The sequence below is a fragment of the Megascapheus bottae genome, chromosome 10 (genome assembly GCF_031878675.1).
Source record: "Megascapheus bottae isolate mThoBot1 chromosome 10, mThoBot2.hap1, whole genome shotgun sequence".
NCBI classification, from domain to species: Eukaryota; Metazoa; Chordata; class Mammalia; order Rodentia; family Geomyidae; genus Megascapheus; species Megascapheus bottae.
The window spans coordinates 8,386,867-8,457,051 of NC_143518.1; the positions used below are offsets into that span (position 1 = coordinate 8,386,867).

Below are 70,185 nucleotides of genomic sequence, written 5' to 3' on the forward strand. Positions count from 1 at the left end.
TGCTTAATTCTATTGTTGGGGTAATGTATAGAGAGGGGTTACAGTTTCATTCATCAGGTAGTAGATGCATTACTTCTTGCACACTGATACCTCTTTCTCATGTTTTGTCCCCGTTTCCCTCCCCTCACCCCTTCTAATCATCGTTTTTCTCCCCCTTCCCTTCCCTATTTCAAATAAACAAATAAAAGTATATACAATATACCAGGTAATAAAGTCAGATACAGTAACAATGTGAGATTAACCGTAAAGGCAAAAAAGAGAAGATAAATAACATAGTACATCTTAATGTAATCACACGAGATAAATCTCTATTCCATATTCTAGAGTTCATTTCATTTAGTCTTATCCTATATGACCTTATATATATAGGGTTTTTTTTGTGTGTGTGTGTGAGGGTTATGGAGCTAGTACCCTGCCCTTGGAGTCACAACTCCACTTCCCTTTTTTTAGGAATTAATTGGAGATAAGTCTCACAGTCTTTAGTGCCAGGCTGGCTTTGAACCCTGATCCTCAGATCTCAGCCACCTGGGTAACTAGGGTTAAGCCTTAGCAACGGTGCCCGGCTTGTACTCTCTGCTAGGAGAGTCCTAGATATGTTCTAATTTTACAAATGATGGAATCCATTGAGCCTATGTTCCTTTGGGTCTGGCTTACCTCACTTAATATGATGTTTTCCAAGTCTTTCCATTTCCTTACGAATGGGGCCATATCATTCTTTCTGATGGCAGCATAGAATTCACTGTGTATAAGTAGCACATCTTGTCAGGTTGGTGGCTCACACCTGTAATCCTAACTACTCAGTAGGCTGAGATCTGAGGATCAAGGTTCAAAGTCACCCCAGGTACAAAAGGACCTGAGACTCTTATCTCCAATTAACCTCTAGAAAACAAGAAGTGAAAGTGGGGCTTGGCTCAAGAGTAGGGCAGTAACCTTGAGCTGAAAAGCTCAAGGACAACACCCAGGCCCAGGGGTATGGGGGTGGCCCCATGAGCCAAGAAGAAGAAGAAGAAGGAGAAGGAGAAGGAGGAGAAGGAGAAGGAGGAGAAGGAGGAGAGGGAGGGGGAGAGGGAGGAGGAGGAGGAGGAGAGGGAGGAGGAGGAGGAGGAGGAGGAAAAGTAACACATCTTGCTCCATTTGAAGAGCTCTTTATTCTAGACTATTGAGTAAATAATCTATCTGAGATTATGAGATTCCTTTATTCTACTGGGCACAAACCTGAAGAGGGCAACAACTGTCGTGAAAGAATGTAGTTTTTTTTTTTTTTTTTGCCAATCCTGGGCTTGAGCTCAGGGCCTGAGGACTGTCCTTGGGCTTTCCTCAAGCATAGTGTTCTACCCTGAGCCACCGCACCACTTCTGGCTTTTTCTGTGTATGTGGCACCGAGGAATTGAACCCGGGTCTTCATGCATGCTAGGCAGGCACTCTACCACTAGGCCAAACTCCTGACCCCTTTTTTTTTCCTTTGCCAGTTGTGGGTCTTCAATTCAGGGTCTAGTGTTGTCCCCAGCCTTTTTTGTTCAAGGCTAGTGTGCTACCATTTTGTGTGTGTGTGGGGGGGTCATATGGCTTGAACTCAGCTTAGATGCTGTCCCTGAGCCCTTCTTTTCAAGGCTACAGCCCTACCCCTGGGCCTGTGCACTGTCCCTGAGCTCTTCAGCTCAAGGCTACCACCCTACCCTTGAGCTAAGCTCTACTTCTCGTTTTCTTGAGGTTAATTGGAGATAAGAGTCTAAGGTCTTTTTGTGCCCGGGCTGGCTTTGAACCTTGATCCTCAGATCTCAGCCTCCTGAGTAGCTAGGATTACAGGCATGAGCCACTGTACATGGCTGCTCTACCATTTTTAGTCAAAGCCCTACTTCCAGTTTTCTGTTGGTTAGTTGGAGATAAGAGTCTCATTGACTTTCCTGCCTGGACTGACTTTGAACTGGGATCCTCAGATCAGCTTTCTGAGTTGCTAGAATTACAGGCCTAAGCCACTATTACCCTGCACAAATGTAGATTTTAATTTCATGTTCTAATTACCCCTTTATTGGTAGGGGTATTTAGAGGGCAGAAAGGACAGCTGTATTCACATAGCACTAATAGGTGACATAGTTAATTGCCTTTTTTTTTTCAACTATATTATTTTTGCCAGTCCTTGGGCTTGAACTCAGAGCCTGAGCATAGGTTTTTCTCAAGGCTAGAGCTCTACCACTTAAACCAAAACATCATTTCCAGCTTTTTCAATATATGTGATACCGAGGAATCAAATATGGGTCTTTGTGCATGGTAGGCAAGCATTCTACTACTAGACCAAACTCCTGGTCCCCCTTTCCCTCCAACCCTCTTTTTTTTGTTTTGTTTTCTTTTTTTGGTCAGTTGTGGGACTTTAACTGTAGGCCTGGGCTTTGCTCCTGAACTATTCAGCTCAAGGCTACCACTCTACCATTTAAGCCATAGTGCTACTTCCAGTTTTCTGGTGGTTAATTGCAGATAAGAATCTCAGGGATTTTCATGCCCAGTCTAGCTTTCAACCTTCATCCTCAGATATCAGCCTTCTCAGTAGCTAGGATTACAGGTGTGAACCACCAGGGCCTGGCTTGCCTTTCTCATATTAACTTATTTTGGACATTTATTTTGAACCTATCTGTGTGCACATGGTAGTGTTGAGACAGGTAATAGAGACTTAGCTCTCCAATAAGGTTATTTGGCAAAGTATTAAATGCATTGAAGCACTGTAAAATTGTTCAGCACTGTCATGAATGTTCATTTATGGAGAAATAAGTTCTGTTGGGGAAGGTACAAGTAGGAGAAAACAAGGAGGATAAATGTGATTGAAGTAGAAAGTATCGAGTGAATTCCATCCAATTTAACTGATGTGTACTAATAAAGTAATTTTATATTCTTTGATATACCATACATGCTATTTGATATTCATTTATTCTCTTAAATAGTAAACTATTAAGAACAAGCCCCAAGCCAGGTGCCCGGAGACAACGCCTGTAATTCTAGCTACTCAGGAGGCTGAGATCTGAGGATCAAGGTTCAAAGCCAGCCCAAGCACAAAAGAACCTGAGATTCTTCTCTCCAATTAACCTTGAGAAAATGGGAAGTGGGGCTTGGCTCAAGGGTGGGGTGGTAGCCTTGAGCTGAAGAGCTCAGAGATAATGCCCAGGCCCAGGGGTAGGGTGGTAGCATTGAGCTGAAGAGTTCAGGGACAGCACCCAGGCTGAAAGCAAGCCCCATGACTCACATAAAAAAAAAAAAAAAAAAACAGGGCGAAAAGTGGCTTGAGCGGGCGCCGGCTCCACGCGGGGAAAGCGGCGGCAGGCACTGGCTCTAATCCACGAAAAGCGGCGTCAGTGGAGGGCACCAGGCTGGGAGCCCAATGGCTGCAGAAACCAGCACAGAACCGGGCCAGAGAAAGGCGGAAGCAGCAGAACCCAGACGCGGAACCAGAACAGCAAGCAGCGGAACCCAGACGCAGAACACAGGCGGCGGCGGAGACCCGAGGGGAGTGAAAGACTCCCCACCACCGTGGAGCACCCGCAGACGGACGCAGAGGCGTGAGTAATACAGCGCATCCCCAAACACATCGGGAAAGCGGAGCGGGTGCCAAGCAATAGAACTTAACTCAGACCCCAACACCCCGCCCGAGAAAGACTGGCAGGAGCAGGGGGGCAAGGAATTTACAATCCTGTCCCTCCCCTCAACAACCCCCTCCCTCAGGCCATTGACTGGAGATTGACAGGCAGGCTACCCATAAGACCCAGCACCCCACCAAGGGAGGCGGGGCTGTCCCAACTCCCACCCGCCCAACGGGCTCAACCCCCAGCCCTCTGACTGGAGACTGACAAGCGGGCGGACCCTAAGACTCAGCACCCCACCAGGCGAGGCGGAGCTGTCCCAGCTCCCACCCGCCCACCAGGCTCCTCACCCAGGCCACTGGATCTGGAGAGTGGAGGGCTTTGGGACCCTGCCTTACAACAGTGGGTAGGGGGTGCGGGTAAATAGGAGCCAGCATCTGCCCCCCCTCAATTCTCTAGCGGGGCATCCTCCAGCTGGGAATCCTGAGCAAGACACCACCGAGGGCCCCCCCCACAGTCACAGACTCTGACAAAGCAGTGGAAACACAGCAGGGATCTGAAGGGCCAACCAGCAGCCAAGCTCCCCTCTGAGAACCAAAAAGGCGCGGCTCCGCCCTTGGAGCCCACGTCCCCAGCTGGGCCCCACCCCTGGGAACAGAGGGGTCTCCTGCTGGTCCTGCTGAGAGCTCCTGAAACTCTCAATCCCCAGACCCTTGGCTTGGGGCCGCCCCTGGAAGCAGCACAGGAAAACGTCCGCCAATCGCGCTGAGACAGAAGCTCGCAGATCCATCCCATGGTCCACTATGAGGCCACTGGTTGGGCTAAGAGGTAGTCGCGCAGCAACACAAAAGTTTTATTCTAATACTTTCCAAACTTTGTACTCAAATACTCTACCTACTTACCCCCTGACCTCTCTCATTCTATTTTTCTATCTCTGGACCTCTGCTCCTCTTTCAACCCTTATACTGCGTGGATCTACACTTGATGGCTGTTGAGCAACATTGTATATCTAGGTGTTTAATTATTCTCTAGGCTCAGAGGGACTTAAAGACAATAGAGATTGGATTGAGAGGCTTATTGTTTTGGATATAAATCGCTTATCAGTGAATTATTAGACTAGTCGGTAACTGCACAAAAAGAAAGAGTGATAACACCAATCAAAACTTGTGAACATCTAGAGTCTGCCAGCTACATAGGTCTAGGTTGGTTATATCTGAAAAACTATAATCGTGTTTAGTATTAATCTTGCTCCCATTTTCAAATGGGCAGAACAAGAAACTCAAGAAAAATGTCAAATCAAGAAACAACATCTCCCACCTCCCCCACCCAATGTAAACAGCCAATGGAACAGTCACTGGCAAACCTAGAGGAGAGTCTTCCAAGTGCTGTACAAATGCAATTGATAAACATCATTAATGAAAAATATGAAAATATAAAGAAAGAGATAAGGGAGGAAGCCATAGCTGAACAAGAGGAAACCATAAACAAGGTGATAAGTGAAAAAGAAGAAGCCATAAAGGAGGCCATAATAAAGGCTGAAAAAAAAAACCAGAACAAGTCCCTTAGCTATTATTTTCATATATATATATATATATATATATATATAATATACTTTGGCCAGGTGCCTGTAACCCTATCTACTCAGGAGATTGAGATCTCAAGATTGCAGTTGTAAGCCAGCCCAAGTGGGAAAGAGGAAAGTCCTAAGATTTTTTTTTCTTTTTGCCAGTCCTGTGGTTTGAACTCAGGGCCTGAGCACTGTCCTTGGGTTTTCTCAAGGCTAGAGCTCTAGTACTTGAGCCACAGCACCACTTCTGGCTTTGTCTATGTATATGGTACTGAGGAATTGAACCTGGGTCTTTGTGCATGCGAGGCAAGCACTCTACCACTTGGCCCTGAAAGTCCCAAGACTCCTATCTCCAATAAATTACTCAGAAAAAGCTGGAAGTGGTGCTGTTACTGAAGTGGTAGAGCACTAGCCTTGTCTACAAAATGGCTCAGGGAAATCTTCAAACTGCCTTCCAGAGTGGCTGAACTAGTTTACATTCCCACCAGCAGTGCAATAGGGTTGTTCTTTTTCCACAACCCCACCAGCATTTGTTGTCTGATTTCAGAATATTGGCCATTCTAATTGTGTTAAGGTGGTATCTTAGGGTTGTTTTTATTTGCATTTCCATTATGACCATGGATGATGAGCATTTTCTCATATGTTTTTCTGCCATTTTAACCTCTTCTTTTGATAAGTCTCTCTTTAGTGCCCTTGTTCATTTAGTGACTCGTCTGTTGGGTTTTTTGGGAGGGGATTAATTTATTGAGTTCCCTGTAGATACTGGATATTAAGCATTTGTCTGATGTATTATTGGTAAATATCTTTTCCCGGTTGGTTGGCTGTCTTTCTACTTTAGTGGCTGTGCTTTTATCTGTGCAGAAACTTTTTATTTTTAGGTAGTCCCATTTGTTGAGTCTCTCCAAACTGTTGTGCCCCTGGGATTCTGTTCAGGAAGTTTTTGCCTATGCCTATGAGTTCCAGTGTCTCTCCAACTCTATCATGTAGTAGTTTCAAGGTTTCAGATCTGACATTGAGGTCTTTGATCCATTTTGAGTTAATGCTTGTGCATGGTGAAAGGCTAGGGTCAATTTTTAGTTTTCTGCATGTAGCTGCCCAGTTTCGCCAGCACCAATCGAATTGGCTGTGCTTGTTCCACTGTATATCTCTGGCTCCTTTGTCAAATATAACCACACACCATAGGTGCGTGGTTTTATTTCTGGATCTTCTGTTCCATTGATCTTCTGGTTTATTTTTGTGCCAATAACATGCAGTTTTTGTTATTATGGCTCTATTGTAGAGTTTGAAGTCTGATATTGTAATACCACCTGCATTGCTCTTTTTGCCTAGAATTGCTTTGGCTATTCTAGGTCTTTGTTGTTCCATATGAACCTCTGGATTACACCTTCTATTTCAGTAAAGAATGTCTTTGAGATTTTGATGGGGATTGCATTGAATTTGTATACCAATTTTGGCAGTATGGCCATTTTCACTATATTGGTTCTCCCTACCCATGAGCATGGGATGTCTTTCCACTTCCTGGTGCCCTCTTTAATTTCTTTCATTAGGTTTTTATAGTTTTCACTAAAAAATTCTTTACATCTTTGGTTAATTCCTAAAAATATTTTACTCTTTTGGGGGCTATTGCAAATGGAAAAATTTTCTTGATTTCACTTCTATTTGCGTATTGTTGGTGAACAGAAAAGCTACTGCGTTTTGCAGGTTGATTTTGTGTCCTGACGCTTTGCTACAGTGATTTATTAGTTCTGGGAGTGTGGGAGTGGAGTTTATTGGGTCGTTCAGGTATAGGATCATGTCATCTGCGTATAGAGATGGTTTAATTTCTTCTTTCCCTATGTGAATCCCTTTTATATCCTTCTCTTGCCTTATTTCTCTGGCTAAGGGTTTAAGCACTATATTGAAGAGAAGTGGAGAGAGTAGACATCCCTGTCTAGTTCCTGATTTTAAGGTAAATGATTCTAGTCTTTCTTCATTTAGTATGATACTGGATGTTGGTTTGTCACATATGGCTTTAATTATTTTAAGCAATGTACCTCCAAAGAGGATATTTTTTCTATTTCCTATTTTATGTATTATATTTAACTACTCGCCTGAAAAACTGCAAAAGTCAGTGACTTCATATTCTTTAATATAATTCTTACCAGATGACATCGTATGTTCTTTTCTTCAGGCTCAATGAGTCTTTTTAAAAATGACTTGTTTTTGCTTGTTATGAGTAATTTATGACAAGACCAAAATGTTCCAGAGGCTGATTTGGGGGAAATAAACAGCAGATGATCTAGAATGATGTTGGTTTTATGGTCTCCGTGCAGGGAAGGTATCCCCCAGACAGTGTACCTGGTTGCTGTCTGGGCTTCTTTGCAGGCCAAGTAGAGACCTGACTAATAGAAGCGGTGCCCACATTTGGTGTTGACTGGGTCTAAGAGGGTGGCCATAGAGATGATGTAGCTCAGTCCTCACTCGTTGCCTTGAGAAATATTGGAATTCATCTTCCCAAAGGCTGAAAATTAGAATCGATTTCCAAAGGAGGATATTTTTAAGGGAGGAACCCAAAGGCATAACTCCTCTGATCATTTAAAATATTATTTATTGACATGAATTCCAGGAAAAGAAAACATGGGTTGTGTTTTGGTGGTGGTGGTGGTGGTAGAAGTGTTGTTTTCTTTTGCTTTGGGGATGTTGTTTTGTATCTTTTGAAGGGGGCACAGGGGATGCAGAAATGGAAGGAGAAAGTGTGAACAAATGCAGTCATGATACTCACTAGTTACTATGTAGAAAATGAACTATGCAACTTGTGGGCAGGGACAGGAAGTGGAAACTGAGGGAAAGGAAGGAAAGGAAGAGGTGACATGACCGAAAAGGAAATGTGCTTATTATCTCACTTATGAAATAGTAACCACTCTCTATAATGCCTTAATAGCAAAATTATATTTAGAAAATTATTCGCCTTTTCTTTTCTCTTTGTGCTCCTAGTCACTTAGACTCATGTTTATCCAGAATTAAATGCACTTATGTACATGTTTATATATGTTTGTCTTTTATACCTGGTTTCTCTGAGTAAAAACATACAATATTTTGTTTTTGAGCATGGCTCGTCCTGCTCAATACATTCTCCAATAGCGTCCATATACCACATTTTTATCCATTCATGTTGTTGGGCACTTAGGCTGATTCCATCATTTGGATATTATGAACAGTATTCAATCAACAGATATTCAGGTGTAATGATATTTCTAAATTAATGAATGAGTTAGAGAAAGAAGGCACATAGAGGGAAAATGCTTTAAGATCAATGAATAAAGAGCCATCTCAGCCCGAGAAACAGTAGCTGCATGGGAACTGTTAATTTCATTGACTCCCTTTTTTCTTCTGTACTTTCTCCTACTTCACCTCCTTTTGTCCCTTTTTTTTTTTTGGTCCATCATGGAACTTGAGCTCTGAGCCTGGGAGTTGTCCCTGAATTCTTCAGCTCAAGGATACTGCCCCTACCTCTTGAACCACAGCGCCACTTCTGGTTTTCTGATAGTTAATTGGAGTCTCACAGACGTTAGTGCCCGGGCTGGCTTTCAACCATGATCCTCAGATCTCAGCCTCCTGAGTAGCTAGGATGACAGGTGTGAGCCACCTCGCCTAGCCCTGAGCTTTTTGCTAAAGGATAGCACTCTACCACTTGAGCCATAGTACTGATCAATCAACCACAGGGTTTCATGTATGAAAGACAAGCACTCTACCACTAAGCCATACCCCTCCCCCCCCAGTCCTGCTGGAGCTTTTTTTTTGGGGGTAGGGGTGGTTCTCCATTCTGAACCTTGCTTGTTGGGGGGGGGGAAGGGTTGTTGGTATGTTGGTATAAAGGTGACACGCAGACCCGAGCTCTTTTGTTCAAGGTTTGTATTCTATTTCTTGAACCACAGCTCTACTTTCAGGGGAGTCTCAATAGATTTTTCCTGCCCAGGCTGACATTGAACCTAGATCCTAAAATCTTAGCCTAAGTCACTGGGATTACAGGCATGAGGCACCTGGCCCCTTTTTACAAATTCTAATACATGAAGTAGCAAAAAGTCACTGTTAATTTGTGCCAATGTATTTCTTTGACTTTTGGTTTCTCTCCTGTATGAATTTTCTGACACACAAAGACTAGAAACTTACAACACACATGTAATCCATTAGCTATAGTGAATTGGGTAGTAATTCATACAAACCAAACAATGGCTCAAAAGAGTATTTATTTCTCACATAAAGTATAATTGCACAGTTTGAGGATTTAAGTAGGAAGATCTCTGATCTTAACTGCTTTATTCTTCATCACAGTGAAGTTCTCTGACCTATAGCTCCCAAGGTCACCCTGATATCATCAGTAAATAAGGAATTCACAGGACATGAGAAATCAGGAGTATCTTTTTCATGACTTGGCCCTTACTTGTGCCTATATTGTGCTACACAGCCCAGTTACACACGTCTGTTTGCAATAAACGCTAGGAAATATTAGTGAGGTATATACATATATCCAGTCTCTGCCATGTGTAACTGTTGTTAACTTGGGGCCTGACCACTGTCCTTGAGCATTCTTGCATATGGATAGATACCATGCTATTATTTGAGCCATAGCTCTACTTCCAGCTTCTTGGTGCTTTACTGGAGGTAAAGCCTTACAGACTTAAGTGATCAGGCTGGCTTTTACCTGTGATTCTCAGATCTCAACCTCCTAAGTAGCTAAGATTACAGGTGTGAGCCACCAGCGCCTTGCTTTACCATTTAGGACTTTCCCTATGTGAATTTTTTGATGCCTGCTAAGGTGTGACTTCTGGCAAAAGGCTCTTCCACACTTAAAACATTCATAGGGCTTTTCCCCTGTGTGAGTTCTGTGATGTTTGGTGAGGGCTGACTTTAAGCAAAATGTCTTTCCACAGTCACTACACTCATAGGGCTTCTCACCTGTGTGAGTTCTTTGATGTATAGTGAGATCTGACTTATGGCAGAATGTTCTTTTACAGTATTTACATTCATGTGGCTTTTCACCAGTGTGAGTTCTCTGATGTGAGTTGAGGTTTGATTTCACACAGAAAGACTTCCCACACTCATTACATTCATAAGGCTTCTCCCCAGTGTGAATTCTCACATGTTTAGTGAGTTCCAACTTCTGGTAGAAAGCTTTCCCACATTCTGCACATGCAAAAGGTTTCTCCCCTGTGTGAATGCTCTCGTGCCTCCTGAGATTTGCCTTCTGGCAAAAGGTTTTTCCACATTCATTACATACAAAGGGCTTTTCCCCTGTGTGGGTTCTGAGATGCATAGTGAGATTTGATTTCATGCAGAATGTTTTCCCACATTCACTACATTCATAAGGTTTTTCTTTGGTATGGATTCTCTGATGTGTGGTGAGGCCTGACTTCTGACAGAAGGCTTTCTTACATTCCTGACATTCATAGGGTTTCTCTCCTGTGTGAATCCTGTTATGTGTACTAAGGGCTGACTTTTGGTAAAAGCATTTTCCACATTCATAGCACTCGTAAGGTCTATCCCCTGTGTGGATTTTTTGATGGGTAATAAGGCTTGACTTTTGAGAAAAAGACTTTTCACATTCATTGCATGCATAGGGCTTCTCCCCTGTATGTGTTCTCTGATGAACTGTGAGGACTGATTTCCTAAAGAAAGATTTTTTGCATTCATTACATTTATAGGGTTCTTTTCTTGTGTGCATTTTATGATGTTTAGTAAGGTTAGATATTTTTAAAAATGCTTTACCACATAATTTACATTCAAAGGTTTTCTTTCCTTCCTGAGCATTTCCTTGGGCAATGGTTGACTCATAGGCTTTTTCATAATCACAGTACTCAGAGGTCTCCACATTGACCCTCTTCTGTGACAATAACAGTACCTCTGAGTTGATGTTTTCCTCTTGTCCACTATATTCAAAATACTGTCGTCTAGTGGGACTCTTGTGATTTTGCTTAAGCAGCTCACGGTATGTGAGAGATTTCCCAGTTATGCTACAATCTTCAGATTCCCCTCCAGAACAGGTCTCATTGAGCACATTAGAGAGAAGCGTGTTTTCATGTAGATTAAACTCCTTGGTAGTCCTTCCTGAATAGTTTCCATTATTTATAAGCACATTTGGAAATTGTTTTAAGCTCAAATTAAATAATTTTCCTCGTTCAGCTCTTTCCCCAGTTGATATATTGGTGTTGCCAGAAACTTGCCACAAATGTCTACTGTGACTTTCTTGGTTTTTCTCAACTAGGACTTCAAATCTCTGGTTATCTGAAAAGAGAAAGAAAAATAAATAAAACAAAACATATCCATGAAATGTTTAATAGAATGTTCATGTAAAGGTAAAGAAATTTCTTCCTATCACTGTGACATAAGGGTTTTCAAAATGAGTAAGTATTGGAACTGCAAAGATATAACTCTTCTTACCGGCTTGTGCATTTTTTTGGGGGGGTCGATTTTGGTTGTTGTTTTTTTTTTGAATAACACCAACAGCCTTTATTGGTTTCAATATTACTATGAAAGGAGGAAACATGCTACTTCTTCTTCACGGGGTGGTGCCCCCAGATCAAGTTTCCTTCCCCAGTTCTTTTTTTTTTTTTTTAAACTTTTAGTAATTACATGTACTTATTGCCTAGTTGTGGTTTTCATCGGAGGGCTTACTATCAGATACTGTCCCAATTTCTCCTCTACTCTACTGCTGTAAGAATGGAAGGTATTTCATTGCTGGTATTATCAGTATGTAATTTGAAGATTGGAAAGTTTATATGGATCATCTATTTACATGCAGTAAAGCCATTTGTCTGGAAGGATCATGGTTTATGGTGAGGTTTTACATCTAGTTTCCATATTTCTCTGGGGAACAACTTGAGATTTTGTAGATTAAAAGGAAAATTTGGGGGGCAGGGAGTTTGGCCTAGTGGTAGAGTGCTTGCCTAGAGTGCACGAAGACCTGGGATAAGATTCCTCTGTACCACATACATAGAAAAAAAGCCGGAAAAAGCCAGAAGTGGTGCTATAGCTTGAGAAAGCCTAGGTTCAGTGCCCAGGACTGGCAAAAAAAAAAAAAAAAAAAAAAAAAAAAAAAAAAAAGGAAAATTTTCTCTTCCTATGTTGCATAAAGAGTGTCAGAATTACAATTTAACCCAGTTTTCTCTGCTTCTCAGAATCAGGTGTAAGAAACCTGGGCAACCTCCATCCAACCAGCGATCTAAAGCATTTTGTTGTTGTTGCTATGTTTTACTTATTATTTATTTTGTCAGCTGGGCACTGTTCCTGAGCCTCTTTGTGCTCAAGGCCAGTACTTTACCACCTGGGCCACAGCAACACTTCAGGCATTTTTGGTTTATGTAGAACTATAGAATCAAACCTAGGACTTCATGCATGCTAGGCAGGCACTCTACCAGTAAGCCACATTCCCAGTCTTGATCTAAAAGCTTTAATTTAGCATTCCAAGTGTGCCTACCACCTTTGCGAAGTGTTTTCTGGCTCTGTTTAGATCAACAGCCAATGTTATACACCCTAGTCTCTGACACATTGCAAGCTTCCTTCATAACTCACTGTTTTGGACAGCTTTTGTCTTTCTTTGTTCAAGTTCCAGATATTTCATAGAAAATGGAGTCTTGACGCTGGGAATGTGGCTTAGCGTTAGAGTGCATGCCTAACACATATGAAGCCCTGGGTTTGATTCCACAGTACCACATAAACAGAAAAGGCCAGAAGTAGCACTGTGGCTCAAGTGGTAGAGAGCAAGCTTTGAGCAAAAGAAGTTTAAGGACAGTGTCCAGGCCCTAAATTTAAGCCCCAGGACTGGAGGGGGTAAGGGTGGGGGAGAAAAAGAAAATGGAAAAATGGAATCCTGTTCTTTCTCGTTTTCTCCCAAGTTAGAAACCTATTCCCATGTTCCTGTACCAAGTCTTCCTTATGACTTATGAAGTTGTGATGAACTTCACTACTGGACTTCTTTTCTCAACTCCTTACCAACTGTAGATAACTTCTTCCATAAATATAAATTTAACTAACAAATTTGGGGCTCAGAGTGTGGCCTAGTGGTAGAGTGCCTGCCTAGCATGCATGAGGCCCTGGGTTTGATTCCTCAGTACTGCATACACAGAAAAAAATCGAAAGTGGTGCTCTGACTTAAGTGGCAGAGTGATAGCCTTGTGCCCAGGCACTGTGTTCAAGCCCCAGGACTGGGAAGAAAGAAAAAGTGTACAGCAAAGAAAACCTAAAACCATCTGAGGAGGAAGGTAGGGGATAAACAATATATACTGGGATAAATATAGCAAACAATTTGAAACATTAAGCAGAATGAAAGGTAGAGATAGATGAGTCAAGAGCCCTCTATATAAAATGCACATTTTATACAAGCAGTCTAGACAGATAAATGTTAGCAGCGTCTGCTCAGCTTGTTTCATCCCTGGCTTCCCTGTCCAGTATGCACACTAACCTGAGACGCTTTGGTTTGGGGGTTCTTTGGCCATCCACGGCTCTGCTCCTTGCTCCAGTTTGAAAATCACTTCAGGTTTGGTGATGAAATGCCCTGTTAATGAGATATAGTATAGGGTTTTGTCAAACTACTAAGTTGGTCTTGTAAAGAATGCTAACAAACTCACCTTATAGGAGTTATTTGGGTCAGCTAATTTGAACCTTTTGTTAAAGAAGGGTGACATGTTTATCACTGTCTGGAATTTTACACCAAAATAGCATTTAATGTTACAAATGGTTCTTATGTTTACCAACAAAGAAAATACTGCTTCTGGGAGTTACTGGAGGTTTTACTCACCCAATGACACCAGGCTACTATAGGTCTCCAGCATCACATCCCTGTACAGGGTCCTCTGAGCACTGGTCAGGCCCTGCCACTCTTCCCAGGTGAAGTCCACAGACACATCCTCAAATGATATCAGTTCCTGTAACGGTACATTACTTTTCAACCCAAGTCATCACATTTGGTCACAAGAACAACAGTCTGGGAGTGCATTCCTGTGTGTGTGTGTGTGTGTGTGTGTGTGTGTGTGTGTGTGTGTGTGTGTTCCACATAGGAGAAGATTCTGTACTCTACATAATGGGAGAAGGGAAACTCACAGACTAGTCCTGCCACTGTTAAATTACAAAAGTTGCCTCTTAAGTCTAAAATTAAGACAGGCATGGTGATAGAATTTACCTCAAGGTATTTGATAAAGAATATTCACTCTGAGGAATGGCACATTGTCTCAAGTGGTAGAGTACTAGCCTTGAGCACAAAGAGGCTCAGGGATAGCACCCAGGCTCTGAGTTCAAGCCCCATGACTGACTAAATTAAAAAAAAAAGAAGAAAGAAAAAAGAATGTTTAATGATGAAAGGAATGACATTGGTCTAGATTCATTGTATTCATATTACATTGGATAATGTGTACTTCCTTTGTACAACTAAAGATAAAAAGAATGTTCATTTCTGTGTGTGTGTGTGTGCCCGCGCGCACGTGTGCACACAGTATTGGAGCTTAAACTCGGGGCTCTGTCTCTTAGTTTTTTTTGCTCAAGACTGGTTTTCTGCCATCAGAACTTCTTTCCACTTCCAGCTTTTTACTGGTTAGCTAGAGATACATCTCTTGAATTTGTCTGCCTGAGCACACTTCAGATCAAAGTCCTTAGTTCTCAGCCTCCTGAGTAGCTTGAATTACAGGTCTGAGCTACCAGCACTCAAAGTGTTCCCAAAGCACTTTAACAGCTTTTTTGTTTTTTGTTTTTGTTTTTGTCCAGTCCCAGGGCTTCAACTCAGGCCCTGAGCATTGTCCTTGGTCTTTCACTCAAGGATTGTGCTCTACCACCTGAGCCACAGCACCACTTCTGGCTTTTTCTATGTATATGGTACTAAGGAATCAACTTGGGGTCTTTGTGCATGCTAGGCAAGCACTCCACCACTAGTCTAAACTCCCGGCTCCACTTTTCAATTTTTTAAACCATTGTTAATGCTATTTATGTCTTTAAATTGAAACATCCCTTTTGATATCTCTCTAATTTACTGTTTATCCTTTCCCTGGTGCCAAAGATCAGACTTTTTGCCATCCTAAGTCTTGATACAGATGCCCTCCTTTGTAAACCACCCAGAAGACACTTCCTATGTTAGGACCTTTAGCCTCAATAAAAGGCTTCTCCATAGTGGTCTTTATTTGCCTACTTTCATAAGTAGAGGAGGCTGATTTGGTAAAACAGAGGAAGCAGTTGGTCACTGGTGGTTCACGCCTGTAATCTTAGGTACTCAGGAAGCTGAGATCTGAGGATCATGGTTCAAAGCCAGGCGGAGACTCTTCAATTAACCACCAGAAAACCAGACATAGAGCTGTGGCTCAAAGTGGTAGAGTCCTAGGCTTGAGGAAAAGAGCTCAGGGACAGCAACTAGGCTCTGAGTTCAAGCCCCGTGACCAAAAAAGGAAAAGGACCATAAAAATGGCAGTGGGGGGCCGGGAGTTTGGCCTAGTGGTAGAGTGCTTGCCTAGCATGCACAAAGACCTGGGTTCGATTCCTCGGCACCACATACATAGAAAAAAAAAAGCCTAAAGTGGTGCTGAAGCTCAAGTGGTAGAGTTCTAGCCTTGAGAAAGTCCAAGGACAATGCTCAGGCCCTGAGTTCAAGACCAGGACTGGCAAAAAAAAAAAAAATGGGAGTGGATGGGTAACTGCAATGAAGGTGACAATGATGGCAAAAGTGGTGACAACAGTGACAGTGGCAATGAGACAGCAGCTAAAGAGTACTAGAGAGGAAAAAGAGGGAAGAGAGGTGGTGAAAGACAACAAAGAATAGATAACAGTAGTAAGAAGCTAGGTGACAGCAGAGAGCTAAGGCTAGAGACAAAAGCCACAAGAAGAGACAGGGATGGCAAATTGCTGTCTCGACTGCCCAGAATTCCAGAGAGTTTGTAAGTCTAAAGAATTAATAGTCTTGGGCTGGGAGTGTGGCCTAATGGTAGAGGGCTTGCCTCGCATGCATAAAGCCCTGGGTTCAATTCCTCGATACCACATACACAGAAAAAGCCAGAAAGTGATGCTCAAGTGGTAGAGTGCTAGCCCTGAGAAAGCTCAAGGATAGTACACAGGCCCTGCATTCAAGCCTCAGGATTAGGTTGGGGGAAAAAAAGAATTAACAGTCTTTTACACACAGAAAAATGTTGACAGTCTCAGACATCCTAGGTCTTAAGGCTGTTAAGGGCTGAGGATCCTCCAAACACCCTGTGCTATAAACCTTGTCACTGTATGACAAAGGGTGCTGTCCCTGTAGTAAGGACCCAGGGCCTGTAGCAGCTTTGCCATCTACTACTGCTTGCTACTGCTACTCACTGATGAAAAAGGCCAATCATTACAAAAGTTTCCTAGTGCCAGGGCCACTGGTGCTAAGGCCCAAAGCAATAAGCCACCTGTCTGAGTTCCACTGCTTGAAAAAACCTTAGCTCAGAGCTCTTAGGCCTAGAGGTGTAAGTTTAAGTATTCCTAGAGGTATGAGCCAATGAGTTTTACTCCTAGGAACTGAACACTAAAAAGGCTTGGAGTTGCCAGCTTTTTCCTATCTATAATTCTTATATAGATAGAGCAAAATGATCCCAGCTAACTGCCTAGAAACAAAATCATCTTTGCTAATAAGAATGAATGAGCTAAAAGCCGGGTACAGTGGCTCATGCCTGTAATCCTAGCTATTCAGGATGCTGAAATCTGAGGATCAAGGTTCAAAGCCAGCCCCGGCACAAAAGGACCTAAGACTTTTATCTCCAATTAACCTCTAGAAAATGGGAAATGGGGCTTGGCTCGAGGGTAGGTCTAGATTGGTAGTTTTGAGCTGTAGAGCTCAGGGACAATGCCCAGGCTCAGGGGTAGGGCTGTAGCCTTGAGCTGAAGAGCTCAGGGACAGTGCCCAGGCCTAGTTCAAGCCCCAGGACTCAGAAAAAAAAAAAAAAAAAAAGGAATAAAATGAGCTAAGTGCTAATGACTTACACCTGTAATCCTAACTAAGGTGTTATCAGAAGGATGACGATTTGAGAAAAGGTTAGGTAAAAAAGTTCAAGGGACCCACTTTTCTCAACTAGTAGCTGCGTTGGTGGTATCTTACAACAGAAAGCCTAAAATAGGTGAATCACAGTCCAAAGTAAGATCCCATGCTTGGGAATATGGGAGTAGACTAATGTTTATGAAAATTATAAGCTATTTACTGTTTAGCTGTCATTCCCAGGATAAGGTGGTCCTCTATCACTTTTATACAAAATATGCCTCTTGTGGAAATTTATACCACACTTTCTGCATACTTCCCTATAGGAAACCAATAAAATCCTTGGTTTATGGAACCTTGGGATCTGAAACTGGCTAAAGGCTACCTAAAGCTCAATTTCATGAATCTGATCCCCTTTACTGCCTTGTTCCCGGTGGCAGCAGATTAAGGGGCACACAGCAGGTTGCAACAGTAGAGCATCTAGGGACCAGGAGTTCAGTTCCTCAGTACCATATACATACACAGAAAAAGCTGGAAGTGGTCCTGTGGTTCAAGTGGTAGAGTGTTAACCTTGAGAAAGTCCAAGGACAGTGCCCAGTCCCTGAGTTTAAGCCCCAGGACTGGGGTAAAAAAAAAAGAAAAGCCTAAATAAAGGGAAGAGGAAACAAACAAACATTTCTTGAACTTTACAGTCCAAAGGCAGAGGCTTACAAAAGGAATCAGACCTGATCACAAGAACACTATGCTGGGCAGGGAGTGTGGCCTAGTGGTAGAGTGCTTGCCTAGCCAGCATGAAGCTCTGCATTTGATTCCTCCACATACACAGAAAAAGTCAGAAGTGGTTCTGTGGTTCAACTGGTAGAGTGATAGCCTTGAGAAAGCTCAAGGATAGTGCCCAGGCCCCTGAGTTCAAGCCCCAGGCAAGGGTGGCAAACAAACAAACAAAAACAAAACACTTGAGTGAGTTATAGTCCAAAACAAAAATTAAAAAACAAAAACAAAAACAAAAAAACAACCTGTAGAAATGCTTGATGAGAGGTACACACAGAACACAGATGGCTGCTAAGGACCTGTGGTCAACTGAACTCCCAGTTTCTTAGTTTTCGTTATATGACCTATGTGACCAGATGGTGTGTCTTCATGTCCCATGAGACCTTGGCATTAGTCTCAACTCATGTCAAAAAAGTGACATCTGGGCTGGGGGTTTAGCCTAGTGGCAGAGGGCTTGTCTAGCATGCATGAAGACTGGCGTTCCATCCCTCAGTACCACATATATAGGGGGGAAAAAAAAGCCAGAAATGGTGCTGAGGCTCAAATGGTAGAGGTCTAGTCTAGAGGAAAAAACAAAAAAGAATCCAAGGACAGTGCTCAGGCCCTGAGTCCCTACCCAGGACAAGTGACATCAGAAAGGCCAGAGACAGCTGGGCACAGTGGCTCATGCCTATAATCCAGGCTACTCAGGGACTGAAGTTCACAGTTTAAAGCCAGCCCGGGTACTAAAGATCATGACACTCTTATCTCCAATTAATCACTAGAAAACTGGAAGTGGCACTGTGGCTCAAGGGGTAGGGCGGTAGCCTTGAGCTGAAAAGCTCGAGGACAGCACCTAGGCCCAGAGTTCAAGCCCTATGACCACCAACAACAAAAAGGGCAAAGACAAATTTCTCTTGATTGTGAGGTGAATATCTGTATGTGCCAGCATTGTTGTATTTACCATTTACTTCAAAATGAGCTTTGCTCATTTCTTCATTTTCTTTTATTTTTTACTTTGTCAGTCTTGGGGCTTAAACTCAGGCTTGGGCACTAGCCCTGAGCTTTTATGCTCAATATCTGCATGCTACCCCTGTGGGCCATAGCACTACTTCATGTTTTCAGGTGGTTAATTGGCAATAGTCTTATATACTTTGCCTGCTCAGGTTGGCTTTGAAATATGATCACCAAGCTTCCTGAATTACTAGGATTTACAAGCATGATCCACAGGTGCCTGGCTACTTCTACATTTTCATTTTTAAGCCATAAATCTTATAGAAGGCTTAAAAATATAATGTAAAGCAAAATGAAAAACAACTCACCAGAGACATACTCATATTTTGGTGCTCTTGGAAACAGAGCTCTGTAGAAGCTGAGAGAAATGTGAGTGAAGCGGAGTCATGAGAACTGAGAATAGGTTGATGCTCACTTTTCCTACTCAAAGCTTTAGGTGCATGGGCTGGAAAACACAAAAAAGAGAACTGAAAAGAGAAAGCTTCTCTGTAGAATAGTCCCCCACACTTCACAAGGGGCAATAAATAAAATACCTGATTAAAACACATATACAATACTTGATAATACAATGCATGATATAATTAGGATTAATAACATTATTACCTACTGACTTAGCAACATTTATATTACTTAAAAATATAATTTAACTGGAAGAGTGTGAGGGAAGGGGTGATACCCCCCCAAAAATGTACTCTTTACATATAACTTACACAACTTTTTACATATATACTTATATATCTCTCTGCACATCTCCTTTATAAAAGCAATAAAAAATATTTAAAGGATTTGGAATGTGGCTTAATAGTAGAGTATTTGCCTAGCATGCATGAAGCCTGGGTTGGATTCCTCAATGCCATATAAACAGAAAAAGGCAGAAGTGGTTCTATAGCTCAAATGGTAGAGTGTTAGCCTTGATAAAACAAAGAGGCTCAGGGACAGCCCCCAAGCACTGAGTTCAAGCCCCAAGACTGGCCAAAAAAAAAAAAAAAATGTTTTGCAAACAGATACTTAGGGCAGGCACTGTTGGCTGATACTTGCAATCATAGCCACTCCGGAGGTTGAAATCTGAGGACTGTGGTGCAAAGCCAGTTAAGGCAGACATATCCAAAAGGTTCTCATTTCCAATAAACTGGAGGAGAGGGAGAGGACAGAGAAAGGCGAGGAATGAAAGCAAGAAAAAGAAAGGAAGGATAGGAAGAAATTAAAGAAGATAAGAAAGATATGAGCAAGCTATGGTTCAAGTGGTTGAATAAAAGAAGCTCAGGGCCAGTACCAAGGCCCTGAGTTCAAGACCCAGTACCAGCATAAAGAAAGAAAGAAAAAGAAACCCTGGAACTGGCACTAAGGGGGAAAAAAAGTATACTTGGGCTATATTCATTATCTCTATTAACATAAAGGTTCTGCACATGACTGCAAGTCAGTGTTTCTATCAAAATGTTTTTATCAAAGTGGTTTTATGTGCCTACACATAATGGAAACATACTCCTTCCAACCCAACATTTTTTTGCCCACAATACATAATGGCTAATTTTGGTGTTACATTCTTGTAACAATCTAAGATAGATCTCCTTTTACTTAAGCTCACTTACTCTATTTTCCAACAATAAACTGGGCTTTTCCATTAGCAAATAGGACAACAGTACACACAGTATAAATATAGGTTCAATGAATATTTCCACATTGCTGCTTGCCTATGTAGATATTGTCATGTTGTGAAAAGACCTGGGGTTAATCTGAGGGGACCTGGACTTAAAAAACTCAACATAGGGCCTGGGTAGAATGCTTGTCTAGCATGCAAGAAGACCTGGGTTCACTTCCTCAGTACCACATATATAGAAAAAAGCCAGAAATGGTGCTGATGCTCAAGTGGTAGAGCTCTAGCCTTGAGAAACTCCAAGGACAGTGCTCAGGCCCTGAGCTGAAGCCTAGGACTGGCAAAAAAAAAAAAAAAAAAAAAAAAGTCAGCACAGAAGTGGTACTGTGGCTCAAGCGGTAAAGAGCTAGTCTTGAGCACAAAGAGGCTCAGGAACAGTGTCCAGGCCCTGAGTTCAAGCCCCAGGATAAAAAAAAAAAGAAAACAACAACAACAACAACAAAAAACCAAAACCAAAACTAAAACTAAACATAAGCCAGACACCAATGGCTCATTCCTATAATCCTACCTACTTAGGAGGCTGAGATCTGAGAATCACTGTTTGAAACCAACTTTGGCAGGGAAGTTTCTTTGACTATTATCTCCAAACAATTACCAGAAAGCCAGAAGAGAAGCCCGGGCACAGTGGTTCACACCTGTAATCCTAGCTACTCAGGATGCTGATATCTGAGGATGTTGGTTCAAAGTCAGCCCAGGCAAGAGAAGTCCATGAGACTCTTATCTCCAATTAATCACCAAACAGAAGTGGTTCTCTGGCTCAAGTAGTAGAGCGTTAGCCTTGAGCTGAAGAGCTCAGGGACAGCACCCCCAGAGTTCAAATCCCACAACCGCAATTAAAAGAAGAAGAAGAAGAAGAAGCAGCAGCAGCAGCAGCAGCAGCAGCAGCAGCAGCAGCAGCAGCAGCAGCAGCTAGTCTTTTTTTTTGCCAGCCCTGGGCTTGAGCTCAGGGCCTGAGCACTGTCCTTGGACTTTCTCAAGGCTAGAGCTCTACTACTTGAGCCTCAGCACCACTTCTGGCTTTTTGCTATGCATGTGGTACCGAGGAATTGAACCTGGGTCTTCGTGCATGCTAGGCAAGCACTCTACCACTAGGCCAAACTCCCAGCCCGAAGAAGCTAGTCTTGAGTGAATGAAAAAGCTCAAGGGCAGCACTCAGGTCCTGAAGTCAAGCACCACCAGAACAGGCAAAGGAAAAAAAAAAAAAAAGGAAGTTAGCACAAATCAACAACCAGCTTCAGGGACCGGAAATTTAGCCTAGTGGTAGAGTGCTTGCCTAGCATGCATAAAGACCCAGGTTTGATTCCTTGGTACCACATATATAGAAAAAAGCCAGAAGTGGTGCTGAGGCTCAAGTGGTAGAGCTCTGGCCTTGAGAAAGTCCAAGGACAGTGCTCAGGCCCTGAGCTCAAGCCCAGGACTGGAAAAAAATAAAAAACCAGCTTCAGTCATGGTACCTGCCACATAACAAAAGCCTTATCTGTGATCCAACCAACTCCAGCCCAAAACCTATCCCCACAAATTCCAGATCCACAGAATATCAAGGGGAAAAAGGAGGCCAGGAGTTTGGCCTAAAGTTAAGTGTGCTTGCCTAGCATGCATCGATTCCTCCATATCACATACACAGAAAAAGCCAGAAGTTGTGCTATGGTTCAAATGGTAGAGCTCTAGCCTTGAGAAAGCTCAAAGACGGTGCCCAAGTCCAGAGTTCAAGGCCCAGGACTGGATTAAAAAAATAAGAGCAGGGGAGCCAGGAGTTTGGACTTGAGAAAGTCCAGGAACAGTGCTCAGACCCTAAGCTCAAGCCCAGGACTGGCAAGAAAAAAAAAAGGGGGTAGGGGGGACTAGGCACGATGGCTCACACCTGTAATCCTAACTACTCAGGAGGCTGAGATCTGAGGATCCAGGTTCAAAGCCAGCCCAGGAACAAAAATGCCTGAGACTCTCCAATTAACCTCTAGAAAATAGGAAGTGGGGCTTGGCTCAAGGGTAGGGCAGTAGCCTTGAACTGAAGAGCTCAGGGACAGCACCTAGGCCCAGTTCAAGCCTCATGACCCACCAAAAAAAAGGGGGGGGGGGAATTAATTACACAAAAGGTCTAGGAGGACAGGGGTGTGGTAGAGTGCTTGCCCAGCATGCACAGAAGACATAGGTTAAATTCCTTGGTACCACATACATAGAAAAATGCCAGAAGTGATGCCGTGGCTCAAGTGGTTTGGCTCTATCCTTGAGAAAAACCTAAGTACAGTGCCCAGGCCCGAGTTCAAGCTCAGGACTGGCAAAAATAAAAAATAAAAAATAAAAATCCAGGGGGTTAACGACTAGCTAAATCAACTGCTGACCAGGTGGGCAATTCCTTTCTAACTGGGCAGAAATGAAGGGATCCAGTTACTACCTCTTTTGTACGGTTATTTTAAAAATACCAGGAGGGCTTCTCGACACAGAACAGAGAGCCACAGTGAAGTCTATTCTCAACCCACATTCCACCACCCTACCAGGCCACTTTCTGGCCACAGGATGACGGAAAAAGTCCCATCGCCTGGAGGGCTACCTTATCTTCTTCTGTCCTTAGAGGGCTCACTATCTGTGTATCAGTTCTTGAAATAAACTCATAAATCCAAACCCGGAGTGTCAGGCAGGCCAAACAGAGGAGGAACGCGCTGCAGCTGGAGTCTGTCTACACAGTGACAGTCATTTTCTGGGGCAATCGCTCCTACTCACGTGCTCTCCTTCTAGATGGGCACCCTGAGTTTCACCCGGGTCAGAAGCTCTAAGCTCACACCGCACTCCTCCCAGACTCACGGGCTCTGCAGTCTGCTCCCTCCACCCTCTCCCCCAAAGCAGCTCCAGCTTTCTGGAGCTCCTGGAACCAGCTTCTGCACATCTGGAGGCACACTCGCGGCCTCGCGGCGACACAGTATCTTCTGAGCAAGCAATCATGGCAGCAGACCGCGTGGCCCCGGCCCCATTACAGGACCCGAGGATGCTACGGCTGGTCACCAACATCTGTCAGCGGCTGGTCAGATCTCGCGGGCCGAGAGCCACCGAGGCTCCGGCTCTTGCTCCCCGCCCAGGACCCGGGCGAGGTCCTCAAGACCGTTCCTTCTCATAACTTTCACTAACCTTTTGGAACACAGGATGCGACAGAACAGCTGGGGACAGATTCAGCTTCCAGGGAATTTCGTAGGCAAGATGGCACAGGAGGCGGAACGGCGCAAGCGCGCACGCGCACACGGAAAACCAATCCCGCGACGCTATGCGGTGACGTCACCGCTGGGGAAACTACATTTCCCACAAGACTTTGTGTTCTCGCTTAAACCAAGAGAAATGGGTCCAGCTACCTGAGCCCCACAACATGGTGGATTGGCACTAATTCCCACCTGGGTGCTTCTTTATTACATCCCAGATTTCAAACGGAGCGCCGGTGGATCACGCCTGTAATGACAGCTACTCAAGAGCCTAAGATCCGAGGATCCCGGTTCTAAGCTAGCCGGGTCACGAAAGTCTGTGACACTCCTTATCTCCAATGCCACTAGAAAACCGGAAGTGGCGCTGTGGTTCAAAGTGGGATAAGGCCAGCAGAGACAGCCCCGAGTTCAAACCCCGCAACCGACAAAAAGGGGCTGGGGGCGGGAGAGTGGCCTAGGGGTAGAATGCTTGCCTAGAATGCACAAAAGCCTGGGTTCAAGTCCGCATACACAGAAAAAGCCGCAAGTGGTGCTGTGGCTCAAGTAAGGACAGTGCCGAGGCCCTGAGTTCAAGCCTCAGGACTAGCAAATAAAAAAATAAAAAGGAGAAGAAGAAGAAACTGAATTCCACTTAAGAGTCTGGAGTGTTGTGGAGAAATTTGAGGGGAATTGATAATAATAATGGTTTTGGTTTTTTTTGTTGTTCAGTTAAAGATACTGGGTTTACAGAGGGAGGTCTCTGCTTTTTCTATATACAATCTAAAACACAAAAAGAACATCCTGCTTGTATTTTATTTCTCTGTTTTTGTTTTTTTTTCATAGTGCTGGGGCTTGAACTCAGGGCCTGGTGCTGTCCCTGAGCCTGTTTATGCTCAAGGCTAGTGCTCTACCACTAGAGCCACTTTCAGCTTTTTCTGAGTAGTTTACTGGAGAGCAGAATCTCGCAGACTTCCCTCTCTGGGGGTGGCTTAGAGCTGTGATCCCAGATCTCATCCTTCTTATAGGTATGTGCCCACATTTTCTCTGTTTTAACTCAAATTTGTTACAAGAGACATGGTGAATCATACATGTAATCCCATCATGGAGGCAGGAAAATCACAGTTCAAGACTAGCCAAGGGAGATCCTGTCTCCAAAACCAAAACCAAAACAAAGAAACACAAGGAAAACAATTTTTTAAAGTTTATTAGAAAATTAACGTTAACTCTTTTTCATTGCATTAGACAGATGTTTGTTTTGACCCATGAATTTGGGCTTTTTTTTCTTGGTTGTGGGGCTTGAACTCTGATCTCTGGGCTTGGGGCAGTCCCTGAGCTCTTCAGCTCAAGGCTAGTGGTCTATCACTTTGAACCACAGCACCACTTCAGCTTTTCTAGAGGGTGTGGACATAAGAGTCTCATGTACTTTCATGCCCAGGCTGGCTTTGAACCACAATCCTCAGATCTCAGGTACCTGCGTAGCTAAGATTACAGGCATAAGTCACCAGGGGCCAGTGAATTTGGGCATTTTGAGTGAAAAAAGTCCTCACTGGAGCATATACCAGAATAAAATAAGAGGGTGGTAAAGTAGGTTCATACTCCATAATCTCTGTGCAAATTTATTTAGTGTCTGACAATTATTTGTCCACATGCATCTATCTACTTTACCTTTTTTTGTTTCTTTTTTGTGTGTGAGACTTGAACTTTGCATTTATTCTCTGGTTTCTCAAACTAGGTGAAGTCTCTTGGTACCTTCTCTTACAGCTAAATACTTCTGGCTTCTTACTGATCAATGTTATTGACAGGATTATATGTTTGGGGTTTCATTATCCTTATTGGGAGGAATGTGTGCTTTCTCGGTCTTCTTAGGGTTCTTAAATAAGAGTTGGCTGTTGAATCTCATGGCTTCACAGATGGTCTGTTCAACAACTTCCTCTCTGATTGGCCGTGGTCCTTCAGCTTTGTCTAGTAACTGGAGAATTCCTGCCTAGCTTTGTACCGTCATCTTCATTTCCTTGGTGAGCTCACATTTTTATATCTGCATTGGTTTCCTCAGATCCTTCTGGGAAGGACTCATGCACCACAGCTGATTCAGGCAGTGCTTCAACTTTGGGGACACCTGTCCAGAGGTTGCAATTCACATCCTTTCCTTCCCCCAACTGTGGTAGCAGCTGGTTTGAGAAGGGATCCATCACCACTGCTTCCAGCATAGCCTTCTGCCACCTTCATAAGCTTTTTAAAAAATTATTATTTTTTGCCAGTCCTGAGCCTTAAACTCGGGGCCTGAGCACTGTCCTTGGGCTTTCTCAAGGCTAGAGCTCTACCACTTGAGCCACACCACCATTTCTGGCTTTTTTCTATGTATGTGGTACCAAGGAATCAAACCCAGGTCTTCATGCATGCTAGGCAAGCACTCTACCACTAGCCCAAACTCACAGCCCCAACATTCATAAGACTTGAGCCACAGTGCCACTTCCAGCTTTTTCTGTTTATATGGTATTGAGGAATTTAACTCAGTTTCATGCATGCTAGGTAAGCACTCTACCACTAAGTCACATTCCCAGTCCCTTTATGCTGACTTCATATGTATTCCTTGTATAAGATTGGCTTCCTGTCTCTAACTAACTTTAAGGCAATTGCTATAGAAACTATGTGCAAAAAAACAAGCTACTAACATCTCCTATTAAACTCTCAACTACTTTTACTCATGCATTTGATAATCACACAGGCCAAGGTCTCAATCTCACAGGACTGCCCCTCCTATCCACAGTTGTCACTTTTTTTGTTCAGTCCTGGGGCTTGAACTCCAGGCCTGGGCACTGTCTTTGAGCTTTTCAAGCCTAGCACTCTACCCTTGAACTTGGGCCTGAGCATTGTCCTTGGGCCCTCCTCAAGGCTAGCACTCTACTATGTGAGCCACAGCACCACTTCTGGCTTTTTCTATGTATGTGGTACCAAGGAATCAAACCCCAGTCTTTGTGCATACTAGGCAAGCACTCTACCACTAGGCCAAACTTCCGGCCCCCTTCCCCAGCCCCACTTGTAACCAATTGTCGAGTTTCTAACAATCCCCCATTGGAGGCTTGATAATTCAAGGAAAGTAGCCCACAAGCTCAAGAAAGAACTTTTCTTACTATTAGAAGCTTACTAGAAAATTTTAAAAAGAAGAAGAAGCAGCTTATTAGGAAAGCTAGGGCTAGGAATGTGGCTTAGTGGTAGAATGCTTGCCTAACATGCAATTCCTCACATAAGCAGAAAAAGGCAGAAGTGGTCCTGTGGCTTAAGTGGTAGATTGCTAGCCTGGAGCAAGGAAAGCTCAAGGACAGGGCCTAGGCCCTGAGTTCGAGTCCCAGGACTGGCAAAAAAAAAATAAGGGGTGGGGGGAGAGGCCGGGAAGAAAACAAAGCAAAGCAAAGATAGAACTCAGTATCAGCCAGAGGACAGAGGCATTGGATACAGATAGAGAAAGAATACCTTCACTAGCGCATCTGCCTAGGCCTTAACCATGTTCAACCATTCAGAGATTTCTCAACTTGCATTTAGGGAACTTTAGGGGCCCTGTTTTAATATGTGATGGATTATATCTGGCTACTAGTGGATAAGCTCACTTTCCAGTTACATCTCCAAGCCAGGAAGTAGATGATTTTACCATCTAATATTTGTTAATATTATTGATAATATTTGTTTTGTTCCTCTGGCAGCCAGGAGCCACCTCACTATATAAACTCAGATGTGGTTCAATGGGCTTGTGAATCCCAAAAGGTACTTCTTTCACTCATTACCATGTTAATTCCAAGGGGTTTAGAAGATATGGCTGAGGAGCCAGGAACCAAGTTCACATGGATTATTTTTACTGTCACAAACCCTTAAAGTCACCTTTTCTGATAGGTATTGTTATAATTACTAGTCTCATTCCATGGAGGACACTGGTGTTTAGATAATAAATCACAGCATAAATTATAGTATGTGAATATATAACCTGGACACAAGTGGCTCACACTTGCAATCCTAGCTACTGAGGAAGCTGAGATCTCAAGAATGGCTGTTCAAAGCCCAGGCAGTAAAATCTACCTGAGACTCCATCTCCAAAATAGCTGGCAAAAATCCAGGTTTGAAGTATGGCTCAAGTGGTAGAGCACCAGCTTAGCAAGCAAGGTAAGCAAACTCAATGCCCTGAGTTCAAAGACCAGTACCATCAAAATAAATACTCCCATAGGTGCTTACAGTAAAGGCTTATTATTCACAAGTAATTTAACAGTCTATCTAACAGTGCTCTAAGGAAGTCTATTTCCTGACTCAATGCCCAGTCCAGTACAGAGGGCAGTTCCTCTAATCTATCTCCCATTGTTTCTGGAATTGTATATTAATAAGACAATTGTAACATCCAGTAATCATGCTCCAGGAAGTACTATTTGTTCTACCCAGCTAGTCCTAGGGCTTGAACTCAGGGCCTGGGCACTGACATTGAGCTTCTTTTTGCTCAAGGCTAGTACTCTACTACTTGAGCCCCAGCACCACTTCTGCCTTTTTTTTTTCTGTGCATGTGGTACTAGGCAAACACTCTGCCACATTCCCAGCTTATAAATTAAACTTTTGTGCAAGAAGTACAATATATACCCAAGAACCTGTAGGTCTTGTCCAAAGAGTTGTGAACACAAGTAGACTCCTAAGTACTTGAATACAAATAAAAATTACATAAAATGATATATACCTAATTATACATGGAACAATGATACAGTATGCAAATGGCATGATTAATTATATGCTGCCTTTAAAAATAAAATGTTGCCAGAGGGACTTGAACTGGGCCCCTTAACTTTTTTTTTTTGCTCAAGGCTAGCACTGTACCACTTGAGCCACAGTTGCAGTTCCATCTCCATTCCAAACCAATCCATTCCGATTCAATATGAAGAAGTTTGACAAATAAGGAGGGAAGAGGAAAACATATTGATGCTGGAAGGGAGGAGAGAAAGAAGAGGAGTGAAGGAGGAGATACAAGTAGGCAAAGGCCAGGTGAGGGGTACTGGGGTGTCGGCTGCAGGACCAGCATCTCCGGGAAAAATAGTTCTTGCACTCAGAGCAAATGCATTGAGGTTCCATGGGCAGAGCCTGCACTCCCTGCCACAGTGCGCAGAAACCGTGGGCTACCTGGATCCTTGGAGACCTCCTGCCGCCTTGGCTGGGCCTGGCCTTTGCTGCCCTCTGCTGGTCACAGCCAGTAAAACTGATAGGAAATTCACAATTCCTTGAGACCTGAGGTCCTTTAATCACCCCTCTGGGAGGAAAATGCACATTTCCAGCCTGTCTGTGTGAATCTTTTTTTTTGCCAGTCCTGGGCTTGGGCTCAGGGCCTGAGCACTGTCCTTGGACTTTCTCAAGGCTAGAGCTCTACCACTTGAGCCTCAGCACCACTTCCGGCTTTTTTTTTTTCTATGTATGTGGTACCGAGGAATCGAACCCGGGTCTTCATGCATGCTAGGCAAGCACTTTAACCACTAGGCCAAACTCCCAGCCCCTGTCTGTGTGAATCTTATCTCTAATTAGCCACCAGAAAACCAGAAGTGTCTCTGAGGCTCAGTGGTAGAGCTCTAGGCTTGAGAGCCATAGAACTTAGGGACAGTGCCCAGATCGATTTCAAGCTCCCCAACCGACCCCCTCCCACCAAAGGGGGGAAAAAAAAAGGTCCAGGAGGGGCTGAGAATGTGGCTTCATGGTAGAGTGCATGTAGAGGCATGCATGAAACCCTGTGTTCCATTCCTCAGTATCATATAAACAGAAAATGCCAGAATTGGTGTTGTGGATCAAATGGGTAGAGTGCTAGCCTTGAGCAAAAAAAAGCTCAGAGACAATGCCTAGGCCCTAAGTTCAAGCCCCAGGACTGGCAAAAAGAAGAAAAAAAAATCCAGAAAGGTAGATAACAGTATCTCCTAGAGCAGTTTTCCGACCTTAGTGTTTAAGCAACCCACCTAGAGCTGGAGGTGTGCTAAGAGGCAGAGTGTTCCCTCATTTGAGGCCTCAGTGGAAAGAGAGGGCAAGGAGACAAAAGAAAGACAAAACAAACAGCTGGAGGCCATAAAGGAAGAAGTCTTAGGGTGCTCCAGGAGCTCTTGGAACCCTCAGTTAATGATAACTCTAGTTATCTATCTTTAGCTGTACTTTGAGAAATAATGTGGTGTGGCGATCAGGGGTTGGCCCTGAGGGCTTATTTTGGAAAACAGCAACTTGCTTCATTTCTAGTGCAAATGCTGAGGCAGAAGTACATCTTGTTTGTATAAATAAAATACCACCAACAATGGTATATAACTTAGTTATATAAATAATATATAACTGCCTATAAACTTACCAAATTAATTTGAGAACATATGAACACCTGAGGATATCAAATCATTATCAGAGAAACCGATAATGAACTGATCTAACATATCAAACTCATCGATGATTGAGGCAACTCTACCACCTGAATCATGGAAGAAGAGGCACCTCACGTAGGTATATTGGACACACCAACCAGGTGCGTATACCCAGGTTCCGCAATCTTCCCCTGGACTTTAGCTCAGTGGCTTTATGTGACTCACTCCAATGGCAGTTTAACCAGATCCAGTAAGTCTGCAATCAGCTCCACATCTGAATGCAAACAACTCTGTCCCTACAACCATCATTGCCCTTAGGGACCACTTAGGCTTTGGGGGCTCTGTGACATCATAATACCTCAGCATCTTATTTGATCACCTGTAGTGAGATGGAGCATTTCCATTCTCTGTTCTTGCCTTGGGCAAGACCTTTGAACCGTTTGGTTGCTCTAACCCTGTCTTACGTGTGATGTTGTTATTGGCTTCAGGTAAGGGTTTATGAAGTTTTCCTCCAAAAGTAGGGTCCTTGACTTCAATAGCAGAATAAGAATTTCTTATTTCTGGTAAGAAAACTTGGCAGAGCTTTACTGAGTAAGTAGGCAAGCAGACAAAAAGCAGACAGACAAGCAAAAAGTACATGCTCTCAAAGGGATAGAGATGTGGCAGGCTTTTTGACCTCAGAGGTATTCATGTTAAACGCAGGGTCTGACATAAAGTTATTCAGATAGGTGTTTACTTTTGCTCTTAATCACTCTTGGTATTACACTTTTACCACTAGGGCGTAGAGGGGCTCTGAGACTGACCTGTCCTTTAAATGTGTGACCATTATTGTTTGGTCATCCCTTTTAGGAAAGAATTCTGCCATATATTTAAAGCTGGTGTTTATCCTTGAGCTAGAATGCATCTCATTACAAATGTTTATTCTTTGAGATAAGCACTTTGTGCTTGAAGGGGCCATTTTCCCCATTATTTGCTTCTTTGCTTCTTCTCCAGGATGCATCTGTTTTTTTTTTTTTTTAATGGCATCTTTTCTAGTTTTTTTGTTTTGTTTGAACTCGGGGCCTGAGCACTGTCCTTGGGTTTTCTCAAGGCTAGAGCCCTACCACTTGAGCCACAGCACCACTTCCAGCTTTTTCTATGTTTGTGGTGCCAAGAAATCAAACCTTGGTCTTTGCACATGCTAGGCAAGCACTCTACCACTAGGCCAAACTCCCGGCACTACTCTTGCTCTTTTTTTCTTGGCAGTTTCTAAAGGAGTGCAAAGATTAAAACTAAGAAGATGTTTCTTTTTTCTTTTGTCAGTCCTGGGGCGTTTTCAGCTGCTCGAATCCATAATCCTTAGCTACTCAGGAAGCTGAGATCTCAGAATTAAAATTTGAAGCCAGCTTGGGCAGGAAAGACTGAGAGAGATTTATCTCAAATTAACTAAAAACAAAAACAAAAAAAAAAGTGGAGCTGTGGCTCAATGGTAGAGGGCTAACCTTGAGCAAAAAAAGCTCAGTAACAGCACTTAGGTCCTTAGTTCAAGCCCCAGTATTGGCACACAAAAATAATAAAAAGAATTGGGCTGGGCGTGGCCCATGCCTGTAATGTTAGCTACTCAGGAGACTGAGATCTGAGGATCTCAGAAGCTAGACTGGGTAGGAAATTCCGTGAGACTCTAATCTCCAACAAAGGAATCAGAGAAACCTGGAAGTGGCACTGTGGCTCAAGTGGTAAAACACCAGCTACTAGCCAAAGAATCTATCTCAGGTACAGTCCCAGGCCCAGAGTTCAAGCCCCAGGACAGGTACAAAACAAACATACCAAAAACCCTGCCGGGTGTGGTGGCTTATAATCTTAGCTACTTAGGAAGCTGAGATCTGAGAATCATGGTTCAAAGCCAGCCTAGGCACTAAAAAGTCCATGAGATTCTTATCTCTAATTAATCACCAGAAACCAGAAGTGGTGCTGTGGCTCAAGGGGTAGGGCAGTAGCCTGGAGCTGAAGAGCTCAGGGATAACATCTAGGCCCAGAGTTCAAGTCCCATGACCAACCCAACACCCCCCTCCCCCCCAAAAAAAACCCTGAAAGCCCAACTGTTAAAAAAAAAAATACACTTTTGTTGTCCTTGTTAGGGCAGAGCTTCACTATGTAGAGGCGAGGCTCACTCCTTTTTCCTCAGACTTGAACATCAAGTTTCATAACAAATTTAGTGCCTAGCACTTGTAGCTTACTCCTGTGATGCTATCTACTTTGGAGGCTGAAATCTGATGATTGTAGTTCAAAGGCTGCCTGGGCAAACAAATCTGAGAGACTCTTCATCTTCAATTAACCAGCCAAAAGACAGAAGTGGAATGGCTCCAGTGGGCTAGTCTTCAGTGGAAAAGGTGAGAATGTGAGATTTGAGTTCAACTCCCAGCACATGAACACATTTAGTATATCTAGTACATATGTATTTGTGTATGTGTACACAGTGTGCAGGTATTTATAAATGGCGATACATTTGAGGAAAGTGTCTATCTCCTTATAATATGAAGGAAAGCAGTCCCTTTCTTATGCAAACTTGGGCCACATTCAGAAACTTCACTGAATGGAAGTCCTGGTGCTTCCCCTCTACTCCTCTGATTTCACTAACATTCCTTCACTACAATGAATGCTTGATTGTGTCCTTTGGAAATACACTGTATTCCATATTCTGCTGAGCCCCAACTAACAACAACCAACAGAGCCTAGCATGCTTCCAGTCATGGTATGTGAGGCATTTGCAAATACACAATGGATCAGTGACATTTCTGGGAAAGAGAGAAGGGGCAGGAGAGCAGCACACCCCCCTCCAAACCTGGAGAGCTCATAGGTATTTAGGGAAGCTGAGAGCTGAACTGCCAGCAATGGGTTCTTGGGGAGGAAAAGCTGCACAAGTGGGAATCTGCATTTTTCCTGCTAAGTGTAATTCATAATCCACCCATTTCATCCTCTTACATTCACTTAATTTGCTACTGGTAAAACTGCAGGACAATCCAGTAAAGAAAACCTACTTCCTGTTAAAGGAGATTCTTTAGGGAAACTATTCACCATCATGTAACATGTTTCCTTTTCTTTTTCTTTTTGTGGGTCATGGGGCTTGAATTCGCCCTGGACATTCACTGTCCCAGAGCTCTTCAGTTCTGAGCCAAGCCCTATTTCCCATTTTCTAGTGATTAACTGGAGATAAAAGAATCTCACATTCATCAGTGCCTGGGCTGGCTTTGAACTTTGATCTCAGCCTCCTAAATAGTTAGGATTACAGGCGTGAGCCACTGCACCCGGCTTAAAATGTTTCTCTATCACTGACTTACACCTGCAAACTCCAGACCCTTTCAGTTTCTTACCTTTTAGCTTTAGAAACTGGAAGGTGCCTGAAGTCAGACACTGCAGGCTGATGTGGAAATTGACTTCCTCTCTAGGAACAGGAACAGGAATCCCTGTTAGAGTCCAAACTCCAAGGCCTGCGGGGAAGCCCTTCTTACAGCAAGGGGTCCTTGCACCTAAGTTGTGACCTGTGGGCTGTCAGTTACTCCAGATATGAGGGAACTCTGTCCCTACAACCACAGGGACACTGAGGCAAACACTTTTGGAGCCTAGAGAGGCAGGAAAGGTGAGAAGGACTCCCGGGGTGGCATTCTAAAAATTCTCTTCCTCAGGAAAATGCAAATGTGTGGCCTCACCTTTGCAGATTCTGGCTCCACTCAGTACTTGCAGGGGTTTGTCCTTGTAAAAGGATTAGCTAGATCAGGTAGTTAACAGGCAGGAAAACCTGAGTTCTCTTCCTTAGTACCACATAAACAGAAAAAGCTGTTTATGAAGTGGTGCTCTGTAGCTCAAGTGATAGAATGCTACCCTTGAGCAAAAGAAGCTCAGGGACAGTGCCCAGGCCCTGAATTCAAGCCCGAAGATTTGAAAAAAAAAAAATTAGCTGCATGGAATTAGTGAATTCTATACTGTTTCTATGTATGTGGTACTGAGGAATTGAACCTGGGTCTTCGTGCATGCTACGCAAGTACACTACCACTAGGCTAAACTCCCATTTTGTTGTTGTTTCTAAACTCAGCTGGGCACCGGTGGCATAAGCCTGCAATTCTAACTGCTCAGGAAGCTGAGATTTGAGGATTGTGCTGCAAAACCAGCCTGGGCACAAAAGGACCCCAGACTCTTATCTCCAATTAATCTAGAAAACTGGAAGTGGTGAATGGCTTAAAGGTAGGTGGTAGCCTAGAGCTGAAGAGCTCTAGGGACAGTGCCCAGGCCGAGTCCAAGCCCCATGACCCACAGAAAGAAAAAAAGGAAAGAAAAGAAAGCCAGAAATGTCTCTGTGGCTCAAAATGATAAGAGCAAGAAAGAAGAATCATACTTACAGCGTATGAATTAGGGGCTTCTCTTGTCCCTAACGGGTCTTTGTCTCTTTTCACCTGCAGAAATCCATACCAGGAGAGAGGGTCTCTTAGAGGGCAGGACTTAAGGAGAGCTCTGCCTGTACCCCAGAATCAGGACAATGCTTTGGGATTCCAGAGATGTCTTAGTTCCCCTGATATAAAGAGATGTGATATGACCCTGGGAGACAGGATCAAATACAGTAGCCTCAGAAATTCTTTCAAAGGCCTAGGTCCCTAACTTTTCCTGGCCAGTTTAAACTCAGTTAAGGAGTTCTGTGTTGGATAAGATCTGTGTTACTAGAATATGCACATTCTTTAATGGTGAAAGAAACCCTACCAAATAGAATAGTTAATGACAAAGGGAAGTTAAGGCACACAAACTAAGACAACAGAGTTGCCCTAAGGGGACGACAATCTTGGTGACAATGGACAATTAGGTCTCTATTTAGATGTTTAGACAATTAGGTTACTGTTCCCTAAGGCATATCCCAGGGATATGGAGTTTTGGAAAAGAAAGGAATTGAGCAGGTGTTTACAACAAACTTGGTGATGTTAGACTTGACTGGAGGTCTTTCATTTAACCATACTAGCTAAGAACTTGAGAAGTTAAAGGCTTTTACCTAGGTTAACGTTATGATATCAAGGAGTCTACAGAAACCTGTTGCAGGGTTCTAATGACCCAGGGACAAAAATGAAATAGGAGGAGGAGGAGGAAGGGAAGGAGGAGGAGAAGAAGGAAAAAAGGAAGAAGAGAAGGAAGGACAGGAGAATGAGGGGGAGTCTGATACTGATATTGCTGATTATAGTGGTCATGTGACCACATCTGCTAGGAGGCTGAGATCTGAGGATCATGGTTAAAGTCAGCTTGGGCAGAAATCTCCTAAGACTCTCCAGGTAACAGCTACCAGAAATCTAGATGTAGCACTGTGGCTTAAAGTGGTAGAGCACTAGCCTTGAGCAAAAGAGTTCAGGGACAGAACCCAGGTCTTGAGTTCAAGCCTCATAACTGACTGAAAAAAAAAGGATGAACAGTGACTCTCAAAGATAGAGTTAAGGTGCGAGCTGGACATGGTAGCTCGTGCCTGTAATTCTAGCTTTTCAGGAGCGCAAGATCTGAGGATCAAGGTTCAAAGCCAGCCAGGACACTAAAGACCATGAAGACTGTTATCTCCAATTAACCACTAGAAAGTGGCACCAAGGCTCAAGGGTAGGGTGGTAGCCTTGAGCTGAAAAGTTCAGGGACAGCGCCTGGGCCCCAAATTCAAATCCCGTGACACACACACAGAGTTAAGGTGCTAAGTAGCAGGAAGGCTCATTTCTGTGTAGTCATTTCCCTGCAAGAGGGAAAGTGAAGGCTGTAGTTATGGGGTGAACTGTGTAGTTATAGAGTTGAACTGTGCCACTTCTGCCCTCAAATTGTGTAGCTACATCAGATAAAGGAGTAATCAAATTGACACACAGCTTCTGTGCTAATTTGCAAGCTTGCACCTACAGCATTATCTCCTTTGATGTCCATGCATCATTAGTCAAAACTGATAGAAATGGGAGAAGGGAAAGTGGGAGAAAAACATGTGAGGTAGTAACAATGTCCAAAAAGAAATGTACTTACTACCTAATGTATGTAACTGTAACCCCTCTGTACATTACTTGACAATAAAATTAAATTTTAAAAAACTGATAGAAAAAGATGTGCATAAAGTCCTTCATTTCATACTTTTTGGAGGTCAGGCGTGGGACTTGAACTGTGGCTCAGGGCCCTGTCCCTGAGCTCTTCAGCTCCAGGCTAGTGCTCTACCACTTGAGCCACAGCACCACTTCCTGTTTTCTGGTGGTGAATTGGAGAAAGGAGCCTTACAGACTTCCGTGCCCAGGCTGGCTTTGTATCTCTATCTTCAGATCTCATCCTTTTGAATAACTGGGATTATAGGTGTGAGCTACCAGTGCCCAGAAATTTCATACTTAAAAAGAAAAATGCCAGGGCTAGGAATGTGGCTTAGTGTTAGACTATTTGCCTAGAATGCATGAATCTCTGGGTTCAATTCCTCAGCACCATATAAATGGAAAAGGCTGCAAGTAGAGCTGTGGCTCAAGTGGTAGAGTGACCAAAAAGAAGCTCAAGTACAGTGCTAAGGCCTTGAGTTCAAGCCCCAGGACTGACAAAAAAGAAAAAAAAATGCCAGTATTGGGGTTTAAATTCAGGGCCTGTGCTCTTGGTTGACCTTTTTCACTCAAGGCTGGCACTCTACCACTTTAACTACAGCTCCGTTTCTACCATTTTGATGGTTAACTAGAAATAAATCTCAAGCCAGGTGCGGTGGCTCACACCTGTAATCCTAGTTACTCAGGAGACTGAGATCTGAGGATCAAGGTTCAAAGCCATCCCAGGAACAAAAGAATCTGAGACTCTTATCTCCAATTAACCTCTAGAAAATGGTAAGTGGGGCTTGGCTCAAGGGTCGGGCAGTAGCCTTGAACTGAAGAGCTAAGGAACTGCCCAGGCAGAGTTCAAGTCCCATGACCTCCCCACACACACAAAAAAGAAATAAGTGGAAAGAAAAGAAAAGAGGTTGCAAAAGACCAGCAGAGATGGCAGTGGAGTCTGCATGAAAAGTACAAATGAATACCTGGAAATGTGGAAACAGTGACAAAGTTGGCTGGACAGGAAATATTCCCTGTCTTTGTGGAGCTCAGAAGCCCTGCCTAGGAAGGCATAATCTTATATGGTAGCACTTCCTTGCCATCTGGGCTGTGGTTCTGGGAGCCTGGAAATTCTTCAGTCCTGTGAGCAAACAAATTGTAACCAACATCTATCTGTATTTGTATTCTGAGGTGGTGATATTCACACTAATTCCCATTGCCTTATCTCAAAGGGTCTCAAGGGCAAAGGGAAACGACCTTGTGATCCTCACAGTGACTTTCCAGGGTTATGTGTGTGATGGGCTAGTGTCCTTGGAGTGACCCTGGGAGATGGTTTCCATTAATACTGATTCCCTGGGCTTTCATGTTGATATTCTCGAGAGTCAATTGCTCTGGGAAAGGTAACTGAAGTCGCAGGAGGCAGGGTTTCTTGTTTGGTCTGTTGCCAGTCCCTCCTCTGTTCCTCTCTTCTAAGCCTAGTAAAGACAGGTTGCAAGGAACCTTGGGTTAGTTTGATCAAAGGGGAAAATTTTTGCCCTGCTTTTTTTCTAGTAGAATAAAAGAGAATAAGAATTATAATTATTTTAACATGTGTGTATTTTCAGCCCTTTAACCCTCCCCCCCCCCAAGAGAAACTCTGGTAAAGGATCTAAAATCTTTGGTTCTGACCTCCTAATTTATTGTCACACAGTTCCTTACAAATAACAAGTGTTTCGAGAGCTCTCATTTTTGTAGAAACCCCTGTCTTCAAACTAGTGAGTCCCCCCATGACACCAGAAAATAAATGTATCCTGGTACCCGTGGCTCACCCTGGTAAATCACAGCTACTCAGAAAGACTGGCATCTGAGGATCAAGATCAGGATTTAAAGCCAGCCCAGGCAGAAAAGTCTGTAATACTCTTATCCCTAATTAACCAGCCAAAAAGCTACACTGGAGGTATGGTTCAAGTGCTAGGTCAAAAAGCCAAGCCGAAGGGGCTGGGAGTTTGGCCCAGTGGTAGAGTGCTTGCCTAGTATGCATGAAAACCTGGGTTCAATTCCTTGGTACCACATACATAAAACAAAGTTGGAAGGGGGGCTGTGGCTCAAGTGGTAGGGTTCTAGCCTGAGAAAACCCTAGGACAGTGGTCAGGCCCTGAGTTCAAGCCTACATCTGGCAAAAAAAAAAAAAAAAAGCCAAAACCAAAAAAATAGAAAAGAAAAAGAATTCAGAGAATCCTGGTATTAACACACACACACACACACACACACACACACACACACACACACACACACACAGTGTGCAAAACAACCCAATTCCTTGGTTCCATCATGTCTGACCCAGAATAGGCCTAGCTAGCCTGCTGACTGTCCTGTTACTTCTGCCCAGGTACACTGTGATCCTCTACCTGTGTCTCCTCTCCTGTGTCTATTCACAGCTTGGGGAAATGACATTTCCTGCCTTCTCACTACCAGACATTTTTCTCCCTGTCCTGGGAAGGTGACCACGTAGCCCACCTCTTCACACCACTGTCCCTTTTTCTTATTATTGTACTCAATTGGTTCCATGTCCAGGATGGGTCTTCTCTCCTATAGTTCTCTGTTTTTATTTTTTTTTGCCAGTCCTGGGACTTAAACTCAGGAGCTGGGCACTGTCCCTGAGCTGCTTTTGTTCAAGGCCCCAGGACTAGGAAAAAAAAAAAAGCGAGGGTGGTGGGGAGGGTTTCTCCATGTCTTGTTGCTAAGGCCCCATACATGCTGGGCAAGTATTCTACCACTAGCCATGCCTTTTGGTTATTTCTGGGGATTGAATTCAGCCATAGCACCACTTCTGACTTTTCTGTTTATGTAGTACTAAAGAATCAAATCCAGGGCTTCATGTACGCTAAGCAAGCACTGTACTACTATGCCACATTCACATCCCTCTTTAGCCATTTTTGCATCTCTACATTAGATCCTTGACTCTGGTTCTCTCTGACCCTCAGTTACCTCCCTGAAGTTCCAGGATGCTAGGATCAGTTCACTAAAGGAATAGGCAGCCAGCAGAGGACATAGCATGGCAAGCTTTGGGTCATGGGTACATCTGAGCATCTGAGGCACTTCAGGGAGAGAAAAGTATATGTGTGGGGGTGAGAGGGGCAGGAAGCCAGGATTGATCGGAGCATAAACAACCTTTCCAGTGACAGTCCTGGAAATAGGGGTAGGGCCAGGGTTCCTGGGGGAAGGGAAAGGGTGGGAGGAGAAGGGTAGGTGGCTTGACTCACTAGAGCAATTGTATGCTGACAGCAAACATGGCTTCCCAGGCCAAGGAGTCATTTTGCCCAACTCATCAGATACTGAAGCAGCAAGATCAAATGATGCCTCCCATTTCCTTGAGAGGTCCTTGTTCTACTCCAGATTTCCCTCAAGTAGGGGGACTCCTTGACTTCCGTTTCTTCTCTTCTGACCCTCTTTCTTTAGATCCTCTTCTCTTTCTCCCCAGGCTTTCCAAGTAGTGTCCCCTTTAGCTGGCACTCCTACTCCCTGGGGGCAGTAACTGCACTCTTGCTGTACTCAGCAACTACAATACCAACTCCAACTCAGCCATGCTTTCTCCCTCAGGCTCTAGCTCCTTTCTACTACACATTCAAAAGCCAGCAAGTCCCAAGCCTCCCCTGGCTGTAGCTCTCTTCCAGAAACTGGCTTCTCAGCATTCCCAGTCTCTAGGAGTCACCCACTGGGTCCCAAATCCAGCCTCTGTCTCTACTCTAACTTCTGCAGCAAAATCCTGCTGAGTCTGGGAGAACAGAGTCTAGCCACTTCTCACAAGTTCTGCTTTCACCAGCAGGCTCAAGAAAGGAGCAGAGATTTCTTTTCTTTTCTCTCCCTTCCTTTTCTTTCTTTTTTGCCTGCCCTGGGGCTTGAACTCAGGGCCTGAGCATTATCCTTGAGCTTTCTCAAGGCTAGTGCTCTATCACTTGAGGACCACTTCTGGGTTTTTCTGTGTATGTGGGACTGAGGACTTGAGCCCAAGGCTTCATGCATACTAGGTAAGCTCTCCACCATTAGATCACACTCTTGACCACTCTTGACCGCAGGCACAGAGAATTCTAACAAGGATGTGTTTTCTCTGTCTTGCCAATCTATTCTGCACAGTGACCTTGCTAGAGAAAAAAAATGCCACTGGCACATAGTCCAAGGGAATAGACGAGACATTCTAGAAATACACATTTCAGCCATCTGGGTCTCCATACAAGCACCAAAACATATAACAAAATGGTGGTAGGCAAACTAGATATCCATATGTAGAACACTGAAACTAGATCAACAGTTTTTACTCTGTACTAATAATTCAAAATGGATCAAAAACATACATGTAAGACCTGAAACTCTGAAACTACAGAAACCCTGAAATGCAGGATATGGTGGATAACGTCTGTAATCCTAGCTCCCCAGGAGGCTGAGATCTGAGGATCACAGTTCAAAGGCAGCTTGGGCACTAAAGTCCGTGAGACTCTTACCTCCCTCCAATTAACCATCAGAAAACTAGAAGTGGCGCTCTGGATCAAGGAGTAGGGTGGTAGCCTTGAGATGAAGAACTTAGGGATAATTCCCAGGTCCAGAGTTCAAGTCCCACAATCGACGAACCAAAAACCCTGAAACTTCAAACCATTATGTTTGGTCTGGCACCGGTGGTTCATGCCTATAATCCTAGCTACTCAGGAGGTTGAGATTTGAAGATCTAAGTTGGAAGCCAGACAGTCCAGGCAGAAAAGTTAAGAATCTTATCTCCAGTCAATAAGGGAAAAAAAAAAAAGCCAGAATTGGTGCTGTGGCTCAAGTGGGAAAGTGCTACCCTTGAGCAAAAGAAGCTCAAGGGGCAATGCATAGGCCCTGAGTTCAAGTCCTAGGACTGGCAAAGAAACAAGAACAAAACAAAAGACTAGCACCCTACTACTTAAGCCACCAGTCTACTTGCTTTTTGCAGATTAATCAGAGATAAGAGTCTCATGGACTTTCCTGCCCAGGCTGGATTTGAATAGCAATCCTTAGATCTCAGTCTCATGTGTGTCTAGAATTACAGATGTGAGCTACCTATTCCTGGCTCAAAAGCATCTTTTAAGTTTCCTCTTGCACTAGGATTTGAATTCCTTGCTTTGGGCTTGCTAAGCATGTGCTGTACCAGTTAAGCTATGGTCCAGCCCTCATTTGGCTGTTTTCCCTCCCCGATGATAATGTCAAGTTCCAGGTCCTGCAAGGTTTCAAGCACTAAAAATACCTAGTAGATTCACTTGGGTGTGTGTGCCACTACTGGGCCTTGAACTCAGGACCTCATTCTCTTTTGGTTTTTACTCAAGGCTGTTGAGTTACTTTACCCCCACCTTCAATTCCAGCTTTTGGTTAGTTAATGGAATATAGGAGTCTCAGGGACTTTTCAACGTTTCTGCCTGGGCAGGTCTCAGCCTCTTGGGTAGCTAAGATTACAGGCAGGATGCAAATTTGCTGTATAATCTCGCACAAATAAAAATGGCAGCAACGCCCCATCTTTTGGTGAGAAAAGTGAAGCACAGGAAAGTTGTGTAGGTGTGAGCTCACCTGGTTAGGACTTGTTGAGGCAGGATGAAACTCAGGTGTTCTGATTCTGGAGCAACCCCTTCCTCCTCTCAGCGCTTAGCTTCTGTTGTGAGCTAAATGTAGAAGCCTGGAGCAAGGACATATTATGAATCATGAAGGATTAGGAGTGAGAGGGCTTCTGTACCGGGAAGCAGGCTCAGGGGAAGGAACTGGAGCAGTTATACGGATTAACCACATGCTGTGGGCCAGTTATCTCTGAGCTCGGCATTTTATCTGCTTCCGGTCTCCTGGGGTCCCAAACTATGAGCTGGATTTCCAAACCCTCCACAGCTGGTTGCAGGGCCAGTCATCAGCTCAGAGAGCCAAACTGAAGATAGTCAGCACTGGCTAGGCTATTTGCTGAAGCACCAGAGCCCGGCCTGCCATTGACTGGAACCTCTACATCTTTACTCCCGAGAAGGGTGGTGGTTCCAGACTTAGGTTCTTAAGAAGCGGTTGTTTCCGAATCTGGGTAGTACTGAGTTCAGTGAAGTCCTGACGGGTGGATCCTGTTGATCTCTGCCGGTTCCAGTAGTTGAGAGAAGGAATTAGAGGCGTCCAGGCCCACAGACGATCCAGAGCCAGCCGACCGGCGGATTCGCGCGACCTGTGTAACCTTTGCTGGCACTCGCCGGGGTAGCGTTCTTTGGGGGAACGGGTCTCCTTTCACGTGCTCTTGACATGGGATCTGAAGAAAACCAGAGCAAGGCACAGTAGGTACTCTGCGCAGAATTTTCTCTGCCATCACTTCCCAGGGTCAGTTCCAGCTCCCTTGCTCGGCAAACGAAAGGGCCCGGCCCATGAAAGCTACATAAGACACTTGGGGGCATAATTTCTCCCAGATTCTGGATCCTGAAAATTTAAGGATTTGGGTGTGTGTGGGGGGAAGATACAACTGAGAATTTGGGGCTTTATTCAGCTTAGGAAATAACGGCGCGTTGCGTGTGGGGAGTCTGGAGGCCCTAGATTCTCCTAGCAACATACCCGTTCCACGACTGTGGTGAAACACGGATCCTCTTGGTGTGCAGTGGGAAACTTTGACTAACCCAGTGATGAACTTCATCCCCGGCAAACCCCCGCCCCCGCCCCCCAACCTCGGGGCGGGAATCCGCACTGTAGGTCTGCATCCTCCCCAGGACCAGGTCTGTGCCTAGGAGGGAGGCCCCACAGAGTGCACCACCTTTCTCCAACTCCGCACATCATCTCTAAGCCAAGAAGGGCGCCAGGCTGGTCCCCTGGGTGTGCCCAGTGGGCGAAGAGGGAGCCGGGTGGACTTTCTCTTAAGTTCCCTCGCTCACGCGGCTTGGAGAACAGGGCTTTCAAATCGGGCTTTGGCTGGGAAGGCACGGACTGTGTGGCGATGGTGGCAGTTGGGCTTCCCCAGCTTAGAGGAGCTCCTCATGCCCCCCTCCCCTCTCCCAATTCCAGCGTGCGGCCAAATCGGCCCTTCCCGGCGCCCACTCGCCCCGGATGGGAGGACCTGGAAGGGAAAAGCTGCAGGCTAGCCTTCCCCGATCGGCGCCCCAGGTCAAATATTCCAGTCCACCGCGTCTCCCGCCCCCAGGCACCGCGCCCGTCGCTGCCCCTCGCACGGCGCCGCTGCGCGCGCCTCTCACGCCCGCCCCAGGGAGGCCCACAAAGCCCCGGGCCAGGCGCCCGGGGCTGGGCGCGCGCGGAGCGGGGCGGGGCGCGAGGGCCGGGCCGGGCCGGGGGTGTCGGATGTCACCCCCCGCGCACACCTCGGCCGGGGTGGGGGGGGCGGGGAAGCGAACCACTGAGATGCGGAGACCTCCTCGGTCCTAGAGCGGAGCAGGAAGTGTCCCAGGGGAGGGAGCCGGAGGGCTCCGGCCTTTCCTTTCGGCGGCAGCCCGGCCTGCGCGGCCCGCCAACCGGGTCGCACCGTGGCGGTGAGTGTGGGTCGGCTCCGTTGCCCGCGCGCCCGACTCCTCTGCTTCCTGCGCGTCCCGGCTGGCTCCCTGCACCGCCCGCCAGCCCTGGCCCATCTCCTGCCTCCGCCCGCGTTGCATCCCCGCGCGGAGCTGGGTGTCCACGACTGTGCGGGAGGGGATGAAACTGTGTTGTTGTCTTTCAGGCGGCTCCATTGGCTCCCCAGCCGAGCCGAGGCATTCTGGATGATCTGGGACCGAGTCTGGACTGGCCGGGAGCGGAGTCTGCTCCCTGCGGAGGGGCCGCCTCGTCCGGGCCACCCAGGAGACAGAGCTGGAAGGATGAGGAGCTGCTGCCGCCCTGTACTTCCAACCTGCGAGGTGAGAAACCCTGAGCGGGCTATCCCGGAGGCGCGCGCGTGTGTGTGTGTGTGTGTGTGCATGTGTGTATGTGTATAGTGCGTACCCAGATTGGAGGTGGTGGTGGAGGATGCCTCCCTTTCCCTGGCCTAATATGCCCTGCTCTTCTCTTCTTTCCGCGGATCTCGCCGTGTCCCTCCTTTTGTAACCGCTCTAATCAAGCCCCGCCCCTGTGAGAACCCTCCCCTGATCACTAACGTAGGTTCATTCATCTGGTTTCCCTCCCGAGCCTCCTCTATGCTCGGTGCCCGGGCGACCTTAGGGGAAGGAGCCTCTCCGGACCGAGGTGGATATCCCCGAGGCCCGCCCCACTTGAGGGAACTGGATGCTGAGCTTGGGCGCCTTGTGGGCCCCCCACCCCCAGACCTGAGTAATCAGAGCCCAGTGGGGAGATGGGTGGGGCGCAGATTAGGTTCCTGAAGGTGGTAATGGAAGGGGAACTCCGTGGTGGGGAGAGTGATTCTGGGCCCCAACAACCTTTAGTCTGAGTCCCTTGAAGCAGGTCTAGGTATGTCTTTGCTGGGAACATGGAGGCAGTCCAGAGGCTTCTGGTTTTCTGGTGCAGCTTAGTTACTTTCTTGGGCATCAGTTGATTTTCTGCTGGGGGGGGGGAGTCTGTGCCCACCTTTGAGGTCAAGATGGGGTTACCTACAGATCCTACCCTTCTGTCTGTGAAGGGTCAGTGGTGTGCTCTCTTGGGTCATGCCTTAGGGCCAGTGCACTTTCTGAGTCTCTAGGTGTGTAGCTGGGAATAGTCAGATAAACCTAGTTTTTGTTAGGGCCCTGTATGTATTGGCTGGATTGTCTGCTTAAGAGCCTCACCCTGGGAATGAGGCCCATTGTGCTGTCCAGGAGTTCCTCAAGAGCTAAGAGCTCTGTCCAGGATATTCTACTCTTCCCTGACAAGTGTCTATCATTGCCTTGGGCATACTTTGAAGAGCAAGCGTGAAAGAGGATGGAGGAAACATTAAAAGTATGATAAAGATTTGTGTAGCTAGTTGGCAGAATTGAACAGAAAACTTGCCTGAAAGCCAATTATTATTTTGGTTTTTGAAGTGCTGGAGGTGGAACCTAGGGTCTTGTTTTACCACTGAGCCACACCTGCAGCGTTAGTTCTGAGTATGTGTGTGTGTGTGTGTGTGTGTGTGTGTGTGGGAGCGTGCATGTGAGCACGCATGCCAGTGTGCCAGTCTTGGGGCTTGAACTCCCCTAGCAGTCCCTGCCTTCTAAAGTAAGCTTTTCTTGGCAAGGTGAAGTCTAGTTCTTGTCTGTCCAGGATATAACCCTGGTGCTCAGCTCTTGACCACCAGCAGAATGGATTTCCTACCCTTGTCCCACATGCTATGAAGGCTCTTCCCATACCTGTCTGTCTCCCCCTCCCCCCCAGCTTATTTTATAAAGTTCTCAAGAGCCAGAACAGTGACTTCAACTCCAGAGCGTGAAGATAGTGGCCTGCTTTGTACATCTGTCCATCTTGGGTTCTCTCCAGTAGGACCTGGCCCCCAAAGGTACCTGAGAGCCTTAATTATATCCCTTTCCTGCACATGGTCTTGTTGGCCCCCTGGGATGCTGGAAACACCAGTGCTCTGTTGAAATGCCAACACTCTTCTCCCAGATTTGTTCACTTGTCCACTTAGGGGAATACAACCAATGATGATGGGAAGGGTTATCTTTCTCTCTGTCCCCACATGTAAGGACAAATCATATAGACACTCCTTACATTTCCCAGGGCTTCTCCAAAGGGCTGGTCTCTGTGGGCTTTGTCTGCCATCACCCAGAAACAACCTCAGGAAACCAGAGCATTGAAGCCAGCGATTTCTGTTTGGAAACAGGGTCGTCTTCTGCTGCTGACCTTCATCAACTCCCATCATGCCCACAGCCCTATGCCCCCGAGTCTTGGCTCCGAAGGAAAGTGAGGAGCCCAGGAAAATGAGAAGCCCTCCTGGAGAAAACCCTACCCCGCAGGGGGAGCTTCCCAGTCCCGAGTCCTCCCGGCGCCTCTTCCGCCGATTCCGATACCAGGAGGCTGCAGGCCCCCGGGAGGCTTTGCACCGCCTCTGGGACCTGTGCCGGGGCTGGCTGCGGCTGGAGAGGCACACCAAAGAGCAGATCCTGGAGCTCCTCGTGTTGGAGCAGTTTCTAGCCATCCTACCATGGGAGATCCAGAGCTGGGTGCGTGCCCAGGAGCCCGAGAATGGCGAACAGGCTGTGGCTGCAGTGGAGGCACTGGAACGGGAGCCCGGGAGGCCCTGGCAGTGGGTGAGCAGAGGGCAGGCTGGGGGAAGGAGAACCTGATTGGATAGCCTGGGCTTAGGGTTTTGGTAGGGGTAGGGTATGAAGAATTCTGTCTAGAAGAATGTCCTTTAATATCAGGCCCAGATTGAGTATGGCTTCCTGGGAAAGCAAATTTTACTTGCTAAGGGGTCTGATTTGGGCATGATCCTGGCATCCCTCTGAAAAGCCTTATCCAACGTTCAGGTTGAACAATTGGTGGCCAGCAATGGGATGCCTGGTCACCACACCTAGATAGGGAAGGTGTCTCTTCAGGTCCTTGCAGGGCCTACCTGCTGAACCTTGCCAGGATTCTCTCCATCTAGCCTTGAATAACTCTCTGGGATTGCAGCTCAAGCACTGTGAGGACCCTGTGGTGATTGATGATGGAGATGGCCCCCCAGACCAAGAGCAGGAACGGTTGCCAATGGAACCCCAGAGTGACCTCACAAAGAGCCAGGATGCTCAGCCCACAGCCCTGGCACAGGGCCCAGGGCTCTTGAGTAGACCACCAGGTCAGCTCTGCGAAGACCCAGGTATGCAGCCTATAGAATGTGTGTGCAAGGAGGAGGTGGTGGTGATGGGGAGGAGTACTTGGCACATCCATACTTCTCTTGAGGAGACGGGAGAACTACAATGAAATGGGGCTTTGGGTATCTGTACAGAATGCAGTGGCCATGGGGGATAGCTTTTTTTTTTTTTTTTTTGCCAGTTCTGGAGCTTGAACTCAGAGCCTGGGCACTATCCCTGAGCTTCTTTTGGTCACTTTACTACTTGAGCCAGTGTTGCTTCTGGCCTTTTCTATTTATGTGGTGCTAAGGAATCAAACACAGGGCTACATGCATATTTGCCACTCCCCAGATCCATGGGCAGATAGATTTGTCCCCAGATATGCAAGATTGTGAGTCCAGTAGGGATAACCCAGAGCATGGTCCTGAACCCTTCCGGTCTCATTGAGATATGGAGATATAGTAGTCATCCTTTTCTTCCCCCCTCCCCCCTCAGCCTCACCCCACTTTTGCTTTTTGATGGTGCTGAGATTTGAACTCAGGGCCTTGTGCTTGCTAGACAGGTCTTCTACTCCTTGGTCCACACCTCCAGCCCTTCTTTTCATTTTGCTTTTGTTTATTTTGGGCTTGAACTTGGGGCCTACAAACTGTTTCTGAGCTTCTTTGGCTTGAGGTTATTACTCTACTGTTTGAGTCACAGCTACACTTCTGGCTTTTTTGGGGTGACTAAACGGAAATAAGACTCTTAGAGGGTACTGGGAGCATGGGCCAGTGGTAGAGTATCTAGCATGTATAAAGCCCTGGGTTCAAGTCCTTGGTATCCACATACACAGAAAAAGCCAGAAGTGGTGCTGTGACTCAAGTGGTAGAGCACTAGCTTTGAGAAAGTCCAAGGACAGAGCCTAGGCCTTGAGTTCAAGCCCCAGAACTGGCAAAAACAAACAAACAAAAAGAAATAATGTCTTAGGATAGCTAGGATCAGAGGTGAGAGCTAATGCCACTTATTTATCTATTATCTATCTGTGCCTTGGGGCTTGAACTTTGGGCATGGGTGCCATCCCTGAGCTCTTCAGCTCAAGGCCCTATCCCTGGGCCTGGGAGTTGTCCCTGTGCTCTTCAGCTCTAGGTGCCTGCCATACCCCTTGAGCCACAGCCCTTCTTCCCCTTTTCTAGTGGTTAGAAATACGAGTCTCACATTCTTTAGGTTCTTTAGTGCTGCCTGGACTGGCTTTGAACTTCGATCCTCAGATCTCAGCCAGTCCTGAGATCTTAGCTGCCTGAGTAGCTAGGATCATAGGCGTGAGCCACTGCGCCTGGCTGTGTATGTTTTAATTGAAGTGCAACTAGTAAAGTATTGAGCATGAGGCCTAAGTGTCCTGTACTTTTTAAGCGAAACTGGGTTGTCCTCTGATATCTGAAGGTCCAAAACCTGGGACACTTGCATTCTTTCAGTAAAATTGCATAGTATTTGCATAATTTGGGCATATCCTCCCATGGTTTAAATCATTTCTGAGTTGCTTGTAATGCCTAATAAAATGTAAATACTGTATAAGTACTTGAAGAATTACATGTTTAGTTCTGTTGTGCTCTTATCTGAATGCATTGGAGCTGTAGTTGGCTCAACTAGGCTTATTAGCCAATTTGATGGGAAGTTGTGGTACTTTCAGGTCAGTATAGCCTGTTGCTTGTTTGGCTAGGTTTGCCACCTTTCTCTGTAGTTACAGTGGAGAGATCAGAGACTAGAAGTGCATTCTTGTTATTTTTGGAAGTTGTCCTGGACATTGTAATATGCATTTTAGTGGGCTAGGAGGAGAACATTTATGCCAAGAGACACTTAAGTTTTATATTTAGCACGGAAAAAAAAACCAAACAACTTTAAAAAGCATTTTGTTCAAGTTTTTATTTTTTTATTTAAATTTTTTAAAAAATTTTTTGATAGTCCTGGGCTTGGGCTCAGGGCTGAGAGCACTGTCTTTGGGTTTTTCAAGGCTAGAGTTCTACCACTTGAGCCACAGAACCACTTCTGGCTTTTTTCTATGTATGTGCTACCGAGGACTTGAACCTAGGTCTTCGTGCATGCTAGGCATGCATTCTACCTCTACCACTAAGCCACATCTCCAGTCCTTTTTTTTTTTTTTTAAGGCTATTGAGTTTCCACACATGTGAAACCATGATAATGATTTCTGTACTAATCAGGTGACTCTTCAACCCTTGCTTGGTTGAAAGTCATAACAGGCGGGTGGGGATGTCATACCATGGTACCACAGGCAAGGGTGGTATCTATTCTCTCACAGTTAATGGGGCCAGAAGTCTGAGATCATTAAGTACAAGTCAGTCTTGGGTTCTTCTAAGAGACTGTCCTCCCTGTGGCCCTCCAGAATTACTCTGTCTGCACTAATCTTCCCTGACAAAATCATTCTTCTAATTTCTCCCCCAGCCCCATGTTCAGTGGCTGCTCTTATCCCCACTGAGTCCCTGCAGACTTCTTGTTGCAAGTCTGAAAGCACAAGGACCCTGGCTTCTATTGCTAGCTTTTTTTTTGGCCAGTCCTGAGGCTTGAACTCGGGGCCTGAGCATTGTCCTTGTGCTTTCTCAAAGCTAAAGGCTCTACCGAGCTATGGTGCCACTTCCTGCATTTTCTGTGTATGTGGTACCAAGGAATTGAACCCTGGTCTTCATGCATGCTAGGCAAGCACTCTACCACTAGGCCAAACTCTTGGCCCCTAGTGCTAGCCTTACTGACTTAAAAGGTGACCTTGAGTTATAGCCCTTCTTTCATTCCTTTCTGCTTTCCTTCCTTTTTTATTTTGTCATTCCTGGGGCTTGAATTCAGGGCCTGGGTACTGTCCTTGAGCTTTTTTTGTGCAAGGCTAGTGCTCTACTACTTGAGCCACAGCACAACTTTTGGCTTTTTTTTGTGTATGTGGTATGGAGGAATTGAACCCAGGGCTTCATGCATGCTAGGCAAGCACTTTACCTCTAGGTCCTGGCCCCTGGATTATAATATGGTAGTAAGCTCTCTCAAGTTTTAGTCTTATCAACCTTTTTTTTTGTGTGTGTGTCGGTTGTGGGGCTTGAACTCTGGGCCTGGGCACTGTCCCTGAGCTCTTCAGCTCTACCACTTAAGCCACAGTGTTACTTCCAGGTTTCTGGTGGTTAATAGGAGATAAGAATACAGTCTGGGAGTTTGGCCTAGTGGTGGAGTGCTTGTCTAGCATGCACAAAGACCCGGGTTCGATTCCTCGGTACCACATACATAGAAAAGCTGGAAGTGGTGCTATGGCTCAAGGGGTGGAGTGTTAGCCTTGAGGAAAGCCCAAGGAACACTGCTCAGGCCCTGAGACCAAGCCCAGGACTGGCAAAAAAAAAGAAAAGAAAAGAAAAAAAAGGGGCCAGGAGTTTGGCCTAGCAGGAGAGTGCTTGCCTAGCATGCACGAAGACCCAGGTTCAATTCCTCAGTCCCACATACATAGAAAAAAGCCAGAAGTGGTGCTGTGGTTCAATGGTAGAGCTCGACTTTAGAAAGCCCAAGGACAGTGCTGGTGCCCTGAGCTGAAACTCAGGACTGGCAAAAAAAAAAAAAAAAAGAGTAAAGTCTCATGGATTTTTATGCCTGGGCTAGCTTTGAAACCTTGATCCTCAGATCTCAGCCTCCTGAGTAGCTAGGATTACAGGCCTGAGCCACTGGCGCCAAGCTAGAAACAACTTTTTGTGTGTGTGTGGTGCTGGGTATCATCAAACCCAGAACTTGTACACAGAGGTGAACCCTCTACTACTGAATCCTCTGTCCTTGGGAGACATACCATTTTACCTACTTGAACCTGTGACCAGGTATGTGGCTTATTGTTGACAGAGTCATAGTTTCCAGAGAGAAACATTAAGACGATGGCAAAGGTCCTGAAGGCTCAAAATAAGGGGATATAAGATAGTTCCAAAGTCCCATTCTGAGCTTAGTTAGGTGATGGTGATTACATCTTGGCTAGTACTCTTCTAGGAGTATTTGACAGAAATGGTTCTCATTTTTTTTCTTTTCTTCTCTTCCTTCCCTTTTCCTTCCTCTCCTTCTCTTTCCTCCTGCCCTCTTTTCTCCTCCCATTTTTTTTTTTTTTCCTTCTGATGCTCAGGGCTTGGGCACTGTCCCTGAGCAATTTTGCTAGTCACAGCTCCACTTCTGGCTTTTTTGGTGGTCAATTGGAGATAAGAATATTATAGACTTTATTTCCCAGGCTGGCTTAGAACCATTGTTCTCAGAACTTATGATCTTGAGTAACTAGGATTACAGGTGTGAGCCACCAGTGCCCAGCTTGTTTTCCCTGTATTTTAGACAACAAAATAGGTCTCCAGGTGAAGTAGCTTTTAACCCAGGAATAACAGTGGTAACCAAAATGCTATGTATCTGAAATGCCGTGGTTTGCAAAGCACTTTTCCTGTGCTTATCTTCCAGATGAGAGCAGACCTGAATTTTAGGAAAAGCACTAGCAAAGGGCTTACTGTTGGTCTCTCACTCGAAATATTCTTTGCTTTGCCAAATTGGAAGCAGACAAGCCCTAAGGAGTCCAACAGGGAAGGTGCCAGGCCTAGCTCCCTTTAGGACACATTTCCAATCTCTTTCAGTTCCTCAAGATGTTGTCCTTCAAGAGGAGAGTATGAGGGATGCCCAGCCCGTGCCCACCTGCCAGCTGCCCCCGGTGAGTAATTCCTGCAAAGTCCTTGAAAACCTGGCATTTGCCCCTCCATCAAAGGGCAGGGCCGCTCTCCTGGAACCCTGTCCAATTTGTTGGCCATATTAGATGTTTAGCCCTAGCCCAGGAAAACAAACGTGATCAGGACTGAGCTGTGGTGCTCGCTTGTCTGTGTTGCCTTGTGCAGAGTGATGGCAGAGAACAGTGGCCAGGAGTCCTTAGCCACTGACCTTTGAGCATCTCTAGGCTTTCCTAGAGATACAGCAACAGCTGTATTTCAGAGATGTTAGGGAATGGAGGAAGAAGAACACATAGGTAATTTCAGAGCTATCATGTAACTCTGGGAATTAATTTCTTTCTTTTCCTTCCTCCCCCCCACTCTTTCTCTCTTTCTTTTTCTTTCTTGCCTTTCTTTCTCTCTTTCTCTCTCCTTCCTTCCTTCCTTCCTTCCTTCCTTCCTTCCTTTCCTCTCCTCCCTACTTCCCTCCCTCCCTTCCTCCCTCCCTCCCCCTCTCTCTCTTTCTTTCTTTCTTTGTTGGTTGTGGGGCTTGAACTCTGGGCCTGAGCACTGTCCCTGACTCTTTTGTTCAAGGCTACTGGTCTACCATTTTGAGCCAAAGTGCCACTTCTGGTTTTCTGGTAGTTAATTGGAGATTAGAATCTCACTGACTTTTGTGCCTGGGCTGGCTTTGAACCTTGATCCTCAGATCTCAGCCTCCTGAGTAGCTGGGATTACAGGTGTGAGCCACTAGTGCCCGGCTCTGGGAATTTCTGGGTCCTTTATTTGTGAGGGTTTCTCCCTTGGGTATTCTGAGGGGCTGTGGCTAGGGGCTGCTTGTGGGTGCTCTCACTCCCCCCTCTAACCTAGCTGTTCCCTTCAGCTGAAAACTGAAAGTGGTGCTATGACTGTAGTGGTAGAATGCCAGTCTTGGGCACAACGAAGCCCAGGGAGATCACCCTGGAAGAGTTTAAATCCCACAACTGACAAAACATAGAAAAGAAAAGAAAAACTCTCACAGACTTTCCTGTCCGGGCTAGCTTTGAACTTCCATCCTTATATCTCAGCCTCCAGAGTAGCTAGGATTATAGGTGAGAGCCACTGACGTCCAGCTTTTTTCATTAGTTTTGAGTGTGCTTATCTTTGCTCTTGGAAGCATTTCTTCTTAGCTTCTTAATTTGTCCACTGTAGGAACTGTTCAGTGGGCATCTGTTTGTCTTTTTTTTTCATCCAGTTTGAGATGTTTTGATTTTTGATAAAAATGATTCGTTTTTCCTTTTGAAACTTAGCCTGTAGTTATGGTGATCTTATGGGATTAGATCTTACCTAAACCTTCAGTTTGTTGCTGGTGGCTCACTCCTATAATCCTAGCTATTTAAAAGGCTGAGATTCGAGGATTATGGCTCACTGCCACCTGGGGCAGGAAAGTGTGTGAGACTTACCCCCATCAAAAAACCTGTGGTTCAAGTGGTAGAACTCTAGTTTGAAGTAAAAAATAATAAGACATAATACCCAAAAATTTCCTTCAGTTTAATTATTCACGACCACATCACCTTCCTCCCCCTCCCCCAACTGGGGTTAGAACTCAGGGCTTTGTTCCCTTTAGGTAGGAGCTCTACCAGTTGAACTGTACCCCTCCACGCTGTTTTGTTACTTTGACAAAATCTCTAGTGCAGAAACTAGGAACTAGTCAGCTTCCTACTTGGTCTGCACTAAAAGGGAGGTGAGAGTGCATTCTTCTTCCAATACCGGATTGTGTGTGTCGGGGAGTGGATCTTCCAATTCTCCCTGTGATCTCTACTGACCCTGTGAGGGAAGCCCATCTCAACCTTCTCTGAGACTGCCTTGCAGTTGGGATGAGTTATGGCAGCCTCTTGAGAAGTCTATACTTGTGTTTGTTCTTCTGTCTGTCTTGGTTGGCTGCCTCTCTTCTAGTCCTGTGTGGCTGATCAAGTGGCTTCTGTCAGGGTTTCATTGATTTTGTTTTCTTGTCTGTGCTCATGGTGTCTGGTTTGCTAGCTTCAGTGTCAAGTCTGGTATACATGAGGAAAAAAGAAAACTCCTTAACTCACCACCAAGGGGTTCCTCAGGTTCAACGTTCCCTGGGTCGTCTGTTGCCTTGTCTTACCTGCCTTCTCTTTATTAAGTCTTATTTTTGGTTTATGTATAGTATCTAGGACTTTTCATTCTGTTTTTGTTTTTTATTTTTGTCAGTTGTGTTGCTTGAACTCCTAAGCACTATCCTTGACTACTACCCTGTCAAGGCTGCTGTAGGTCTACCACTTTGAGCCATAGCACCATTCTGGTTTTCTAGTGGTTAATTGGAGATAAGGGTCTCATGACCCTTCCTGTCTGGTCTGGCTTTGAACTGATCTCAGCCTCTTGAGTAGCTTAGGGTTACAGGTGTGAGCCACCAGTACTCAGTTTTTAGTTGTTCTTGGTGTGAGGAAGATTTCATCCATTTATCATTCACTCATTCATTCAGTTCCTGTACTGGGGCCTGGGTACTCTCCGTTAGCTTTTTCACTCAAGGCTAGCTATCATTGATCTGTAGCTTTACTTCTGGTTTTTTGTTAGTTTATTGGAGATGAGTCCTATAGACTTTTCTGCCCCAACTGGCTTTGAATTGTGATGCTCTTATCTCGGTTTCCTGAGTAACTAGGATTAGAGGAGTGAACCTCCAATGCCTGGCTTTGCAATCCTTTTCAATTAAGAAATTGCTTTTTCCTGCTTTAGTAGAAGGGATATTTCAAATAATTATTTAAACATATTATCATTAACCATTGGTACCAGTGAGTAGCTCATGTCTGTGCTGCTCAGACTGAGATCTCAGGATTGTACTTCAAAGCCAGTCTAAGCAGGCTTGAGCTGTGGCTCAAGTGGTAGAACATTAACTTTGAGAACAAAAGCTTAGGGTCAGCGCCCAGTCCCCAAGTTTAAGTCCCCAGGTATAGCATGCACACAAGTACACACACACACACACACACACACAACCCCAAGTTTAAGTCCCCAGGTATAGCATGCACACAAGTACACACACACACACACACACACATTTGTTGTACACTCATACTTATTTGTGGTTAAGACACTATGACTTAGAATAGATAATCTAAAACATAAAAAAGGACTGATTTTTGTAGCACAATCAAAATTCCCAAGAACAAAATGACAGTAAGTCTAAACGGAGTATAAGGATCATGGCAAGCTTCAGCAGCTTGAAGCTTGGAAATGTCTGGTCTAGACTTACGCTGTCAGTGACTATCTCTGGTCCCTTGAAGCCCAAGGGCACTGCTGGACCATTTCACCTCCTCTCATGTGGGAAATATGAGTCACAGAGAAAATGCCCTTGCATTTGGCTGCCTAGGTTCACGGATGGAAAAGATCTTTCCAGCCAGGCTATCTTTTCCTGTATGCAGAGCCACCAGGTGGAATTCTAGGGAGAATGTCATTCTCATTGCTTTTTTTGTGTGTGTATGTGGGTCAAGGGCTTGGGCTTGAATTTTGGGCCTGGACACCATCCCTGAGCTCTTCAGCTTAAGGCTACTGACCTTCCCTTCCAGCCACAGCCCCACTTCTCCTTTTTTAGTAGTTAATTGGGGATAAGAGTCTTCATAGTCTTTAGTGTCCTAACTGGCTTTGAACTGTAATCCTCAGATCTAGCCCCCTGAGTAGCTAGGATGACAGGCGTGAGCCACCGCACTTGGCTTCTCATTGCTTTTTGACTCTCTCTCCCTTCCCCCCCATCATTTGTGGGATTTGAGCTTGGTGTGGGGACTATCCCTGAACTTTTTTGCTCAAGACTAGTGCTCTGCTACTTTGAGCCACAATTCCACTTCTAGTTTTTAGGTAGCTAACTGGAGATGAGAGTCTCATGGACTATCTATCCTGCTTGGGCTGGCTTCAAACTATGATGATCAGATCTCAGCCTCTTGAGTAGGTAGGATTACAGGCATGAGTCCCAGCTCCCAGCCCTTGACATAATTGCTGTTTAGAGGCCACCAGTCTATAATGTTTTGTCATAGCATCCTGAATAGACTAAAATAAAATACCTAGTTCATCCCTAGACTGAGTGAGACCTTCTGTTCTCCTGTGGTTTCAGAACCGAGTTTCTCCATTTAAGGACATGATCCTATGCTTCTCTGAAGAGGACTGGTCCCTTCTAGACCCTGCCCAGACTGGCTTCTACGGAGAGTTCATCATTGGGGAGGACTACGGGGTCTCAATGCCTCTGAGTAAGACCTAACTCCCAATGCCTGCTGAGACAGAGAACTGGTGGGGGTGTCACTCTGAGTCAGTGTCCTGGAAGATCAGGACTTTGGGTACAGCATCCTCAAGGGCACAACCTTGAGACGAGGCTATTGTGCAGGGTTCCCACAGCTGCCCACTTCTCTGTACTTGTAGGCCAGGCTTCCCAGTCTCCTATACAACCAAATATGGCGATTTCAGCATTTCCATTCTTCAATCATTCTTGCCCTATCGCCTCTTTACAGACTTACAAGATCTGCCTCTGAGAGCTGTCCCTCCAGTGTGCTGCCTCTGTTGTCCTTCCCTGCTTGACTTGAACTGTCCACCCCTTTCAGCCCCTCCTGGTCCCTGACTGCATCATTCCTCCTGGGCTGGATGGGAAGTCCCACACTGGGCCTGGCCCTAATTGCCTGCAGAATAGGTCACGAATCTAGATGTGTCCTGCTCCTCTCTAAACAGATGAAGCACCAGCCCAGCCAGATGTTTCCCAGGGAGAGCAAAACGAGCCACGGGTCCCAGAGTTTCAAGACCTCCAGGGCAAAGAAGGACCTCAGGTCTCCTACTTGGGTCAGTATGGTCCAGCAGTGGGTGGTTGTAAAGTGAAAGTTGCTTTTTTTCTCACCAGAGCTGGGCTGCTCCCTCATTTTTCCCCCACAGTCCCCAGTCACCCAGCCACATCCCCTGTATTCTGCCTCAGTGATGTTCCATGTCTTGCATTGTCCCCGACTTGCTAAAAGAATGGGTACCTTTTTTTTCCCCCCCTCATCAACATGGATTGTACTCCCTTTACCAAGAACTCAGAAATAATAGGAATTCTTCTCTGCCTACAAGTAGCAGCACCTGGTTTGTGCTGACAAGGCTAGGCCTTGTCTAGGTGTTCAGCCATCTCCCAGACATTCTGTATGTCTGAAGTGCATGTAATCTCCACAAGCTGTTGTGAACGAACAGCTTGCCCCTCTGGGGAAATAAGCTTTGTGTTCAGTCAGTAGCCCTGGAACTCCTGCATTGGCATTAATGGCAGTCGGTTCTTATGTGGAACAAGCATCCAGAGCCTCTGCTGTGGTGTGATAGTTCCTATCCCTCCAATATCCTCCCTACAGACTCTGCATGGGCTGTTTGTGGAGGGTCTATAGGTCTGTCTGTAGAGAAACTTAGAGTTGAAGCCATTACTTGTTCTGGGTACAATGACAAACAGAACCAAGGTCTACAGTGGTTCCCTCTAGCTTCAGAACCCAGATTCATGATATCAGCACATTTTGCCTCAGCTTTGTTCATTCAGCAAACACAGTGGGTACTTCTTTGCTAGGCTCCAGTGGGGAGCCCCACACTCTCAACTCAACCTAGCCTCTTTTCAGGCCCCAGGTAGCGCTGGCAGTACAAGATAATCACTTCTCCCATTTTCTTCTTTGGGAAGACTTTCCCAGTCTTCAGCCATTCCAGGTGGAAGAAAGAAGGAAATGGGAGGAGTTACAGGTGCCAGCCCTCCAGGCCTGTCAGCAGGTGATGATCACTCAAAGTAACTGCCCAGGTAAAGAGGGCCTGGTTGTGAGTGTGTGAGGGGGGTGGGCCTGGGGTCATGTGCAGGGGAAGGAGGTGGGATTCAGTGACCCTAGGCAGTCTGGGACCAGTAAGCAATCTTTTTTTTGTTTTTTTTGCCAGTCCTGGGATTTGAACTAAAGGTCTGAGCACTGTCCTTGGGCTTTCCTCAAGGCTAGTGCTCTGCCACTTGAGCCACAGCACCACTTCGGCTTCTCTGTGTATATGGCACCGAGGAATCAAACCCTGGTATTTGTGCATGCTAGGCAAGTACTCTACCATTAGGCCAAACTCCCACCCCCCAGTAAGCAATCTAAATGTATGTCAACAGTGCAGGTCTAGGGTTTCACTTCAAGATTCCCAGCCGTACATAGATCGCTTCAGTTGTTACTGGGTGTAACTTGCAGTCATATAGCACCTAGCAGTGTCCAAGCAAAGAAGTCTAGCATAGTCCCTGGAGCATTTCAGTGCTGGCACATGATAACAAAGGTCTTTGGCAGACTTTTGCTGTGCTTGGTTAAGTGAGCTGAGTGTAGTGAATGTGCACGGGGACCAGCATAAATTGTCACAGTACTGGCTCAGAGCTTTAGTCTCTGGCTCAGGAAGAACAGAGTTGAGGGTGAGGCATTAGGGAGATTGGGACTGAGGCCAGGGGAGAAGGGCACGGAAGATGCCTTGGTGTGGGTGTGGTCACAGATGTTTGCCCGTCAAGCTCCAGTGACCCGCGCAGTTGCACCTCAGGTACCTGGTGGTCTGTAAGCGTGGTTAAAATGAGTTTCTGGACGGGCAGCCGAGCCTTCCTGGACAGGGTTTCTGGGGTGGGATGGAGCCTGGGCAGCACCCCTGACCCGCGTTGTCTGCCTCCAGCCGGAAGTGACTCACCGCCCCTGAAGAACGGCCTGGACCAGGAAGTGACCATCGAGATCGTCCTGTCCAGCTCTGGGGACGAGGACTCCCAGCACAGCCCGTACTGCACAGAGGAGCGGAGGAGCACCCCAGAGCAGCAGCCGGGCCTCCCCGCCTCCCGCCGCAGCGGCAGCGGTGGCGCCGAGGCCGCGGGCGGCGCGCAGACCGCCCAGAAGTCCTACGTGTGTCCCAACTGCGGGAAGATCTTCCGCTGGAGGGTCAACTTCATCCGCCACCTGCGGAGCCGCCGGGAGCAGAAGCCACACGAGTGCTCGGTGTGCGGGGAGCTGTTCAGTGACAGCGAGGACCTGGACGGGCACCTGGAGACCCACGAGGCCCCGAAACCCTACCGGTGCGGCGTCTGCGGGAAGAGCTTCCGCCTCAATGCGCACCTGCTCTCGCACCGGCGGATACACGGGCAGCCGGACGGACTGGAGCCAGTGCAGAAGAGAGAGGATGGGGCGTCGGAGAGCGAGGGCGGGGGCCCCGAGCCCCTGCTGGAGGAGAAGAGCAAGGCCAAGCCGAGCGCGCAGTGCCGCGACTGTGGGAAGGGCTTCCAGCGCCAGGACCAGCTGCTCAGGCACCGCAGCGCCTTCCACCTGAAGGACGAGGCGCGCCCCTTCCGATGTCGGTACTGCGTGAAGAGCTTCGTGCACAACTACGACCTCCTCCGCCACGAGCGCCTGCACATGAAGCGGCGCTCCAAGCAGGCCCTGAACTCCTACTGAAGCCCCGCGCCCGCCCCCGGCCTGGTGCAGCCCCACGCAGAGTGTGCCACTTGCCCCACATGCACTACGCACCTGCCCCAGGACAGAGACCGCAGCTCCTCCTGCCCTTTGCTCTCAGGTAGTTCCAACTTCTGGTGCCATGGGAGCCCCTTCCTCCTCCCCAGATAAGGGGAGTGGCCCAGCCGGCCTTCCTTCCGATTCTGCTGTGCCAAAAACTAGGGAAGGCATGTCACCACCAGCTTTGAGCATGCTCCCTATGTGTGTCTTAACAGACCCTCCCCCCCCCAGTACTCCCTAGCTCCTCAGGGGGAGTGGCAGCCCCCCCACTTCATTTGACCCCTCCTCAGTGATTACCAGCCATCCCTCAGCACACTCCCCTTCCATCCTCCCCTGTCTGAACACCGTCCCCAGGCTCTGGGGGGCTGCACTTCCTGGCTGGCCATGAGAAGCTGCCAGTGGGATGACGGCCTGACAGGAAGACAGTGTGTGGCTGGGGGCACCGTAGACAGCAGGGCCAAACCCACTGAGCTGTATATCCTGTTATCAGAAACCATCCCCAGCCCACCCTGTCAGCAGCAGCACCCCACAGATCCCAGACTTCCATGAGGACTCTGGGCTTGGAGTCTGTGTAGGGGGCTCCAGATCTCCTTGGAAGTGGGAGATAGACACAAGACCTTTTCATTTGCTCTGGCAGCTGAGTATTATGGCTGGGGAGCTCATCCCCAGCAAAGCGCCTCTTTTAAACTCTTGTCCACCTATTTCAGCCTGTCTTTTTATCCCCGAGGTCCTTAGGAAATGTGTGGTAGAAGTTGAGTTGTCATGACCTTTAAGTCCCTCCCTATTTCTGTCAGGGAATGAATAGCTTGGCCCCTGAGGATGGGCTCTTCTGCTGGACAGAAGGTCCTCTGAAATCATGTCCTGCGTAGATACTGACTTGGAAGCTAGTGGGGTTAGTTTCTTACCGGTGTTGCAAGCACAGTAGAAACGTCAGGGCTACATGTGGACCTGGCTGCAAGTCCAGGGTCAGGTGTCAGCAGGGCTGGTTCTCTGAGGATGTGAAGGAGGGCTTGTCTTGTCCCAGGTTTGCTGGTGTGGAGTCACATTACACCCTTCATCTTCACACAGTAGTTCTCCATGTATGTCTGTCTCCCTGTTTCCCTTTTGGATAAGGAAACCAGTCCCTGGCTCAGGGCCCATCCTACCTGTGCCAGTATAGGCTTGTCTTTTATTTGCAGTGACCATTTCCCCAAGTCCCATCCTGAGGTACAAGGGGTCAGGACTTGGATCTGGGGATTTTCAGGACACAGTTCAAGCCACAACTCCATATAACCTCATGGCACTGTTGGTGGTTCTGACTCAGATGAGCCAATACAAGCTTCAGTTGACTTGTTTGCCATTCCAGTGAAGGTAGGATCCAAACCCAATAATTGCCATTCAGGGCTGCTGTTGTCAGAATGGAAGAATCTTCATCCGTAGCCTTTAAAGGTCAAATCCTGGGGGTCTGGACTGTGATAGACAGTTGGTAGTAAAACCTCAAGCAATCAAAAACATGGTCTTAATTATCCTGACAGACTGGTGAAGTGGGCCAGGCTTCATGATGAGAAGGCATCGAGGCTTGGGTATAGCTGTGGCTGGACCTGAACACTAACCAGGCTGCTCCTTTGTGTTCTGTGTCAGACAGGAAGCCTGGGAAGATGAATTTAAGGCTCCTGGTGCTCTTTGTCACTTGATTTTCACATCAAGAAGCCTCTACCCCAAACCCAATGAAAGAGTTATATGATTTTATAACTAAATTTCTATTTCTGAGTAGCTGCATCTATATACCCAGGAATAGTAAATGCAATAAAATTATTTGATCCTACTTGGAACAAGAAATAAACTGCTAAATGTCTTGGTTTCTAAATAGTGTTTTCTTGTATTGATATGCCTGGAAAGGGGAGTAATTTATTTTTTTATTATTATAAAGGTGATACACAGATGATTATAACTCTTTTTTTTTTTTGTGCCAGTCCTAGGCTTATACTCAGGGCATGAGCACTGTCCTTGGATTTTCTCAAGGCAAGAACTTGAACCTTAGCACCACTTCTGGCTTTTTTCTATGTATGTTGTACCAAGGAATCAAACCTGGGTCTTCGTGCATGCTAGGCAAGCACTCTTACCACTAGGCCAAACTCCCAGCCCATAACACTGTTCTTAAGATCAGCTCAGGACAAAATTCCAAACAAGGCTAGCTGTTCTTTCCCCAAATGGCATCCCTTTATCTATGAGGGAATACAGGTATATTTTGCATGTGAGGTCAGATCATAAAGGATGTAATGGAACTAGAGCCTAAAAAGAGGCTGTGTCTTGAGTCCTTATAAAATACTGTCAGAAACACTCCTCTCCCCCTGCATCACATCCCAAGACAACAAAAGAATCAGAAAACGGTATTAATGAGGACTCATCTAACATAAGCTGAATTTGGTATATTTATAAAGGCTGACAGCCCCAAAGAACTGTAATTTGGAAAAGGCTATTGGGAGCCCAGCTCTAGTATCTCAAGGCTGTAGTCCTACTGACAGGGAGTTGGGTCAGAAAAGTCCATGACACTCATCTCCAATTAACCAGCAAAAATGTGAGAACTGAAAGCATGGTTTAACAGAGAGCCAGCTTTGAATCAAACCAAGTGAGAGCCTAAGGATCTAAGTTTCAGGTACTTGTACCTTGGAAAAAAGGAGGAGAAAGAAACGTATGGCTTGGGCCACTCCTAGTAAGGAAGCCATAGACTAAAGGCGGTAACTATCAGAACCCACCAGTAAGAGCTGGGACAATGGGTTTAAAACACTTTTCCTTGTACTAGGAAACCTCCAGCAGCTCCATTCCCCACCCTCTCTTCTTTTGTCTCTAGGACTCTAACCTATTTAGAGACCTACCTCCAGGCTCAAGGCCCTAAGTCCCATGCTCTCGTGTAAAAGACTTAGTACTCATTCTAAAGTCTAAATCTGTATGAGTGGACAGGATTTTTTTTTTTTTAAACCAAACACAAGTTTGTTTTTCTTAATGTAATTTTATTGTCAGGCTGATGTACAGAGAGGTTATAGTTACATAAGGTAACGAGTACATTTCTTTTCAAACATTGCTACTCCCATGTTTTTCTCCCACTTTTCCTCTCCTACTCCCCCAAGTTGCTTTTTTTCCTTCTTTGCAGTACTGAGGAACTGTGGCAGTTGTTTAGCAAGGATGCTATCAATTGGCTAGAAACTTCTGCCCAGGCCAGAAGTTTAGGTTCAAAAGAGCACCAGCAAGTGAGTATGTGAGGTGCTGAGTTCTATTCTCAGATTTGACTAAAATAAAATGAAGGCTGAGAGTATGGCCTAGTGGGAGGGTGCTTTCCCAGCATGCACGAGTTTGATTCCTTGGTACCACATACACAGAAAAAGCAGGAAGTGATGTTGTGGCTCAAGGAGTAGAGCCTTAGCTTTGAAAGCTCAAGGATAATGCTCAGGCCCTGAGTTGAAGCCCCAGGACTGTCCCCCTCCCATACCAAAAAAAAAAAAAAATCTTTCTACTTTGTGTAGTTCATTCCTGCATTTTTAGGCTTGAGCTCCCAGGGAGACCCCACAAAGAATAGTAAATTGCTTCCCTCCACATTAACCTCACAAAGAAACCCCACAGGGAACAGCAAATGGCATGACCCTTAAAGGAAGTCTGTTAAAGAGCTACTTGTTAAACCAAAACCTTCCCTGGAGTAGTGACAAACAGGGATGTGCTCTCTGATTTGCCTCTTAACTGTTTATAGATACTTAGTTGAGGGACTGGAGCCATCAGATAAGCTTCTAGGTCAAAGTAAATAAAACCAATATTGATCAGAATCTCAAAGATATAGTCCTAAAACATTTATCTGTCACTACCATCGATCCAGACTTTACCCTTTGGTTACTCAATTATGAAGGGCTGGTTCAGCTTCTCCGTTTCCATGCAAAAACCACAGGTTCTGGAGATCCACTCATGAAAAAGCATTCCAGGATAATTCTCTAAAAAGGAGATAAAAGTTTCAGTAAGGGCTTATTTAGAATAACAGAGTAAAGTTGGTAACCTTGGAGAAGAGACAAATTTCCTGATCCTTACATACAAAATGTGAGTTAAACTCAAAATCACAGCTCCTATCTTTGTACTTCCTGAGCTAAGCTAAAATTACTGGTCCTGTGCTTCACAACTCAGGCAACAGTTTTGGGGAGGTCTACTTTAAATACCTTTCATTCTTACTGTGGCTAACAACTCCAGAAGAATCCCCAACGATTTACCATACTAAGAAGGTAGATTTTGAAAACTGAGAAACAGTTCCTGCATCCCACACAAAATGGTGGTTTTTACCTGTGACTGTACTTTGAACTGAAAGGATATACATTAACTCATGATTTTTTTTTTTTGTGGTTTTGTGGGGTACTGTTTAAAACATAGGAATATGATCAAAGCTCCTGCAAAGCACCAGGATAGTTGTAGTGCAAACAAACCCTAAATAAAAATAGAACAAATCAGTGGCCAGGAGTTTGGCCTACTGGTAGAGTGCTTGTTTAGCATGCATTAAGACCCAGGTTCCATTCCTCGGTACCACAGACACAGACAAAAAGCCAGAAGTGGTGCTGTGCCTCAAGTGGGAGAGCTGTATCCTTGAGAAAGTCCAAGGACAGTGCCCAGGCCCTGTGCTCAAGCCCAGGACTAGCAAAAAATAAAAGTCTAAGGACTTTTATGCCAGGGCTGACTTCCAACTGCAATCCTGTGTGTGTGTGTGTGTGTGGGGGGGTGTTTTCCAGTTTCTGTGCATTGAACCAAGGCTCTGCCCTGCCGTGTGTGTGTGTGTGTGTGTGTGTGTGTGTGTGTGTGTGTGTGTGTGTGGTATGTCTTCCAGTTTCTGTGCACTGATCTTAGGGCGTGGGTGGGTCTCCCACGCCCCTCGGGGCAGTCGTGGCACTGCAGCCTTCTTGGCGACCTTTCCAGCAGTGAAGGCTGGAGGGTGACCAGAGAACCCCGGGCGTGATGCTCGGCCCTGTTCAAGGCGCTGGCTCAGGTCCTGGCCCAAGACGCAAAGCCGGTGACCCAGGCGGGAAGTAGCCCGGCGGCGGGGGCCAGGCCGGGACGTGGGGTGCTGGGGTGACTGTGGGGCCGTGCCCTCTCCTCCCAGAGCGGAGATAAAGGACCTGTGAATTACCTGCCTGCTCTACTTGGCTGTGACCGGGAGAGCCAGGTTCGGGGTCCAGCTAGCACATGGTTTCCGGGCGCCGTGGCGGCGATCGCAGGCTTGGCTGGGGCTGCGTGGGCCGTTCTTCCCGGAGGTGCTGGTCCTGCGCCGCCACCCCGGCGCCCCTCACCCCGCTGCCCCCGCCCTGCGTCATCCCCGGCCCCCCACTCGGTGTCCTCCAGCGCTGGCCGCCTCGGGGGCCGATGACTGCCTCCCTCCCTCCCTCCCTTTTTAAATTTAGCGTTACTGGGTTGGTTTGGGCCCCACAAGATCAAGGCATTCCTTCCCGCGCCCCGCGCCCTCTGGTGGGCCGTGCTCGCTTTCCCGCGCGCCCGGGGCCTTCCTGAGGAGCAGTGGACTGAGGAGGCCCCCTCCACGTTGTTTCCCGTTCCTTCCTTCCCTTCCTTCCCTTCCTTTCGTCCCCTCTTTTCCTCCTCTACCCCATCTCTCCCCGCTCCCCTCTCCCCTCTCCTCTCTCCATTCTTGGCTAGCATCTGATAAGACAGTTCTCTGTCTGCCTCCCTGAGGAGCTAGGGTTATGTGATCCACTATTCATCCATGTTTTTGTTTTCTTTTTGGTAGGTTATGGGGCTTGAACTCAGAGCCTGGGCACTGTCCCTGAACTTCTGTTGCTCAAGGCTAGAACTCTACCACTTGACCCACTTTCAGCCTTTTCTGTGTATGTGGTCCTGAGGAATTGAACCCAGGACTTCCTGCATGATAGGCAAGCACTCTGCCACTCAGCCACATTCCCAGCCCATCTAAAGCTAGATGTTAGGGAGCAATGAGTGCAGCTAGATCCTTCCTTGATGACTCAGCTGCCTCCTGTGAAGAGCTCACCATCAACCAGCCAGCCAGCTGCATGAAACACAGCATAGACATCTTGAGAAGGCTACTCTGCTACCACACCGTCTCCTTGGTGGAAAGGAAACACGGATCATGGGTCTAAGCAAGGTTATCTTGTCCTCACCACCGTTTTGGCATCTTAATGGATGATGGGGACTTCTCACGGGGTTCTCTAGAGGTGATATAGGTCATTTGCTTCTGCAAAACACGCTTTGCTAGTCCCTGTTACACAGGAGCTCCACATTTTGAGAGGTTGAATCAGGAGTCTTTATTAGAAAGCTAGCAACCACAGGCAGACTAGCCTCCCAAAAAACCTGCAGCGCTGAGAGCTTATGAAGACAAAAACCACATCAGGGAAGATGTTGCAGGGACTAGCAAAGCCCCGTTTGACTCTAGGGAGAACCATCAAGGACAACCAATGGCATCTCTGGAGCAGAGTGTTCTTTGAGTGAATCAACTCATGACTCACCTGCAATTCTAAGAATGTCACCTCTACAGTGCTTAATAATCTATAACATAGTTGCAGATAAAAGAAAGTACCCTATCACCTCTAGAGTTCTGGGAACTGGGTGAAAATTCCCCATCATCTCTAAGGTGCCAAGATGGTGATGAGGACAAGATGGCAGGTAGCATCTGTTTTGATGTGGTTTTTGATTTTATAACCTTTGTGCTAGTTATGTTTGAACTGCAGTCTTTTTTTTTTTTTTTTCCCAGTCCTGTGGCTTGAACTCAGGGGCTGGGCACTGTCCTTGAGCACTTTGGCTTAAGGGTAATGCTCTGCCACTTGAGTCACAGCACCACTTCTGGCTTTTTCTGTGTATATGGTCCTGAGAAATGGACCCCGAGGCTTCATGCATGCTAGGCAAGCAGTCTACCACTAGGCCACACTTCCGGCCGCATGCCTGCAAGTCTTTTGGGGACCGCTTGTCACTGGTTTTATAATAAGGATCTCCTCACCCATTTGACCTCTCAAAGGATGGCATACTTGTACATGTTTTTCATGGATCAAATTCCTGTAAAATGACTTCCCCTCCAGCAGTCCCCAGGTTCGTTGTGCTGAAACTACTTCCTTTCTATTATCCCAGCCATGAGTGTTTCAAGTACCTTGTCCTACAGTCTTTTTCATTTTTTTTTTTTTGCCAGTCCTGGGCTTAAGCTCAGGGCCTGAGCACTGTCCTTGGACTTTATCAAGGCTAGAACTCTACCACTTGAGCCTCAGCACCACTTCTGGCTTTTTCTAAGTATATGGTACCAAGGAATCTTCATGCATGCTAGGCAAGCACTCTACCACTAGGCCAAACTCCCAGCCCAGTCCTTTTCATTTTTGATTTGTGCTTTTTCTGGGGCTGGAACCAAGGGCCTCCTATTTTTGCTTGGCTTTTTCACTCAAGCTTACCATTCAACCACTTTAGCCACAGTCCAACTTCTGCTTGCAAGAAGTTTAATTTAAATTTTTGTTGTTATTATAAAGGTGATATACTGAAGGATTATAGTTACATAAGTCAGGTAATTAGTACATTTCCTTTTGGACAGAGTCACCAGCCCCTGTTCTCTTCTAGTTTTCCCTTTCTGTCACCACCCACAACTTGTGTGGTTCATTTTCAACATAGTGTTTAGGGAGTACCTCTGCTGCATTTGTTCATCCTTTTCCCTCCCTTTCTGTGCCTCCTCTTACACTCCTAAGGACATATAAATGAACAAACAGAACAAAAAGAAAGAAAATGAAAACAGAAAAAAAGAAAAAATCTCTTGTTTTCATTTTGCAAGAAAATTTATTCATTTTATTTTTGTGCATATGTATGTATGCTGGTCTTAGGGCTTCAACTCAGGGTATGGATGCTGTCCTTGAGCTATTTTTTTGCTCAAGGCTAGAGCACTACCACTTGAGCAACTGCCATTCTTCTGCATTTTGGGTAACTTTAAATCTTGACCCTCACCTCTCGGCCTCCTGAGTAGCTAGGATTATAAATGTAAGCCACTAAGCATGTGACTTCAGTATTTCATTATGTTAGACTATATCTAGACAAATATATTTTCTTTTCTTTTTCTTTTTTGTCAGTGGTGGGACTTGAACTATGGGCCGGGGTGTTGTCCCTGAGCTCTTCAGCTCAAGGCTGCCACAGCAGCACTTCTGGTTTTCTGGTGGTTAGTTGGAGATAAGAGTCTCACGGACTTTTCAGTGCCTGGGCTGGCTTTGAACCGTGGTCCTCAGATTTCAAACCTCTGAATAGCTAGGTTTATAGGCATGAGCCACCGCTCCCAGCATTTCTTTTCTTTTCATGTTTTGTGTTGGTCCTGAGGCTTGAACTTGGGGCCAGGGTGTTGCCTCTGGGCTTTTTTGCTCAAGGCTAGTGCTCTACAATTTGAGTCACAGCTCTACTTCTTGCTAGTTAATTGGAGGTAAGAGTCTCCAGACTTTCCTGCCTGGTCTGGCTTCGAGCTATGAACCTTAGATCTCAGCATCCTGATCTATTAGGACGACAGGGGTGAGCCAATGGTGCTCAAGTACACCAGTATGGTGAACTTCCTCTATCCTGTAAGCTTCACTTAATCAAATCATGCAGTCTTATTTTCCACCATTTACCTTCTTCATTCTTGACAGGTCTATTTGCAGTCTCCAACACTCCTCTTCAGTCTCCTGTGGTCATTATCTTTCTATTATTCTGTTATTCCTTTCTATTATTGCTGTTACAGGGCAGACTGCCATAACACCTTTGTCCAGTAAAGGGCAGTAGAGAGCATTTAAAAAAAAATCACTTGACCAAAGCTGCAGTATCTCGGCTCAGTTCAGCAATGAGGTCAACACTTGAGGCAGTAGATCCTGTTAGGCAGCTCAGGTTATGCTTAGAATCCTGAGAAGGGAATATGAGGGGAGGAAAGAGAAGCAGGGAGGCAGAGACTTACAAGTTGTTTGTATATCCACATGGTTAGAGCAACAACAGCAGCTGAAGCTGACGTAGGTTCCTGAAAGGAGAAGTGACCAGAATATGGTCAGAAAAGTATTGTGACAGCAGGTTCAGGCTACTTCCATTTTTTGTTTGTTTGTTTGAGGATTTCAGTGCATTAAAAAAAGAAGCAATGACAAAGCAGTGTTACAAAACTTTGGTCAAATTAACATCCTTTACTGAAAACTCAAAATCCAGTTCAGTAACACATTATTATTACTATATTTTGCCAGTCCTGGGGCTTTTTGAATTCAGGGCCTCCACATTGTTCTCTGTTAGGATCCTTCTCGGACATCTAGGAGATGGGTAAGATGGCGACGGAGCCCATGAATAATCCCAGGAATACAGATTCCAGAGACCAGACTCTCGGTCCAGATCTAACTTTATTTTACAAAACGTGCTTGCTAAATACAGATCAAGCGGTGGCTGCCACATTAGCAAATAGGGACGTCCCTGAATGTGACCGTCAGCCAATGGTGTCGCTGAGAGTATGGTTGGGGGGGCTCCTGCTCCAGGCGGGAGGGGCCAGGCGCCCTCTGGCTTCGGACTGCTTGCATCACTGAGTGTGTACGTGCTGAAGCACAGGTGGCCAGCAGCAGGGACTCCTACACCACTAGCTAGGAGTCCCCACAGTTCTCAAGCTTTCTCAAGGCTAATGCTCTACCACTTGAGCTACAGCACCATTTCTGGCTTTTTCTGTGTATGTGGTACCAAGGAATCGAACCTAAGCCTTCATGCACTCTACCCCTTTGGCCACACTCTTGGTCCAACACGTTAATTTTTGTGTACACAGGAAAGTCAATGATAGAATTAGCTGATTGATACTAAATTTAAACAATTACATTCTGAGACTTTTGCTATTATTAACCACTAGTAGACTGAGTGCCAGCAGTTATTAAAGACCCTAATTGAAATGGCAAAAATGACTTATTCAGGACGATTGCAGTGGAAGGTATTGTACTGGGGGAAGAGAAAATGAGCCTGATGTGAATACAACAAATGCAAATGAAGGTTTATAGACATGGGGCAGGATGAGATTCCACAGAGAGAAGATTATTAAGAGGGTTACAATTTAAACTTTTTTGGTCAGCTGTGAGGCTTGAACTCTGGGCCTGGGTGCTGTCCCTGAGCTCTTCAAATCAAGGCTAGTGCTCTACCACTTGAGCCCAGGGCCACTTCTGATGTTCTGGTGATAAATTGGAGATAAGAGTCTCACAGACTTTAAGCCTGGGCTGGCTTTGAACCACAGTCCTCAGATCTCAGCCTCCTGAGTAGCGAGGATTACAGGCATGAACCACCAGCGCCTGGCCTAAACATTTTTTAAACACAGAAATAAGTACTTTGGGGCTGGGAGAATGGCCTAGTGGTAGAGTGCTTGCACAGAGCCCTGGGTTCAATTCCTCAGTACCACATATAGAGAAAAAAGCCAGAAATGGTCTTGAATACTTGTTTGTTAAACATGTCATTTGAAATATGACGTAAAAATCAATGTTAATAAATTCTTTTTTTAAAAAGGCAAAAAAAAAAAAAAGCCAGAAATGGCGCTGTGGTTCAAGTGATACAGCATGAGCCTTTAGCAAAAACTGTCCAAGAACAGTGGCCAGGCCATGAGTTCAAGACCCAGGACTTGCAAAAACAAAAACAAAAACAAGGGGCCGGGAGTTTGGTCTAGTGGTAGAGTGCTTGCCTAGCATGCATGAAGACTCGGGTTTGATTACTCGGTACCACATACATAGAAAAAAGCCAGAAGTGGTGTTGAGGCTCAAGTGGTAGAGTTCTAATCTTGAGAAAGTCCAAGGACAGTGCTCAGACCCTGAGCTCAAGCCCAGGATGGGCAAAAAAGCAAAAACAAAAACAAAAAGAACCCGAAGTACTTTTTTTTTTTTTTTGAAGATACCACAACTATGAAGTAAAAGAACTTAAGAAGAGAAAAATCACATCTGTTTCATGTACAAGGTGGGAAATACGTTAATGTTAATCTTTTCAACCAGGTTATCTAAGATTATCTCCCAGATTTAGAGTTTAAAACTAAAAAAATTACATTTGCACTTAAAAATGAAGATTTTTCTCATGTTAAAAAAAGACAGTTGTGGTTAGTCAATACTATATATCCTTCCCAATTTTATAGTTATCTTCATGTAGTAACTGTAAATTTATGAGAAAAGAAAAAAATCTTATTGTAGCATAAAAGTCTTAGGAACAAGTTACGAATAAATTGTTTAAACAAACAAAAATATTTTCCTTCTTAAAATGTAAATGTTCATGGGCCAGGAGTTTGGCCTAGTGGTAGCGTGCAGGAAGACCGGGGTTCAATTCCTCGGTACCACATACATAGAAAAAGTGGGAAGTAGTGCTGTGACTCAAGTGGCAGACCACAGCCTTG

General features: G+C 45.7%; 2 protein-coding genes across 7 annotated transcripts; one reads left to right on the forward strand and one right to left on the reverse strand.

Annotated features, from left to right (window-relative positions):
- Positions 1–9,340: 9,340 nt before the first annotated feature.
- Positions 9,341–23,700, reverse strand: LOC150057416 (uncharacterized). Of its 5 annotated transcripts, XM_090340161.1 has the most exons (6): positions 23,619–23,680; positions 23,298–23,487; positions 19,153–19,289; positions 13,907–14,033; positions 13,571–13,663; positions 9,341–11,394 (listed from the first exon to the last, which is right to left on the reverse strand). In XM_090340161.1, exons 2-6 carry the CDS (start codon positions 23,377–23,379, stop codon positions 9,839–9,841), a joined length of 1,995 nt encoding a protein of 664 aa, XP_090196287.1. In that variant the 5' UTR covers positions 23,380–23,487; positions 23,619–23,680; the 3' UTR covers positions 9,341–9,838. The 5 variants fall into 5 exon arrangements, with proteins under 5 accessions (XP_090196287.1, XP_090196288.1, XP_090196290.1 ...); XM_090340162.1 differs by lacking the exon at positions 23,298–23,487 and having other exon boundaries at positions 23,619–23,700; XM_090340164.1 differs by lacking the exon at positions 23,298–23,487 and having other exon boundaries at positions 19,153–19,202; positions 23,619–23,679.
- Positions 23,701–43,408: 19,708 nt separating this feature from the next.
- Positions 43,409–60,680, forward strand: Znf496 (zinc finger protein 496). Of its 2 annotated transcripts, XM_090340173.1 has the most exons (10): positions 43,409–43,516; positions 43,702–43,876; positions 45,303–45,423; positions 45,748–46,174; positions 46,539–46,722; positions 51,310–51,383; positions 55,478–55,610; positions 56,083–56,190; positions 57,038–57,151; positions 58,027–60,680. In XM_090340173.1, the coding sequence occupies exons 4-10, from the start codon at positions 45,785–45,787 to the stop codon at positions 58,791–58,793; spliced, it is 1,770 nt and encodes a 589-aa protein (XP_090196299.1). In that variant the 5' UTR covers positions 43,409–43,516; positions 43,702–43,876; positions 45,303–45,423; positions 45,748–45,784; the 3' UTR covers positions 58,794–60,680. The 2 variants fall into 2 exon arrangements, with proteins under 2 accessions (XP_090196299.1, XP_090196300.1); XM_090340174.1 differs by lacking the exon at positions 45,303–45,423.
- The last annotated feature ends 9,505 nt before the right edge of the window (positions 60,681–70,185 follow it).

Coding starts and splice junctions, on each gene's coding strand:
- LOC150057416 (XM_090340161.1), bottom strand. CDS start 23,379: ATGTGCAGAAGCTGGTTCCAGGAGCTCCAGAAAGCTGGAGCTGCTTTG. Junction 14,034..19,152: donor AAAATATGAGTATGTCTCTG/GTGAGTTGTTTT, acceptor GTACCGTTACAG/GAACTGATATCATTTGAGGA. Junction 13,664..13,906: donor TAGTAGCCTGGTGTCATTGG/GTGAGTAAAACC, acceptor TCTCATTAACAG/GGCATTTCATCACCAAACCT.
- Znf496 (XM_090340173.1), top strand. CDS start 45,785: ATGCCCACAGCCCTATGCCCCCGAGTCTTGGCTCCGAAGGAAAGTGAG. Junction 46,175..46,538: donor CCGGGAGGCCCTGGCAGTGG/GTGAGCAGAGGG, acceptor CTGGGATTGCAG/CTCAAGCACTGTGAGGACCC. Junction 57,152..58,026: donor CACTCAAAGTAACTGCCCAG/GTAAAGAGGGCC, acceptor GTCTGCCTCCAG/CCGGAAGTGACTCACCGCCC.